The sequence below is a fragment of the Oncorhynchus masou genome, chromosome 21 (genome assembly GCF_036934945.1).
Source record: "Oncorhynchus masou masou isolate Uvic2021 chromosome 21, UVic_Omas_1.1, whole genome shotgun sequence".
Taxonomy (NCBI): Eukaryota; Metazoa; Chordata; class Actinopteri; order Salmoniformes; family Salmonidae; genus Oncorhynchus; species Oncorhynchus masou.
The window spans coordinates 29,564,419-29,625,366 of NC_088232.1; the positions used below are offsets into that span (position 1 = coordinate 29,564,419).

At 40.9% G+C, this 60,948-nt stretch overlaps 3 protein-coding genes and 1 pseudogene across 6 annotated transcripts; 2 read left to right on the plus strand and 2 right to left on the minus strand.

Moving 5' to 3' along the window:
* Positions 1-41,052: 41,052 nt before the first annotated feature.
* LOC135508073 (growth/differentiation factor 6-A-like) lies at positions 41,053-45,454 on the minus strand. The gene is made up of 2 exons (XM_064927998.1): positions 45,072-45,454; positions 41,053-42,244 (listed from the first exon to the last, which is right to left on the minus strand). Exons 1-2 carry the CDS (start codon positions 45,397-45,399, stop codon positions 41,241-41,243), a joined length of 1,332 nt encoding a protein of 443 aa, XP_064784070.1. The 5' UTR covers positions 45,400-45,454; the 3' UTR covers positions 41,053-41,240.
* Positions 45,455-46,925: 1,471 nt separating this feature from the next.
* LOC135507475 (transmembrane protein 151B-like) lies at positions 46,926-49,194 on the plus strand (annotated as a pseudogene).
* A 1,591-nt stretch (positions 49,195-50,785) lies between these two features.
* mtres1 (mitochondrial transcription rescue factor 1) lies at positions 50,786-54,282 on the plus strand. Of its 2 annotated transcripts, none has more exons than XM_064928002.1 (4): positions 50,786-50,864; positions 51,652-52,099; positions 52,366-52,438; positions 53,798-54,282. In XM_064928002.1, the coding sequence occupies exons 2-4, from the start codon at positions 51,672-51,674 to the stop codon at positions 53,978-53,980; spliced, it is 684 nt and encodes a 227-aa protein (XP_064784074.1). In that variant the 5' UTR covers positions 50,786-50,864; positions 51,652-51,671; the 3' UTR covers positions 53,981-54,282. The 2 variants fall into 2 exon arrangements, with proteins under 2 accessions (XP_064784074.1, XP_064784075.1); XM_064928003.1 differs by having other exon boundaries at positions 50,807-50,864; positions 51,626-52,099.
* A 29-nt stretch (positions 54,283-54,311) lies between these two features.
* On the minus strand, positions 54,312-59,248 carry LOC135508074 (BEN domain-containing protein 3-like). 3 transcript variants are annotated; one of them, XM_064928001.1, is made up of 5 exons: positions 59,096-59,248; positions 58,396-58,595; positions 57,504-57,535; positions 57,162-57,358; positions 54,312-56,996 (listed from the first exon to the last, which is right to left on the minus strand). In XM_064928001.1, the coding sequence occupies exons 3-5, from the start codon at positions 57,514-57,516 to the stop codon at positions 54,744-54,746; spliced, it is 2,463 nt and encodes an 820-aa protein (XP_064784073.1). In that variant the 5' UTR covers positions 57,517-57,535; positions 58,396-58,595; positions 59,096-59,248; the 3' UTR covers positions 54,312-54,743. The 3 variants fall into 3 exon arrangements, with proteins under 3 accessions (XP_064784073.1, XP_064784071.1, XP_064784072.1); XM_064927999.1 differs by having other exon boundaries at positions 57,504-57,558; positions 59,096-59,190; XM_064928000.1 differs by lacking the exon at positions 59,096-59,248 and having other exon boundaries at positions 57,504-57,558; positions 58,396-58,609.
* Positions 59,249-60,948: the final 1,700 nt, after the last annotated feature.

Sequence of the window (60,948 nt, forward strand, 5' to 3'; positions counted from 1 at the left end):
ATAAAATACTGCAGCATAAATACTGGAGGCTGAGACAGGAGGGGTCAGGAGACACTGTGGCCCCATCCGATGATACCCCCGGACAGGGCCAAACAGGAAGGATATAACCCCACCCACTTTGCCAAAGCACTAGAGGGATATCTTCAACTTCCAACTTACCATCCTGAGACAAGGCCGAGTATAGCCCACAAAGATCTCCGCCACGGCACAACCCAAGGGGAGGGCGCCAACCCAGACAGGAAGATCACATCAGTGACTCAACCCACTCAAGTGATGCACCCCTCCTAGGGACGGCATGAAAGAGCACCAGTAAGCCAGTGACTCAGCCCCTGTAATAGGGTTAGAGGCAGAGAATCCCAGTGGAAAGAGGGGAAACGGCCAGGCAGAGACAGCAAGGGCGGTTCGTTGCTCCAGAGCCTTTCCGTTCACCTTCACACTCCTGGGCCAGACTACACTTAATCATATGGCCCACTGAAGAGATGAGTCTTCAGTAAAGACTTAAAGGTTGAGACCGAGTTTGCGTCTCTCACATGGGTAGGCAGACCATTCCATAAAAATGGAGCTCTGTAGGAGAAAGCCCTGCCTCCAGCTGTTTGCTTAGAAATTCTAGGGACAATTAGGAGGCCTGCGTCTTGTGACCGTAGCGTACGTTTAGGTATGTACGGCAGGACCAAATCAGAGAGATAGGTATGAGCAAGACCATGTAATGCTTTGTAGGTTAGGAGTAAAACCTTGAAATCAGCCCTTGCCTTGACAGGAAGCCAGTGTAGGGAGGCTAGCACTGGAGTAATATGATCAAATTTTTTGGTTCTAGTCAGGATTCTAGCAGCCGTATTTAGCACTAACTGAAGTTTATTTAGTGCTTTATCCGGGTAGCCGGAAAGTAGAGCATTGCAGTAGTCTAACCCAGAAGTGACAAAAGCATGGATTAATTTTTCTGCAGAATTCTTGGACAGAAAGTTTCTGATTTTTGCAATGTTACATAGATGGAAAAAAGCTGTCCTTGAAACAGTCTTGATATGTTTGTCAAAAGAGAGATCAGGGTCCAGAGTAACGCCGAGGTCCTTCAGTTTTATATTTGAGACGACTGTACAACCATTAAGATTAATTGTCAGATTCAACAGAAGATCTCTTTGTTTCTTGGGACCTAGAACAAGCATCTCTGTTTTGTCCGAGTTTAAAAGTAGAACGTTTGCAGCCATCCACTTCCTCATGTCTGAAACACAGGCTTCTAGCGAGGTCAATTTTGGGGCTTCGCCATGTTTCGTTGAAATGTACAGCTGTGTGTCATCTGCATAGCAGTGAAAGTTAACATTATGTTTTCGAATGACATCCCCAAGAGGTAAAATATATAGTGAAAACAATAGTGGTCCTACAACGGAATCTTGAGGAACACCGGAATTTACAGTTGATTTGTCAGAGGACAAACCATTCACACAGACAAACTGATATCTTTCCGACAGATAAGATCTAAACCAGGCCAGCCTTTTCTAAAAAGGTTTGGTCAAGGTTTGGCTTTTTCAAGAGAGGCTTTATTACTGCCACTTTTAGTGAGTTTGGTACACATCCGGTGGATAGAGAGCCGTTTATTATGTTCAACATAGGAGGGCCAAGCACAGGAAGCAGCTCTTTCAGTAGTTGGAATAGGGTCCAGTATGCAGCTTGAAGGTTTAGAGGCCATTATTATTTTCATCATTGTGTCAAGAGATATAGTACTAAAACACTTGAGTGTCTCTCTTGATCCTAGGTCCTGGCAGAGTTGTGCAGACTCAGGACAACTGAGCTTTGAAGGAATACCTAGATTTAAAGAGGAGTCCGTCATCTGAGCAGATTATTTGTTGCAATTCCAAACGTAATAAATGGTGGTCCGATAGTCCAGGATTATGAGGAAAAACATTAAGATCCACAACATTTATTCCATAGGACAAATCTAGGTCCAGAGTATGACTGTGACAGTGAGTAGGTCCAGAGACATATTGGACAAAACCCACTGAAAGCCTTTTGGAGTGGGTCTGTGGACCTTTCCATGTGAATATTAAAGTCACCAAAAATTAAAATATTATCTGCTATGACTACAAGGTCCGATAGGAATTCAGGGAACTCAATGAGGAACGCTGTATATGGCCCAGGAGGCCTGTAAACAGTAGCTATAAAACGTGATTGAGTAGGCTGCATAGATATCATGACTTGACGCTCAAAAGACAAAAACGTCATTTTTTTTTGTAAATTGAAATTTGTTATAGTAAATGTAGCAACACCTCCACCTTTGCGGGATGGTCACTAGTGTAGCCAGGAGGTGGGGCCTCATTTAACACAGTAAATTCATCAGGCTTAACCTCTTGAATCTCCCCATCCCGGATCCGGGATCGTGACTAAAGCCTCAGGCTCATTAGCATAACGCAACGTTAACGATTTCTGAAAATCGCAAATAAAATGAAAATAATGCGCCTGCTCTCAAGCTTAGCCTTTTCTTAACAACACTGTCATCTCAGATTTTCAAAATATGCTTTTTAACCATAGCAATGGACTAATTTGTGTAAGAGTATGCTAAGCTAGCTTAGCATTTTGAGTAGCATTTAGCACGCAACATTTTCACAAAAACCAGATAACCAAATAAATAAAATCATTTACCTTTGAAGAGCTTCGGATGTTTTCAATGAGGAGACTCTCAGTTACATACCAAAAGCGCAGTTTTTCCTGAAAGCGTCTGTGTGTAGGAGAAATCGCTCCGTTTTGTACATCGCATTTGGCTACCGAAACGAACCGAAAATTCAGTCACCTACAATGTCAAACTTTTTCCGAATTAACTCCATAATATCGACCGAAACATGGCAAACGTTGTTTGGAATCAATCCTCAAGGTGTTTTTTCACATATCTCTTCATTGATATATCGTTCGTGGAAGCCTGTATTCTTCTCTAAATTCCATGGAAAAATACTTGCAGCTGACTTTTGCGCACCAATTTCGGCGCAGGACACCGGGCGGACACCTGGTAAATGTGGTCTCTTATGGTCAATCTTCCAATGATATGCCTACAAATACGTCACAATGCTGCAGACACCTTGGGGAAACGACAGAAAGGGCAGACTTACTCCTCTCGCATTCACAGCCATATAAGGAGACAATGGAAAACAGAGCCTCAAAAATCCTGCTCATTTCCTGGGTGCCGTCTCATCTTGGTTTTGCCTGAAGCTCACGTTCTAGGGCACGCACAGAAAATATCTTGGTATTTCTGGACACGTCAGAGTGTTTTCTTTCGAATGGTATCAATTATATGCATAGTCAAGCATCTTTTTGTGACAAAATATCTTGTTTAAAACGGGAACGTTTTTCATCCAAAAATGAAATTGCGCCCCTAGAGTTTCAAGAGGTTCAGTCAGGCCAATCACATCAAGATTATGATCAGTGATTAGTTAATTGGCTATAATTGCCTTTGAAGTAAGGGATCTAACATTAAGTAGCCCTATTTTGAGATGTGAGGTATCACGATCTCTTTCAATAATGACAGGAATGGAGGAGGTCTTTATCCTAGTGAGATTGCTAAGGCGAACACTGCCATTTTTAGTTTTGCCCAACCCAGGTCGAGGCACAGACACGGTCTCAATGGGGATAGCTGAGCTGACTACACTCACTGTGCTAGTGGCAGACTCCACTATGCTGGCAGGCTGGCTAACAGCCTGCTGCCTGGCCTACACCCTATTTCATTGTGGAGCTAGAGGAGTTAGGCTGGGCTCTATGTTGGTAGATAAGATGAGAGCACCCCTCCAGCTAGGATGGAGTCCGTCACTCCTCAGCAGGTCAGGCTTGGTCCTGTTTGTGGGTGAGTCCCAGAAAGAGGGCCAATTATCTACAAATTCTATCTTTTGGGAGGGGCAGAAAACCGTTTGCGACCAGCGATTGAGTTGTGAGACTTTGCTGTAGAGCTCATCACTCCCCCTAACTGGGAGGGGGCCAGAGCCAATTACTCGATGCCGACACATCTTTCTAGCTGATTTACACGCTGAAGCTATGTTGCGCTTGGTGACCTCTGACTGTTTCATCCTAACATCGTTGGTGCCGACGTGGATAACAATATCTCTATACTCTCTACACTCGCCAGTTTTAGCTTTAGCCAGCACCATCTTCAGATTAGCCTTAACGTCGGTAGCCCTGCCCCCTGGTAAACAGTGTATGATCACTGGATAATTCGTTTTAAGTCTAATACTACGGGTAATGGAGTCGCCAATGACTAGAGTTTTCAAAATGTCAGAGCTAATGGTGGGAAGCTTCAGCGACTCAGACCCCGTAACGGGAGGAGTGGAGACATGAGAAGGCTCGGCCTCCGACTCGTTGCTTAATGGGGAAAACCGGTTGAAAGATTCTGTCGGCTGAATGAGCGACACCGGTTGAGCATTCCTACAGCATTTCCCTCCAGAAACCGTGACAAAGTTGTCCAGTTGCGGGGACCATGCGAGGGGATTTATACTAACGTTACTATCTGTACTTACTGGTGGCACAGACGCTGTTTCATCCTTTCCTACACTGAAATTACCCTTGCCTAATGATTGCGTCTGAAGCTGGGCTTGTAGCACAGCTATCCTTGCTGTAAAGGCTATCATTCTCCTGTATATTAGGAGTACAGCGACTGCAATTACAAGGCATCATGTTAATGTTACTACTTAGCTTTGGCTGTTGGAGGTCCTGATGAACCATGTCCAGATAAAGCATCCGGGGTGAAAAAGTTGAATGAAAGAAAGTTGAGTGAGGGAAAAACCAAAAATATAAACGGTAATTAAAAAGTAAAAACCGTAAAGTTGCCAGGTAGCAAAGTAAGGTTGGCAACAAAACGCACAGCAACACGTAAACAAGTCTGTAAGTTGTGACCGGAAAAGCCTAAGATCACCATGCACAATGCCATGTATCGGCTGGAGTGGTGTAAAGCTCACCGCCATTGGACTCTGGAGCAGTGGAGACACGTTCTCTGGAGTGATGAATCACGCTTCACCATCTGGCAGTCCGACTGATGAATCTGTGTTTTGCAGATGCCAGGAGAACGCTACATGCCCAAATGCATATTGCCAACTGTAAAGTTCGGTGGAGGAGGAATAATGGTCTGGGGCTGTTTTTCATAGTTCATGCTAGGCTCCTTAGTTCCAGTGAAGATAACTTAACGCTACAACATACAATGACATTCTAGACCATTCTGTGCTTCCAACTTTGTGGCAACAATTTGGTGAATGCCCTTTCCTGTTTCAGCATGACAATGCCCCTGTGCACAAAGTGAGGTCCATACAGGAATGGTTTGTCGAGATCGGTGTTGAAGGACTTGACTAGTCTGCACAGAGCCCTGACCATAACCCCATCAAACTCCTTAGGGATTCATTGGAATGCCGACAGCAAGCTAGGCCTAATCTCCCAACATCAGTGCCTGACATCACTAATGCTCTTGTGGCTGAATAGAAGCAAGTCCCCGCAGCAATGTTCCAACATCTCATGGAAAGCCTTCCCAGAAGAGTGGAGGCTGCTATAGCAGAAAAGGGGGTACAAACACAATAATGCCCATGATTTTAGAATGAGCAGGTGTCAACATACTTTTGGTCATGTAGTGTACCATGCACAATGCATGAATCTGCAGGTGGCTAAAGCTAACCAACTAGGTTCAGTGCTAGCTAGCTAGCTAACATTAGGCTATAACTAGAAATGCAAATGGTTTTCTGAGATATGAAACAGCTCATACACGAAACGTTAGCTAGCGAGCCAGCCAGCTAACCTTAGCTAGCTAACTAACAGTACGCTTTAATTTGCAATGCAAATGGTTTCTGACAAAATTAGAAATGTATTATTCCGCATTCAAGACAACTGGGAACTTGGCCAAAAATGAGCCCCGACTGGGAAAAGTCGTTTTAAACTGTCCTCTAACTCGGAATTCCAACTCGGAAACTCGGGCCTCATTCCAGAGCTCCCATTTTCCGACCTGAATATCATTGATGTCATGATTTGACCTCATATTTTGCTGAGTTCCCAGTTGTCTTGAAAGCACCATAATATCTGAAAATGTAGCTAGACTTTTACCCGTATACATGGATGAACGCTTCTCCCTCTCCCTGGTTGCCCTTAGCAAACCAACTATGATCAATGTCAGCTAGCTAACATTAGGCTATAACTAGCAAATGAAATGCAAATAATATTCCTACACTGCTCATACACATAATGTTAGCTAGCGAGCCAGCCAGCTAATGTTAGCTAGTTAGCTAACAGTATACTTTAACTTGCAATGAAAATGACTTTCTGACAAAACGTCAAACTTATAATTGCTGAAAATGTAGCTTTACTCTTACCCGTATACATGAATGAACGCTTCTCCCTCTCTGTCATGGATGCCATGGTTGCTCTTAGTTTGAAGATGTAATCCAGAGACAGGTGTTTTATACAACAGCCATCCTTGTTCTTTTTTCGACTCCCACAGCATTTGCAATCATACTCTGCTTCCACCGGACACAACTCTGTCAACTTCTTCCGTGACAACAGCACTGATGATCGCCGTATCTTCCCCATCACTTTCATCAGAAGACTCTACAATGTCTAGTTCATTTTCAGAGCCAGAAAGAGTCATCATTGCACAATCTTCCAACATAATTTTTCCCACAAAATCTTTGTTGATAGTGGCTTTTAAATTCAGTTGTGAGCAGTAGTAACACTTTTGCAGTTCTTCGGGATATCTTTCAAAACATCTGCGGTATAATGGATTATCTACACATACTGAGCAGCTCATGTTATAGACAGAAGCATGTTACATGGCAGACCTATCCTATCATCTCTCGGCATGTCCAGCCAGTCCATTATCTCAATCAATCATGGTTAACGGGAAGGTTCCTGACTTTTTCTGTGGCTTAACAATTTTATTCATATTTACAGATTGCATGTTTGTTTGTTATTAAGGCACATTAAAGTTCACAGTTCTGGTTCCAGAAGGAATTTCTGCCAAAATGTTCAAATGCCTCTCCTGTGAAGTAATGATGTGTGACATATGCCTAGCTTCCTGGAACGGGTCACATTTTGGTGTTACAAGTCAATAAGTATTCAACCCTTTGTTATGGCAAACCAAAATAAGTTCAGGAGTAAAAATGTGCTTAACAAGTCATATAATAAGCTGTGTTGACACATTCTGTGCAATAATAGTATTTAACACACAATTATCTGTAATGTCCCTCAGTCAAGCAGTGAATTTCAAACACAGGTTCAACCACAAAGACATGGAGTTTTTCCAATGCCTTGCAAAGAAGTTCTTGTATTGGTAGATGGGAAAGAAAAAAGCAGACATTTAATACCCTTTTGAACATGGTGAAGTTATTAATTACATTTTGGATGGTGTATCAATACACCTGTCATTACAAAGATACAGGCATCCTTCCTAACATTTGCTGGAGAGGACGGAAACTGCTCAGGGATTTCACTATGAGACTAGGGCTGTGGTGGTCATGACATTTTGTCAGCTCGTGATTGTCAAGCAAATCACTGCTGGTCTCACGGTAATTGACCATTAATTAACATAAACACATTTAGCCTCTCCTGGCTTCCACGCATAGCCTACAAGCCACTGATGCAGACCTTTGGAACATCTACATTTTAAAAAGTCTAATAAATCCATCTCATATAGCCTACACTATCACAATAAATCCATTATTAATTTTATACAGGTCGCAAGAAACATGATATAAAGAAAATGTAGTCTATTTCAGAAGAACAGAATGGCATACTCTGAGTTGTCCCTATGTTAGGTCCTGATCTGGCTATGCCATATGACTGTGTGCTAGTTCATAGTTCATTTAGCAGACAAGATTTGCTTAGAATTCCTTGGCATTATTTTTATTTTATAGCATTAATAATACAATTGAACATAGCTGAATAAAATAGAAAGGATATTTTCTCCAAACGATTTGAGGGAGTGCGCACATTCTGTGTTGAGCGTTAACAAAGAAACAGGTACTCCTATATGCTTAATTTAGTTATTTATGTAACTTTAGTCGTGATACAAATGTTGGTCTATATGTTTGATTTGTAATACATTTTAAGGCTGCATGATGCGACTGATGATGATTTGAAAAAAGTCACATGAAAGGCATGAGCCCTGCTTTGTTTTTTTTTGCGCAGGCTGTACACACTTCATCAGTCTCTCATTCACAATTTGACAAGCACTTGATAATGCCTCAAATTTCCTGGCTGCATCCCCTCTGTGTGGCCGTAATGCCCCCTATAAAAATCCATGCCTTTTGCGGCCAGTAGCCATTGTGCCCTTGGGCTGAATATAATGATTATAATTCCCTTCTCCCAGGTGTGTGCCAAAGCAACTCTCACTCACATGCCTCTCTGTCATGTGATCGGATCTTTTATCCATTTCAGAGGTGCATATTGAAGATATTGGAAGAACTGTCCACATTTACTTTTCGTCAGCCAACAAGATGAGTAGGCCTAACAAACAGCAAAAGCATTAGCCTATGTCAATCTACCATAGTACAAAAGTTGACCTGTTCTATTCCGTGTGAGAAATAAATATTCCAAACAAAGTCTGGGACAGTTATGGGATGCGATAGATCCCAAATGAATACAATCACTAGCATTAAAACCCAGTTTTAAGCAACGAGCCTGACGAAACAGATGAGAATGTTTAGCTTAAAATGGCTTCACATTATAAGCGCAGCAATGCACACACGGCAATGGGCTATAAGCGCAAATGTTCCATTATCAGGAAAACACCATTCTCAAAAGTGACCACAAATGCGACTGTGCATGTAATGCTTTTATTATAATTTCACCATAAAAATGCACCGTTGTCTTCCCCACCCGTTGTAAAGCGGATTAATGTGCTTCATTTTAAGTAATTATTTGGCCACTTTTTAGTTGTGATACAAACCTTATCAAAACATATAGGCCTATGGGCTAGGCTACTTGAGGTGTGTGACTATGATTAGAAAAAGTTTAAAAAAAAGAGTAATCTATGCACTTCAAGAGCAAATGGAGGACGCTTTTCCCGTGCTTCCTTTTCATGCCAGCCAGGTAGTCTATACTCCTGTTGTAAAGAGAAGCAACCTGCTTAATATTAGGAAAGTTGAGAAATAAATATAGTAGGCCTAGCCTATAGAAAGCTGATAGGATTTTGTCACGAAAAGATGCTCGACTATGCATATAATTGACAGCTTTGGAAAGAAAATACTCTGACGTTTCCAAAACTGCAAAGATATTATCTGTGAGTGCCACAGAACTGATGCTACAGGCGAAACCAAGATGAAACTTCAAACAGGAAATGAGCAAAATTTTTGAAGCGCTGTTTTCCAATGTCTCCTTATATGGCTGTGAATGCGACAGGAATGAGCCCACAATTTCTGCCGTTTCCCCAAGGTGTCTGCAGCATTGTGACGTATTTGTAGGGATATCATTGGAAGATTGACCATAAGAGACCACATTTACCAGGTGTCCGCCCGGTGTCCTGCGTCGAAATTGGTGCGCAAACCTCAGCTGCAAGTATTTTTCCATGGAATTCAGAGAAGAAAGCAGGCTTCCACAAATGATATATCAATGAAGAGATATGTGAAAAACACCTTTAGGATTGATTCTAAACAACGTTTGCCATGTTTCAGTCGATATTATGGAGTTAATTTGGAAAAAAGTTTGGTGTTTTGGTGACTGAATTTTTGGTTTGTTTTGGTAGCCAAAAGTGATGTACAAAACGGAGCGATTTCTCCTACACAAAGAATCTTTCAGAACATTTGCTATGTAACTGAGAGTCTCCTCATTGAAAACATCTGAAGTTCTTCAAAGGTAAATGATTTTATTTGAATGCTTTTCTGGTTTTTGTGAAAATGTTGCCCGCTAAATGCTACGCTAAATGCTACGCTAAATGCTACGCTAGCTATCAATACTCTTACACAAATGCTTGATTTGCTATGGTTGAAAAGCATATTTTGAAAATCTGAGATGACAGTGTTGTTAAGAAAAGGCTAAGCTTGAGAGCTAGCACATTTATTTCATTTCATTTGCGATTTTCATAAATAGTTAACGTTACGTTATGCTAATGAGCTTGAGGCTATAACTGGATACAGGTTTTTTTCGTAGCCAAACGTGAACAAAACGGAGCGATTTGTCCTACACAAATAATATTTTTTGAAAAACTGAACATTTGCTATCTAACTGAGAGTCTCCTCATTGAAAACATCTGAAGTTCTTCAAAGGTAAATTATTTTATTTGAATGCTTTTCTTCTTTTTCTGAAAATGTTACTGGCTGAATTCTAGGCTTATAGCTATGCTAGCTATCAATACTCTTACACAAATGCTTGTTTAGGTATGGTTGAAAAGCATATTTTGAAAATCTGAGATGACAGTGTTGTTAACAAAAGTCTAAGCTTGAGAGAAAATATATTTATTTCATTTCATTTGTGATTTTCATGAATAGTTAACGTTGCGTTATGCTAATGAACTTGAGGCTATAAATAGGATCCCGGATCCGGGATTGCTCGTCGCATGAAGTTAATACAAAGCGTTATGTTTGGGGCAAATTCAACACAACACATCACTGAGTAGTACCACTCTTATTTTCAAGCATAGTTGTGGCTGCATCATGTTATGTGTACGCTTGTCATTGGCAAGGACTAGGGAGTTTTTTAAGATAAAAATAAAAGAAATAGAGCTAAGCAGAGGCAAAATCCTAGAGGAAAACCTGGTTCAGTCTGCTTTCCAAATTCACCTTTCAGCAAGACAATAACCTAAAAGGTAAGACCAAATATACACGGGACTTGCTTACCAAGATCACATTGAATGTTCCTGAGTGGCCTACTTACAGTTTGGATTTTAATCGGCTTGGAAATCTTTTGCAACACTAGAAAATGGCTGTCTTGCAATGATGAACAACCATCTTGACAGAGCTTGAAGAATTTAGAAGGGAATAATGTGGTAAATATTGTGCAATCCAGGTGTGCAAATCTCTTAGAGGCATACCCAGAAATACTCACAGCTGTAGTCGCTGCCAAAAGGGATTCTAACATGTATTGACTCAGGCTTGTGAATGCTTATGCCAATTAGATATTTATGTATTTCATTTTCAAGAAATTAGCAAAGATTTCTAAAACATGTTTTCACTTCTTCATTATGGGGTATTGTGTGTGGATGGGTGAGAATAAAAATACATTTAATACATTTTGAATTCAGGCTGTAACACAACAAAATGCTGAATAAGTCAAGGGTTATGACTACTTTCTGAAGGCACTTTAGTTGTGTTAAAGGGAGAGGAAGAGAGTGAAGAATCAAGTGTGTTTGTCTGTGCATGTGTGTGGTTGTCTGGGTGTGTTTTGTGTGTGTTTGTGATATTAGTTATTATATTGGTTAGTAAGTATTATTCTTTCATTAGGGTGTGTCTGAGCCTATGCAGTTTGTTCAGTGTTTAAGCACCAGCCTCTTTAGAACATTCCTCTGTTCCACTGGAAGAGGAGCTGCTTCCCATCAAAACTACCGCTTTACACATCAAAGCTCACCTGTGTCCCTCAGCGCACCCTCTTTCTCTCTGTCTCTCTTTTGCTCTCAAACATATTACATTTTCTCTCACGCTCACGCTCACACTACCACATATTGGTATCTTTTAACATCTCCATTAATCTATAGTTACAAGGCTACATTGGTACTCAATGTTGAAGTATTGCCAAAGCAAGCCATGAAATTAGAAGATTAATGATGAAGCAACTTTGATTATTTTAAAAGGGAGAGCCTCTAATTGAGCCCCACTGTGGACGCGTCATAATACCCATAAAACAATAACGGTTAAACACCGAAATGGTTACAACTGTTTTTTTCACCATTCATTTTATCCAATGTGGATGTTAGAAACACTTTTAAATAAGGGCTGTGTTTCGTGTAAATTACCCTGGCGTGAATTTTTGATAACTTTGTAAATCTCTCTTGGACAAGGTGACTTTTTTATCAATATATTCGTCTAGCTAGCTATTTACTTTCTACTTTAATCTAAAATGAAAGATATATTGAATTTTTTAAATTTACTGTTCCATATTTTATTTAACTAATATTTGGTGTCTTGTTTATGCATTTGGTCTTGTGTCCTGTACAGCATACTATCCTCGTAGCAGTAAAGATATTTATAAAGTGCCATGAATACAATGCTAGTTTTTTTAAAGAAGCTATATAGCTAGCTAGCTACCTACCTAGATGATATTAGCAACATACCCTTATTTTACTAGATCCTCTTCTTCAGCTGGTGGAAGTCTTTATTTAATCCCTTATAATTTCTGCCAACTATATGAACAAGGTGAAATCGATTTAAATTCATGGTGTCAGAATGCACTGCTGTATTAAAGCAATTCAGATCTAATGTGTTGACATGTTCTGTTGCAGATTCAAAGCCAAATTAATTACTTGCGGAATGTATCTATAATCATGAATGAATAAGAATATTTATTTGACAAGAATGCATCTAGTCACCCATCAATTCGTCGAACACCTGAACTCAAACAATTACATTGTTTTAAGGAAATCAAAATTGGAAACAATGCATACACAGCTCTGGAATAAATTAAGAGACCACTGCAAAATGATCAGTTTCTCTGGTTTTACTATTTATAGGTATGTGTTTGGGTAAAATTAACATTTTTGTTTTTTTTAATTAACTATTGACAACATTTCTCCCAAGTTCCAAATAAAAATATATTGCATTTATTTACAGAAATTGACAACTGGTCAAAATAACAAAAAAGATGCAGTGTTGTCAGACCTCGAATAATGCAAAGAAACTAAGTTCAAATTTATTTTTAAACAACACAATACTCGTGTTTTAACTTAGGAAGAGTTCAGAAATCAATATTTGGTGGAAAACCCTGATTTTCAATCATAGCTTTTATGTGCCTTGGCATGCTCTCCACCATTCTTTCACATCGATGTTTGGTGACTTTATGCCACTCCTGGCGAAACAATTCAAGCAGCTCGGCTTTGTTTGATGGCTTGTCACCATCCATCTTCCTCTTGATCACATTCCAGGAGTATTCAATGGGGTTCAGGTCTGGAAATTGGGCTGGCCATGACAGGGTTTTGATCTTGTGGTCCTCCATCCACACCTTGATTGACCTGGCTGTGTTGCATGGAGCATTATCTTGCTGGATAAAACAATCCTCGGAGTTGGGGAACATTGTCAGACCAGAAGGAAGCAAGTTTTCAACCAGGACAACCTTGTTCGTGGCTTGCTTCATGCGTCCTTCACATAGACAAATCTTCCCGATTCCAGCCTTGCTGAAGCACCATCATCACCGATCCTCCACCAAATTTCACAGTGGGTGCGAGACCTGGAGATGCCTACAAGCCACAGTGTCTCACACCCACTGTGAAATTTGGTGGAGGATCGGTGATGTTATCAAATCAGGAGAAGAACAAGTGAAACAAGCAGCATAGGGAATATGGGTGAATGTGGGGAGGGGCTAATAGAGATAAGATGGAGAGTTCCAAAGTGTCTGAAGTTGAGGGACCATGGGGCATAAAAGGCATAGTGTGGAATAAAGGGTATCTAGAGCGATGGTTGCCCTTGGAATAAACATAAAATGGGGTGCTGGAGTGCCTCTGCATCCTTTTTAGGTTGTTGTCACAAGTATCCAGCGCATGTCCAGTCATACTCAGGGTCTCAGCGTGTGTCCCTCGGCGTCATTCCGTCTCAGTTGCAGCATTAAAGTCGTGGTCATTGTGTGTCTGTGTATCACAACATTAAAGACAATTACAATGAGTGATTACAGTATTTCCACAAATTGAGCCATAGACAATACAACGTCATATTTGAGGACAGCATTTTGTTGACGACATGGGGGTATACACTATGTCTACTATGTGTGAATGATGGAAGAATCTTACCCCAGCTATAGGTCCATTTGAGTGTGCATGTTCATTTAGGGATGCTTGCTCTCAAAGTCCTGCTTGCATGTCTTCGGGCCTGCATCTATAAAGTTAAAGTTCAAAATGGAGGAAGTTAACAATTTGTGGCTTAGATTGAAGTTGACACAAAAGATAAACTAAGCAATACGATGCAACAAACTACTACCCATTTGAAAGACTGTACCACACAGGCCAGTACAATAGCCTGCACATGGAGAGGAACCTAAAGGCACATACAGTACCAACCAATACTACTCACTGACAGACAGGGCAGGTGTGGACCAGTGCTGTCTTGGCTGCAGCCTTCTGGTTCGCAGCTTCTCCCTTCTTCTTAGCAGCCACCGCCATGGCATCAGTCAACAAGTTCAACTCCAACTTGAGTGGAGCATGCATTTATATATAATTGTGTTTCAGGTTGAAAGAGCTTGCCTACATTGAACAAAAATATAAAGCAACATGCAACAATTTCAAAGATTTTGCTGAGTTACAGTTCATATAAGGAAATCAGTTAATTGAAATAAATTCATTAGGCCCTAATCTATGGATTTCACATGACTGGGAATACAGATATGCATAGGCTGGTCACAGATACCTTAAAAAAAAGGGAGGGGCGTGGATCAGAGAACCAGTCAGTATCTGGTGTGACCATCATTTGCCTCATACAGTGTGACACATCTCCTTCGCATAGAGTTGATCAGGCTGTTGATTATGGCCTGTGGAATGTTGTTCCACTTGTCTTCAATGGCTGTGCAAAGTTGTTGGATATTGGTGGGAACTGGAACACGTTGTCGAACACATCAATCCAGAGCATCCCAAACAAGCTCAATCGGTGATATGTTTCGTGAGTATGCAGGCCATGGAAGAACTGGGACATTTTTAGCTTTCAGGATTTGTGTACAGATCCTTGCGACATGGGGCCGTGCATTATCATGCTGAAACATGAGATGATGGCGGTGGATAAATGGCATGACAATGGGCCTCAAGATCTCGTCACAGTATCTCTGTGGATTCAAATTGCCATCGATAAAATTCAATTGTATTCGTTGCCTTTGGCTTATGCCTGCTCATACTATAACCCCACCGCCAACATGGGGCACTCTGTTCACAAAGTTGACATCAGCAAACTGCTCGCCCACATGACGCCATACACGCTGTCTGCCATCTGCCCGGTACAGTTGAAACCAGGATTTACCCATGAAGAGGACACTTCTCCAGTGTGCCAGTCGCCATCGAAGGTAAACATTTACCCACTGAAGTCGGTTACGATGCCGAACTGCAGTCAGGTCAAGACCCTGGTGAGGAGGACGAGCACGCAGATGAGCTTCCTTCCCTGAGACAGTTTTTTGGGTTGTGCAAACAAACAGTTTCATCAGCAGTCTGGGTGACTGGTCTCAAGACAATCCCGCAGGTGAGGTAGCCGGATGTGGAGGTCCTGGGCTGGCGTGGTTACACGTGGTCTGCGATTGTGAGGCCGGTTGGACGTACTGCAAATTCTCTAAAACAACATTGGAGGCGGCTTATAGTAAAGAAATTAACATTCAATTCTGTGGCAACCGCTCTGCTGCAGTCATAAGAAATAAGCTTTTTGTACATTTGGAAGATTTCTTGGATATTTTATTTCAGCTCATGAAACATGGGACCAACACTTTACATGTTGCGTTTATTGTTGCTAACTAGCTAACCATGAGCTAACTAACTAAATAACAGGCATTTTCAATGTAGAACTTGCCCAAGACGGTTCACAGAATTGTCTATTTAAACAACTTTAGCCAATTTATTCATTATAAAATGTGGCTAACATTAGATAGTTAATCCAAAGATTCTTACGTTTGCCTCGATTCGGCAGTCTCTTCCAAATCATCATGGCCCTGGTGAGTGATGTTAGGCTGGACACATTACAACGTTTTTTTCTGATAAAAACTAGTTCATTGCATCAGCCGTGGAGCCCAGTTTCATAATATGACTATATTTCTCAGCTGCTTACCGGCGTTTTGAAGCAATCACAAAAAAATCAGACCTTATTTTAGGGCATTTTTCACCCTGCCAGCTCCTATTAGTTCTATTAAGCACAGTTGCACCAACTCGCCTTCCGAACATTCTATTCCCAGCTTATTGTTCTACGTCACAATGCCTTCGCTATTGTTGGCAGTGAGACCTGCTAACGTTGTTGGTAGATCAAATGTAAACATCAACAAAAAATTACTCATGGAACTCTGAGGTCGTCCCATTGTTTCATATAGGGGAATTATAGGCATGTCTGTCTATTTCACCAAATATCTCACAATGTGTATATTTAGATTTGTTTCAAGTCGGACGCCATTTTAATCATGAGAATCTCCTCTTTCTAATTATGTAAGTCTGGGCAGTGAGCTTGGTTGTCATCAAATGCTAGCCCCAAAATACTTTTTGCCCCGTGGAACGCTGAGCTCCCCCCATTGTTTTCCTATGGAGACGCATGCTGGTCTATTTCACCAAATATCTCACTGTGTATATTTAGATTTTTTTCAAGTCGGGCACCATTTTAGTCATGAAAATCTCCTCTTTGTAATTATGTAAGTCTGGGTAGCGAGCTTAGTTGTCATCAATCACTAGACCAGAAATACTCAGAAGTTTTCATTTTTTCCCTACTTTTTCATTATGCAGACATAAGCACAGTTGACACCATTGAGGTGCTGATGTTTACTTTCTACACAAGTAGTTTTTTTCCAGTTTCGTCTGACGAACAGATGGTAGTGGTCAAATAAAAAGGATACATTTTTCTTGTGCCATTTAGGCGAAATGGAATTCCAAGCATCACTCCAGTCAAAACAGGCTCTGGGAACGTTCGATTCCATTCATTTGCTATGGGCTCGTGCTCAGTGTTCCAGCTTAGCCAACGTTCTTTTGCCATTTTTCAGCCTTGGGTGAATTTTGACTCGTTCTATTGTCCAGCCTAGTGATGTGAAGCTTGAGACATTCATTTTTAGTTCTGTATGATAGCCACATTAGCAGCTAATTCGCATTTCCTTTTGATGGTGGTAAATATAGGCAAATATATTGATAAAAGTCACCTTGCCCGAGTCAGATTTACACGGTTATCAAAACGTCATGCCAGGGTAAGCCTACACAGCCTTATTTGAAGTGTTTGTAAAATCCACAATAGATAAAATGAATGGTGGAAAAACGATTGGAACCATTTCTGTGTTTGACCGCTGGGTTTTATGGGTATTATGACTCATACTGTGGTAAACTATGAATGTCACAGGTTTCACAGTAGTAGATCACTGTTAATGCATGCTATTATGTTATCTCTTAATATGTGGTTGCTTGCCCCCGGCCCCCTCCCCATGTAAAAAAAAAAAGCAGCCTTTCTTCCTACTATCTATCTGGTCTTAAGGAGATGCCTTAGTCTTTTAGTGAGTTTGTTTCACTCACATTGGAGGATGGCCTTTCTCTCTTCCTCCCTCCTTGTCTCTCTCTTTCCCCCTCTTCACCACTTTTACCCCTAATTTTAAACATATCCTTCCGCCCACCTCTACATCCATTCCTTATGTCCCTGGTGCAGTCCTTGAAAAGGAGTTAAACCTCTGGGTCCCCATAAAGATCCCTGGATCTAGTTTATCAATCCCTGCTTTGAACCGGTAAGAAAAAGAGAAATACAGCAACCACAAAGGATGGATAATATTCACATCCTTGCTCTCTCTGGGTCGATGACTGACTGTTATGTTGAGGTTTATCACTCTTCCAGTCTGCTGCTGGCCAAACAGTGGCAGGTGCTTCCTGTTTCCTAGGACTGGTGTCTTTTCTCTCTGACTCTCATTTTATCTATCTATCTATATACAGTATCTATCTCTTTCTCTTTCACTTTTTCTCTCTCCTCTTTTATTTGTTCTCCAGCTCATGTAAGCACATGCGTTGCCCATGTCACGCCCTCTCTTTTTCTGGACCTCTCATCGCTTTTACCGCTTTCATTCTACCACTACGACACACATGCTCTCACCAACAATATATTTATTTATTTATCTCTCTCTCTCTCTCTGTGTCTTTCTCTCTCTCTCTCTCTCTCTTTCTCTCTCTCTCTTTGTCTCTCTCTTTGTCTTTCTCTCTCTCTCTCTGTCTCTCTCTCTCTCTCTCTCTCTCTCTCTCTGTGTCTTTGTCTCTTTCTCTCCATCTGTTTTGTCTCTTATGCCCATGCTCCTCCACTTAAGCAACTCCTTCTTCACATAGTGCCCCCTGGCAGCACTAGTGTAGCATAACATTAGAGTTGCACACAACTTTTAACTCTAGACTGAATGTTGCAATAAGATACCTGCACATTGTCAAAAAGTTTGGAAAAATCCAAAACCAAATTCATTGTATTTATTAAAACATGATGCCCAAAAAGTGCAATAGTCCATCTTTAAAACTGAAGCCATAAAAAGCTGAAGTTAGGTGAAGGTCTGTGAATGTCATGGACTATCTATGCTTCTATATTTATTGTAAGACACACTGAATTAATGCATAGAAGAAGGAGGTTTAAGTTGGGTATTGCTAACATCCTTTCTTCTACACGTTCTTGTGCAGGTGGTGAAGTCAGTGATGCTGTTCCCCACCATCGAGCGCATGGCGGCGACCCCTCAGGGAAGGGTCATGACCCCGGTGCTGTGCCGCCTGCGCTATGTGGCTTACCTGCCCATCTTCCTCCTCTCTCTTCTACCTGATGTACTCAAGGCCTTCATGGTGAAGCTGGTCTTTAGAGGGCTGCGTTCATTGGACCACTCGACCGTGCCGCCTACTGTTAGCCTCATTAATGTGGACACCGCTGGTGAGTCTCTCCCTCTGTTCAATTCAGTTTAATTTCACTTCAGAGCCAAAGAAGAAGGGGAAACGAGTGAACTCAAGCTTTGTCAAACTACAATGATTAACCTGTCCATGTAAAGACAATCAAATTTTGGCCTGTCTATATTATAATTTCCATAGTCTGTACATGCTCACAATTACAGTTGAAGTCGGAAGTTTACATACACCTTAGCCAAATACATTTAAACACAGTTTTTCACAATTCCTGACATATAATCCTAGTAAAAATTCCCTGTCTTCGGTCAGTTAGGATCATCACTTTATTCTAAGAATGTGAAATGTCAGAATAATAGTAGAGAGAATAATTTATTTCATATTTTATTTATTTCATCACATTCCCAGTGGGTCAGAACTTTACATACACTCAATTAGTTTTTTTTAGCATTGCCTTTAAAATGTTTAACTTGGGTCAAATGTTTCAGGTAGCCTTCCACAAGCTTTCCACAATAAGTTGGGTGAATTTTGGCCCATTCCTCCTGACAGAGCTGGTGTTATATCTACAAGGCCATGCTAGGTAAAGCTCCGCCTTATCTCAGTTCACTGGTCACAATGGCAACACCCATCCGTAGCACGCGCTCCAGCAGGTGTATCTCACTGATCATCCCTAAAGCCAACACCTCATTCGGCCGCCTTTCGTTCCAGTACTCTGCTGCCTGTGACTGGAACGAATTGCAAAAATCGCTGAAGTTGGAGACTTTTATCTCCCTCACCAACTTCAAACATCAGCTATCTGAGCAGCTAACTGATCGCTGCAGTTGTACATAATCTATTGGTAAATAGCCCACCCATTTTCACCTATCTCATCCCCACAGTTTTTATTTATTTACTTTTCTGCTCTTTTGCACACCAATATCTCTACCTGTACATGATCATCTGATCATTTATCACTCCAGTGTTAATCTGCAATATTGTAATTATTCGCCTACCTCCTCATGCCTTTTGCACACATTGTATATAGACTCCCCTTTTTTTCTACTGTGTTATTGACTTGTTAATTGTTTACTCCATGTGTAACTCTGTGTTGTCTGTTCACACTGCTATGCTTTATCTTGGCCAGGTCGCAGTTGCAAATGAGAACTTGTTCTCAACTAGCCTACCTGGTTAAATAAAGGTGAAATAAAAATAAATAAATAAATAAATAAAAGTAACTGAGTCATGTTTGTAGGCCTCCTTGCTCGCACACGCTTTTTCAGTTCTGCCCACAAATGTTCTATAGGTTTCAGGGCTTTGTGATGGCCTCTCCAATACCTTGACTTTGTTGTTCTTAAGCCATTTTGCCACAGCTTTGAAAGTATGCTTGGGGTCATTGTCCATTTGGAAGACCCATTTGCGACCAAGCTTTAACTTCCTGACTGATGTCTTGAGATGTTGCTTCAATATATCCACATTATTTTCTTTCCTCATGATGTCATCTATGTTGTGAAGTGCACCAGTCCCTCCTGCAGCAAAGCACCCCCACAACATGATGCTGCCACCCCCATGCTTCACAGTTGGGATGAAGTTCTTCAGCTTGCAAGCCTCCCCCTTTTTCCTCCAAACATAACGATGGTCATTATGGCCAAACAGTTCTATTTTTGTTTCCTCAGACCAGAGGACATTTCTCCAGAAAGTTTGATCTTTGTCCCCATGTGCAGTTGCAAACCGTAGTCTGGCTTTTGGAGCAGAGGCTTCTTCCTTTCTGAGCGGCCTTTCAGGTTATATCAATATAGGACTCATTTTACTGTGGATATAGATGCTTTTGTACCTGTTTCCTCCAGCATCTTTACAAGGTCCTTTGCTGTTGTTCTGGGATTGATTTGCACTTTTCGCACAAAAGTATGTTCATCTCTAGGAGACAGAACACTTCTCTTTCCTGTGCGGTATGACGGCTGCGTGGTCTCATGGTGTTTATACTTGTGTACTATTGCTTGTAAGGATTAACATGGTAACTTCAGGCATTTGGAAATTGCTCCAAAGGATGAACCAGACTTGTGTAGGTCTAGAATTGTTTTTCTGAGGTATTGGCTGATTTCTTTTGATTTTCCCATTATGTCAAGCAAAGAGGCACTGAGTTTGAAGGTAGGCCTTGAAATACATCCACAGGTACACCTCCAATTGACTCAAATGATAGCCTATCAGAAGCTTCTAAAGCCATGACATCATTTTCTGGAATTTTCCAAGCTGTTTAAAGGCACAGTCAACTTAGTGTATGTAAACGTCAGACCCACTGGAATTGTGATACAGTGAATTTTAAGTGAAATAATCTGTCTGTAAACAATTGTTGGAAAAATGACTTGTGTCATGCAAAAAGTAGATGTTCTAACCAACTTGCCAAAATGATAGTTTGTTAACAAGAAATTTGTGGAGTGGTTGAAAAATGAGTTTTATTGACTCCAACCTAAGTGTATGTAAACTTCCGACTTCAACTGTATGTGTATATTCTCCTACAGTGTTCTCTTTTATCCAGTAGTGACTTCCCCCATAAAATGTTGCGTGTGAATCTCATGTTGCTTTATCCAGTCTTTTGAACGAAGAAAGAAAGTATCTCCGTTTTGGCACACGAAGGCATACATTACTGTAGCATCAGGAGATACGATGTTTGTAATTAGGTTTATATAAAGCAAAGATAATCCCAGCCGGGAGTGGCTGCCAAGAGGAGGATGGCATATTTCACTGTCAGAGATTATATGTTATTTATTAGAACTCCTAGAATATATCCCCTCCTCTTTATTTGCCAGATGATTGCTGGGGTATGGGTATAAGCGGGAGTAATTAAGACTGCTCCTTGGAGGAGGAGAAGAGCCAGCCATCCCTCCTTCCTGCACAGAGTGGAGGAAAGCTCACTCTCTCTTTCCCTCGGATTTGAAGTGCGCTGTGTTTTCCCCCACCGTCTGTCCTGGGAGGGGAGAGATTGATGTTGTGGCGGCCCGAGGGCCTATGCCAAAAAAGGTCTCTACAGCAAGTAGCCATGCCCTCAGTCTCTCCTGTGAGGTCAGAAAGCCTCTTCTTCGTCTTGCCTCTGTTGAGCATGTTTTTTTATCATTAGCACTTCCCTTTAATTTGCTTTTGGAATTGTTATTCCCTCATGGTCAAAATGCTTTGCGTTTTCCTGCTCAATGAATTATATTCGGACTAGTTAAATAAGGCTTTAAACAACCTAAATTCATAGTGGTTTTATACCTTTTTTCGAAAGAGAAGATCATTTTTCTTTGATTTCTAAAGGCAAGGTAGAATAGAGTTGTTCCTTATTGGTGTTGCGCTATTGAACATTGGCCCTTGGCTACAGATGGTTCTCTGTCATGTGTTACATACAGCATATAATAAATGGCCAGTTGACAGGCCTAATTAACAAAACATGTTGCGATTAGATGTAATTTCCTGCGTACATTTCAGCGTTTATTTTTTCTGAAATCCCTCGCAAAGAAGCAGAGAACGTTGATGTTTTGGTGCTGAAGGAGGGTTCTGGGTGCTCAATAGCAGTAGCAGTCACAGGCCGCCACCATTATTATACAGCTTTGAAGGGAAAGCAATAGTATGTACCCCATTTCTTAGCTTGTACTGCTCTAGACAATTGAGTTGACCATAAATTGTAGCCTAATGCCAATTATTATACAATACGAAATATATCGAATTTTGTTCACACTTTATTGTTTAAAGTATTCATTTGATTTATTTAGTAAGTATAGCTTACTTATTAACTGAACTGTATCACAGACATTCCATCCCACCCATCTGTCTCTTGGAAAACAATATTTGTTTGTTCTTCAGCTTATTTGAACACATCTCATTGTTCTCTCATTCCTGCATGCCTTTGCTTGTTGCTGGTATTCATCCTGTTTGCTGGTGAGTTGGCAATCTAGTCAGAGACTGACTCCACAGCCTGTCTCTTCAGAATCCGGGGCCAAGTGGAACAGAGTTAGCAGCATATACATCAGGAGCACAGCAGGAAGGGGATTAGGCAACCTTGCACCAGGTAGAGCAATGTCATCACTCAGCTGGAGGGAGACTGGCCTTTTTTCTTCTTAAGGAAGTCCAAGTAACACAGTGAACAATATCCTCTCCACGTACTCCATACTTCCTCATTGTACTGGTCTTTGCTGATTGCATGAGATTTTATATGTTATAAAATCGATGTTATGCTACAGGTAGATTACAACCTCACAAAAACAGCAAGACGATAGCCTGTTTCAGCCTGTTTCAGGTGGGAGTGTTTTGCTATAGTAAGGCACTGTAGCTACTTATTAGTGCTGGCAGCAGCAGTGAGACAGTGGTTTCAATCTGATCTGGGATCTGTGCTGCTGATTCTCTCTGGTCTTATCTCCTCAGCCAGTCACTAACGAGCCACATGTGTGAGGATCTGTAAATTGGGCTGGAATGCCATGCCCTACCAAGTACAACCCCCCCCCCAACTCCACTGCTAGAGATAAGGGAGCTTGCTACAGCTGGGGATGTCTCCCCCAACATACCCCCCCCCCCACACACACACACACACACACACACACACACACACACACACACACACACACACACTCTATCTCTGTTTCTCTCTCGCTAAGTTCCTATTACTCTTACTCTCTTTGTCATCCCATCTGTTTTCCTTACTGTGCTCTAATTCATCTTTACTTACATGCAACTCAAGCTGCATCACAAGTCTTCCATTGACGTTGATGCATGATTTACCTTGACTTTCTCAAGTTAGGATTCTGTCCTCAGTCATGTGTTACAGAAAGACCAGGAACGTAGCCTAGAGGTTACTATGCTCAAACTTGACATGTGAGTGACTGGGGTAAACAGAATATTTTAAACATAATATTGCTGATATCGGCAGGTACACATGAGTCACCATGGCTACGCACGGAGGAAGGGGGTACAGATTTTGTTTTCTGTCATAATACGCAGATAACTGGCCATTTGTGAGAGATCAAACATCACCCAACCCAAATGCCTAAAGGCTTTGAAATCAAGGTGTATTTGCGTTGAGGTTGGTTTTTCCTATATCACCATATACAGTACAGTATATTCTCTCAAAATAGTATAACATCTACCTGAAACAGCATCTAGTTGGTTTTGGTGATTACTCAATGCATTTTTTACTTAAAGCCACACTGTCAAATGTGCATACCATCAAAGAGGAAAAATGTATTTTGATGTAGTATTGCTCCATATGCAACAGTAAGGCTGTGTAACTAAATGGAAGTAGATTAACCATTTATGAGTAATTACACAATGGTGGGAAGAGAAAGTATTCAGCTTGACAAGGTTAAAGACCTTTGGAACCAAGGGGATGCTATCATGAAGTAATTTACACACTCAGAAAAAGCTGGATTTTACAGAGAGTGAAGATTTACGGAGATAGTTAAAAAATGTGTGTGGAATGTAGGAAGTAGCCCATAAAGACCCGGGGCAGCGCCTCAAGATGTCTCACAAACAGGAGTTACTGGTTGAGTTTTTCTAGACAGCTAGATGTTGATTGAGACAGGGTTACGGTGAGGTTTCAATGTTTCCTATCATTCGATCTATAATAGTCCCCCCCCCCCCACCCCTGTCTTGAGTGTCTGAAAGCACAGTCTCACAGAAGCTATGATTGACTCATCTTGGATGTACAATTGAATTGCTTATTAAATATCCAGATGGTAATATAATATCACATTTTGATTTAATTTTCAAGGGAGACTGTATTTTAGAAACATATGTGCAGCACATCTGTTGAGATCCTTCAGGTTGCAGTGTGTCGCACAGTTTTTGCACAAATTGACACACACAATGCCTGCATTCACGAGGCCGTTCTCTCCTGTTGGCCATCCCTCTGCAGCATAAATCAGAGAGCTAAGTGTGTCCCTCTTGTTGCTGTGAAGCTGTTGAAACCCCCAACTCACCGGGATCTCTGGGAGACGTACAAGCTGCCTTACAACCCTGGGCTAAGCCCACAAAATGTAGGAAATTACCTCAAAGACTAAACAAACCAGTGCTATATGAAAGAATCACACCCTCTTTACTGACTTGGAACTTTTCGTCTTTCACTCTTTCTGCCTCTCACCCTTGGCCTTTGGAGTAAGAAAAGCATTCTTTCTCTCCAGTCCTGTGCCAGGTACAAAGCGCTTCAAAGCCGGCACTCCACAATACAAGGCGAAGCCGCTCACAGATTATGATTAATATGCGCACAAGTGGTGCAGATTTGCAAACGGACATTTGCTTCCTCCTCCTCGGAACAGCAAAAGATGGAAATATGAGTGGCTAGCTATGGGGACCTGAATCCCCCCTCCCCCTTCCACACACAGACACACACACACAAACCCCCCACTGCCACCACCTCATCCAGAAAGGGACCGTGGCAGTGAGGAGATAGGCGTGAGTGATCACTCACAGGACAGGAGGATATTCGTACAGGATATTAACAGTTTGCTCATCCATATATTCCTCCCCAACCACCCACTGAGTACAGCCTAGAGATTACTCTCACTGAACATTTCCTTGAATCATTGTGTTGAGCTGAAATTACCTATTCGGTTCGATGATTTTGTGCGTGTGTGTTTGTGTGTGTGCAGCTTGCGTGTCTGAATTATTGATGGACTCTCAAAACTTCTGAAATAGCAGCAATATTTTCCAGCGAGTGGAGCTTTAAAAAAAAAAAAAAAAAAAGTGTCCCTCGACTAATGTTTTTAATAAAAAGTTCATGCTGCTGAATGGGAAATGTAATGAAACATAGAATCAAAGGCATTGAGTTACACTGCTCTCTGGGGAGGGTTTTCCCCATCTTTCACTCACATTTTTACCGTTATCATTTCTGGTATCCAATGAGCCATCCATGTTCTTCCCCATTATATTTTCCAGCTGTGTAAGATTGAGATGGATAATTGGGAGTTAGTGGGGGGGTGAGATACATTATTCTCTGATTTCTTAGTCCTCGTACTCTTTCCTTTGAATTTTTGTTGAATGTTAAAACAATGATACTACACATGCCTGTGTGATACTACATGTCTGTCTGTGTGTTTTTACAGCTTGAGAAAATAGAAGGAACAGTGTTATACACTCAGTGGCCAGTTTATTAGGTACACCCATCAAGTACCCGGTCGGACCCCTGTAGCATGAAGGGATGCACCTGGTTAGCAACAACATTCAGATATGCTGTGGCGTTCAAATGTTGCTCAATTGGTATCAAGGGACCTAACGTGTGCCAGGAAAACATTCCCCACACCATTACACCATCTGTATCATTGACACCAGGCAGGATGGGGCCATGGACTCATGCTGCTTACGTCAAATCCTGACGCTGCCATCGGCATGACGCAACAGGAACCGGGATTCGTCAGACCAGGCAATGTTTTTCCACTCCTCAGTTGTCCAGTGTTGGTGATCTTGTGCCCACTGGAGCCGCTTCTTCTTGGTTTTAGCTGACAGGAGTGGAACCCGATGCAATAGCCCATCCTTGACAAGGACCGAAGAGTTGTGCGTTCCGAGATGCCGTTCTGCACACCCCTGTTGTACTGTGCCGTTATTGGCCTGTTCGTGGCCCGCTTGTTAGCTTGCACAGATTCTTGCCATTCTCCTTCGACCTTTCTCATCAACAAGCTGTTTTCGCCCACAGGACTGCCGCTGACTGGATGTTTTACGTTTGTCACACCATTCTCGGTAAACCCTAGACACTGTCGTTTGTGAAAAGCCCAGGAGGCCGGCCGTTTCTGAGATACTGGAACCGGCGCACCTGGCACCAACAATTATACCATTCCTAGGTCACTCGTTTTGCCCATTTTAACGTTCAATCGGACAGTAACTGAATGCATTAATACCTGTCTGCCTGCTTTATATAGCGAGCCATGCCCTAGTTTTATGAACCTAACCCTAACCTAATAAACTGGCCATCGAGTATGATAACAACAGCTTAATTATATGACTTGTTTTTCCTCTTTTATTTCAGCCAATGCTATGTACATGGGGAGTCAAGAGATGTTGGAAGTTCTGGAGAGAGACAACTTCACCATCAATCAAAACCTTGACAAGGTAGGAAACATACAGTATATATTTAATGTTTATTGTGATCTTGTTGGAATATACAGTGCATTCGGAAAGTATTCAGACACTTTCACTTTTTACACATTTCGTTACATTACAGCCTTATTCTAAAATGGATTAAATACATTTTTTCCTCATCAATCTACACACAATACCCCATAATGAAAAAGGGAAAACAGATTTTTAGAAATGTTTTTTTAATTTTATTTATAAAGATACTTTATTTACATAGATATTCAGACCCTTTGCTATGAGACTCAAAATTGAGCTCGGGTGCATCCTGTTTCCATTGATCATCCTTGAGATCAAATCAACAACAAAAACAATGTATTAGTCACATGCGCCGAATACAACAGGTACAACCTTATATTGTACAACTTGATTAAAGTCCACCTGTGGTAAATTCAATTGATTGGACATTTGGAAAGGCACACACCTGTCTATATAAGGTCCCACAGTTGACAGTGCATGTCAGAGTAGAAACCAAGCCATAAGGTTGAAGGAATTGTCCGTAGAGCTCAGAGACAGGGTTGTGTCGGGTAACAGATCTGGGGAAGGGTACCAAATAATGTATTCAGCATTGAAGGTCCCCAAGAACACATGGGCCTCCACCATTCTTAAATGGAAGAAGTTTGGAACCACCATGACTCTTCCTAGAGCTGGCCGCCCGGCCAAACTGAGCAATCGGGGGAGAAGGGCCTTGGTCAGGGAGGTGACCAAGAACCCAATGGTCCCTCTGACAGAGCTCCAGAGTTGGAACCATCTCTGCAGCACTCCACCAATCAAGCCTTTATGGTAGAGTTGCCAGACGGAAGCCACTCCTCAGTAAAAGGCACATGACAGCCCTCTTGGAGTTGCCAAAAGGCACCTAAAGGACACTCAGACCATGAGAAACAAGATTCTCTGGTCTGATGAAACCAAGATTGAACTCTTTGGCCTGAATGTCAAGCATCGCGTCTGGAGGAAACCAGGCAGGGACTAGGAGACTATTCAGGATCGAGGAAAATAAGAACGGCACAAAGTACAGAGAGATCCTTGATAAAATCCTGCTCCAGAGCTCTCAGGGCCTCCAACTGGGGCGAAGGTTCACCTTCCAACAGGACAAGACCCTAGGCACACAGCCAAGACAACATAGGAGTGGCTTCAGGACAAGTCACTATATGTCCTTGAGTGGCCCAGCCAGCCCGGACTTGAACACGATCGAACATCTCTGGAGAGACCTGAAAATAGCTATGCAGCGACACTCTCCATCCAACCTGACAGAGCTTGAGAGGATCTGCAGAGAAAAATGAGAGAAACTCCCCAAATACAGGTGTGCCAAGCATGTAGCATCATACCCAAGAAGACCCGAGGCTGTAATCGCTGCCAAAGGTGCTTCAACACAGTACTGAGTAAAGGGTCTGAATACTTATGTAAATGTGATATTTTTATTTTTAATACATTTGCTAAAATGTTAACAAAAAAAACTGGTTTTGAATCCATTTTAGAATGAGGCTGTAACGTAACAAAATATGAAAAAAGTGAAGGGGTCTGAAGAATGCACCATAACTCCATCCCGATATGGGCTTGATAAAGTTTACCCATAGATACAGGGTGAATACATGCTGACCACACCCACCCACATTGCGTGTGCGAGCGGTGCATGTGCGAGCATTGCGAAATAAATGTACACATACATGTTATTCATTAATTTAGTCCAAATTGCTTGCACGCCAACGAGCGTCTGCATAGCCAGGCGCTAAAATAGAACTTGGTTTTATGTTTAATGCTTGACACCCTGGGAAACCCCACCTCTCCCATCTCCTCATTGGATTTTAGGAGCATATACCCACATGGGTGATTGAAAGATGAAATGAGGTCCACACTCCAGTCAAAGGTGGTGGCTAACCGCCATATAAAGTCCACAGAAGAATAAGAAGACTGAAGGAGGAGAGATTACTAGAAGCTAACTAGGTTTCCCATTTTATCTGTGGATTATTAGTTGGAGTAGAGAACTCACAAAAAGACTCAAAATGGGGAAAAATCCTACAAAAATCCCCCAAAAGGGAGCTTGTGCATTTCAGGTGAAATTACAACCCAATGTTTATGAAGCCAGGACAAATTAGCTAGCAACAGCAAACTAGCTAGCTAAATGTCCATTAATGTGTCATGTGTTTCCACCTGTCCCAAATTAATATAATTGGTTCAGAGTTCATTTTGATATTTCAACATGCTTGTCCTGATCACGTCTGTTGGGGATGGACAAAATCAAAATGCGCCTAATGGCACATGCCCGGTCTAGTCAGCATGTTAATATAAGGTGTTGTTTGAAACACAGTGACAGAAGTTCTCCCATGTGCCAGTCCTTCAAAGTGTTAGTCCCCCTCTGACCCATTTAAACTACCGGAGGACCTGCAACATATCCTCCTACACACCATCCATTTACCTTCCCGTTACCTATTCACAGGGAGGTGTTGAACTCCTGAGGACTCTTGGCCCAATGCAGTGGAACACTTACAAACTGCAGTTAAGAGATGTCTCAGTTGATCCATTTTATTGGCCTCATAAATCTGCTGTTCATATACCCTCACGTTTTAATGTTTCCTTGTTGGCAGATGTGAATATTTTATGGGTTATACTCTCTGTGGCTATAACATTCTCACACATACACTCTCTTTTTCTCGAACACAAACACATACACAGTAAAGACAAAAGCCAGACATTAAATGGTAGATACTCCTTTTCTTCCTTTTCAAAGAGAGTGGAGAGGTGAGTGCCACATTCAAGCTGATCAAAGGGAGATACGCTCTTGCTTTATAGTTGATGTGCAGAGGGTGTGGTCAGATTATAATAGCAGGTGTCACTGTAAGGATCCCCCTTCCACTCTCTCTATCAGGGTTGTGTTCAAATCAGAATTAAATTGAGGATGCCTCACATATTCCAATTAAATTCTTGTATTTGAACTGAATTTGAATGTAAGTTTTTTATTAAAGGCAATATAATTGAATTCAGGGAAATAGCACGGACCCTTCAAAAAGAAGCCAAACAAACAAAATGGTTGATAGAAATATAATAGCCTATTCTTTAGCACTAAGGCTAAAGGTGTATTATGAACCCTGTTTCCAGAGAAAAGTGATGTATTCTTTGGTATCTGGAAGTGTGACCTGTCAGATTCAATGAAACTCTCATGTTTTACGACTGAGTAGAATTTCTTTGAATTTCACTGAATTAAATTCTACTTCCTTTCACTCAAATTAAAATTCTACATCCCATGTGGTGTGGCCAATTCAATTGGATTTCAACTCATGAGGTGAATGCAAGTCAATTCCAAAATTCTGAATTGAGCCCAACGTTCTCTCTCTCTCTCTCTCTCTCTCTCTCTCTCTCTCTCTCTCTCTCTCTCTCTCTCTCTCTCTCTCTCTCTCTCTCTCTCTCTCTCTCTCTCTCTCTCTCTCTCTCTCTCTCTCTCTCTCTCTCTCTCTCTCTCTCTCTCTCTCTCTCTCTCTCTCTCTCTCTCTCTCTCTCCCACTTTATTCTGATCCATTTTTTCATCAAGAATAATGAGAATCCCCTTCAGTGTGTGTGCATGCGTGTATGTGTTCTCGCTAGTGTACTCCTTCTCTCTCTGTGATATTAACCAGAATCCCCATCCTCACAGAAGATGGACGGAGGCGATGGATCTGCACTGGTTGACAGTCTTTAGACTTCATCTATTGTCGGTTAAAAAGGAGAATTAAAATAAGTGAATGAAAACCTTGGAATCTTCCAGTGCCAAGTGTATCCACAGATCAAATGGAGTTGTAAATTCATAATGAAAAGTGTTAATTGTATGTTAGTTATGGATATTTTGTCATTCCTCTGTTCAGCTTGTGTTTTACTATGGAGCCAGTGACCACTGGTGCCCTGTGCAGTATTATCAAGAGATCAAGAGGAAGTTTCCAGAGGGAGACATCAGACTGTGTAGTCGAGGAATTCGTCATGCCTTCGTCTTGGACGCAGGAAAGGAAGTGGCTGGTATGATCTTTGAATGGATCCGCGAAGATTTGCAAACATGGAGCTAGTTTCAAATACGCTCCAAGCAGCATGACAGTGTGACCGTGATTTAAAGAAATTGTTATCGAAATATCAATTGGATAATGATATTGTCAGTTTATGTTACCTAAATTAATGTAAAACTTTAAAGGAGTGATGACATCTGGTAGTGAAATGAAAGAATGAAGATATGTGTCCAAATCATTGTCAAAGCTCTTTAAGCACTAAACCAGTTCCCTAGGCTATAGCGTGTGATTATAGCCACTACAGTACCATCACTGCCTTATAGTTACAGAGATATCAGGTAGGCTTCAACAACCACATAGTTTTTATGAAAATCCCAAAATTGACTTGTATTTTGACATTGGATCCCAAAACTTTGTTCTGTCTGTTTTCTTTCCCGATTTTACATTTTAAAATTAGTTTTTATTTCAATATACTGTATAGCTAAGTAATGCATAATGACCAAAACTTTGATACGATTATTAATTCTAATTGTATTGATTTGCGTATCGCGTTGTATATTTATTGGACCACCAATCATATAAATAGGTATTTTTTGTTACCAAATTTCTGTTGGGTTGGCAGGCAATTGTGATACTTCACTTTGTAAAGTAATGGTATATGTTTGCTGAAGAGGACCAAGAGAAATCAGCTGGAATCTATTCATACATTTGATTAGTTCATAGGTTCTTAATTACCCTGTAATGCAATGTAACAATTCAATCAAAAACAACATCCTTTTTGTTTTGCAAAAATGCACATTAATGTCAAACAAACTCAAAGGCATATTAACTCAAACATGCTTTCCTGATGCATGGAAAGAAAGAAAGCTGTTTCTGAATAATTCCAGACACGTGTTGAACATGTTTGATTGCGCATGGCAAAATGTGTTGGCAGATCAACTCGATGGTTTTATTTGATTTATGTTTTTCTGTGTTCTGTCAACACAGCCTGATACAGATAACTTGTCTCCATTTCCTGCCCTAGAGTGCAGTGCCGGAACAATGTGTTTTTAGTGCATGTTTTGATTGAATTTTGCCATAAATCTGCGATGAAATAACAAAAAGGCATGCTCATCATTCCAAAAGTTTAACTCCATCTAAAGTTGGATTTCCTATATTTTGGAAGTCTAAGAAAGTCTATTTCTGACAAAGGAATCTGCAGACTTAGTGTTCATCTTTGACCTCCAACCTCTGACCGAGCACTCCTTCCACTGTTGGACACCAGCCACTGGTGATGTAACCATTTACAGGAAAGCTCTTCAAAAAGCCTTTCTTAATTTACGTGTTTGATGGGGAATCTTGGTTTATTAGTTGTCTGGATGTATTTGATATCTGCCCATTTTGAAATGCAAATGAATATGGAAGGCTTAGTGTTATCTGAAGCTTAGGCTCCTGTTGAATACACACTGAGACTAATGTTGTTTATACCAGTGTGATGGATGAGATCTGGGCGGAGAGGGAGAGAGAGTTACTAGATGGGGTTTTGTTCATCCTAGTCACGACTGCAGTGCAGTAGAAAGGATTTCAGATACAGAGACTAACAGACATTCATTAAACAAAGCAATTAGTGGTTGATCCTCTACAAAAAATGTTTTTTGAGTTGTGCTCATGTGTAAATTTGGTTCTACATTACTTTAGATTATATTGCTTTAAATTACTAATCATTATGTACCCTGTATTAACTAAATGTTTTGTAATTGTCATGAAAAATATGAAATTAAACATATATACAGTACTCGTCAAACGTTTGGACACCTACTCATTCCAGGGTTTTTCTTTATTTTTACTATTTTCCACATTGTAGAATAATAGTGAATACATCAAAACTATGAAATAACAAACATGGAATCATGTAGTAACCAAAAATATATTTTAGATTTTAGATTCTTCAAAGTAACCACCATTTGCCTTGATGACAAAAAAATGAAGAAAATCCCTGGAATGAGTAGGTGTGTCAACTTATATATAATTATTAAAAAGTGATAGAACAAAAGCTATGTAAATATTTTGAATTGAAATAAATTAAGGACAAGTATTTATCTGGGGAATGTATGTTCTTTCACATCCATTGACTTGCTTTGTGATTGCAGTGCCTCTACTTTCACATTTCCTTTCAAAAAAATTGAATTTGTGAGACAAAGTAATGTATCATTGATGAGTAACTATTGGGTTTTTAAATTTCCCAGCTCCACAAAGAAAGACAATGTAGTGGTGTGTGAGTTAATATTTGCTCTGACATTTCAGCATACCCTTTTAAAGCCATGGCATGGTCCCTTTATATCTAATTGCCCACAGTTCAGAAAATCCTGTGACTTTTTTCCGCCTCTTAGAAGGAGGGGTTAAATAGTCCATTTCTTCCATAAAAGTACAACAAGATGGCAATAGAGACAGACATGTGCAGCCAAAACACACAAGAGCTGATTCAGGACAATTATCCCCATTCTGAAGATGAAGTGGCATTTCGCTCAGTCGTGTTTTACAGAGGCAGGCACCAAAAACACTCCAGGGCCTCTATAAAGAGTCTCAGAGTAGGAGTTCTGATCGGTTTTGCCTTTTAAATCTTAAATTAATATGATTATATGGACAGAGGGGACCTGATCTCAAAATGAGTTTCTCACAGTGTATTAACATTGCCAGAATTGCAGTACTTTAATGTAAGTTTTTCTGAACCTGGAAAATTATTGGAATTTTACAATTTATTGACTGCTTAAGTGAAGGCGATCTCTTTGAGTTTTGAATACAAAAAACAAAATCAGTTATTTGACAAAAAAAAGACTAATCTTGGAAGTAAGAGTTTGCTTTTGTTAGAGTAAGCTGTCAGGCCTTTTTGGGTCAGGAAGGATGTGTTGAGCTTGCTGACATCTGAAGGCTTTCAAATTCTAGGACTATAAAAAAGAAACGGTTCTTAATTTGCCTTAGGGGAAAGTCATCTAAAATCTAAATGTTTTTTGAAGGAGTTCATATTTTGTTTTTGCTTGATTTAAATAAACTCAAGCTCAGGAATGACACCAATGGATTGAACTCCATTGAAGTTCTGAGGACTAAATCTTGGACTGAGCATTGACTACACATTGTTATATCCCTCGTGGTCATCGTTTAGATTTTTCTGTGAATGGACTTGGCATTGACCATGGACTGATGGCCAAGGTGTCTGTGCTTGCTCTATCAAAGATCTGCTTTAGGTAGATGTCATATCTTACCCAACCTAAACCCCATGCTGGTTTTTACTTATGGAAAACATAGAGGGAAACATCTCCCTAGAGAAAACCATCACCAGCTGCATTGTGGAGACATTGGAGGAAAGAATCCCTGTGTAAACCAAGCCTACTTTAATCTCCCTCTTTGGCCCCATCAAAAGGAATGACAAAACCCCTTAATTAACTTATCCTTGATTTAAACCATGAGACAAGGGTATTTTGTGGTGGGAAATGCAGTAATCCTGCCCTGGTGGTTTAAACTGTGGCAAAATCAAACAAGCATTACTGTGTTATGTCTCTTTGGTGGTGCAGGTCCCCTTGCGGGGACAAAAAAATACCCTGAAATATTCTGTATTTCTCCTGTTCCACCATCGTCTGCAACAAATCATCATTTTACAAAGTCCCTTTATTGTTTCCCTTTGTTATGTTTTCTTTTGACATTGATACAGTAGCTTATTTTCAGCCTTCCTCAAATGTTTATAACAAAATTACATAATTTAATTTCCAAATCCCACAACAACAACTAGAGTGCCTGAAGAAAGTATTCACACCCCTCAACATTTTCCACATTATGTTGTGCCTACAACGTCAAAGTGGAATTATGTTTTTTGATATGTTTACAAATTAATTCAAATGAAAAGCTGAATTGTCTTGAGTCCATAAGTATTCAACCCCCTTTGTTATGGAAAGCCTAAATAGGTTAATGAGTACACTTTGGATGGTGTATCAATACACCCAGTCACTACAAAGATACAGGCGTCCTTCCCTAACTCAATTGCCGGAGAAGAAGGAAACCGCTCAGGGATTTCATTATGAGGCCAATGGTGATTTTAAAACAGTTACAAAGTTTAATGGCTGTGATAACAGAAAGCTGAGGATGGATCAACAACATTGTAGTTACTCCACAATACTAACTTAAATGACAGAGTGAAAAGATGGAACACTGTACAGAGTACAAATATTCTAAAACATGCATCCTATTTGCAATAAGGCACTAAAGTAAAACTGCAAAAAATGTGGCAAAGAAAGTAACTTAATTTCCTGAATTCAAAGCATTCTATTTGGGGCAAATCCAACACAACACATCACTGAGTATCTCTCTTCATATTTTTAAGCATGGTGGTGGCTGTATCATACTATGTGTATGCTTGTCATCGGTAAGCACTAGGGAGTTTTTTAGGATAAAAAATAAATGTAATAGAGCTAAGCACATGTAAAATCCTAGAGGAGAAACCTGGTTCAGTCTGCTTTCCAACAGACACTGGGAGACAAATTCACCTTTCAGCAGGACAATGACCTAAAACACAAGGCCAAATATACACTGGAGTTGAATGTTCCTGGGTGGCCTACTTACAGTTTTGACTTAAATCGGCTTGAAAATATATGGCAAGACTTGAAAATGACTCTTTAGCAATGCTCAACAACCAATTTAACTGAGCTTGAAAAAATTTTAAAAGAATAATATTGTACAATCCAGGTGTGCTAAACTCTTAGAGGCTTACCCATCATTGCCAAAGTTGATTCTAACATGTATTGACTCAGGGGGTTGAATACTAATCTAATCAAGATATACTAGTGTTTTATTTTACATGCATTTTTTTTACAAATTATATATTTTTTCTTCCACTTTGATATTACACAGTATTTTGTGTAGATCATTGACAAAAAAGGACAAATCCATTTTAATTCCACTTTGTAAGACGACAAAACATTTTAAAAGTCCAAGGATGTGAATACTTTCTGAAGGCACTGTGTGGGTTTATTTTTGTCCCAAGGTCAAAAAGTCTGTGTTTCAAATCTAGCTTGTGCTATACAGGGAAGACCGTGGTTGTCACAGTTTTTTGCTCTAACCTGTATTACTAAGGTTATCAAGGTCACTTACAGGAAGACTCAAAGGAAGATTATTCATATTATTATGAATACAATATTTAATAAAATAATCTTTACAAAAAAAACTGGTGAACATAAAATGAGGATAAAAAGTGTGCTTACATATACTTTTTCAAATATATACTACTATAAAATATTTCCAAAAGAGAAAAGAGCTGTTTACAGTTCATTTACAATTACATTATGTACAGACCTTTATAACCCATAGAATACATACATACATACATACATACATACATACACACAGTGCATTTTACATGAACACATATAAAACTAATGGCCGTCTAACGGTTAAATCTCAAACATTTCCCTTCTCAACAAAATATGAACTTGACCAAGCTTTTCCTTGTACAATGATCTTTATACAGAAGCTTACATGTCTTTAAAAATATGTGGGGGACTTTCATACAATTTGCGTTTCTTGCCAGAAATCAAATGCTCTCTAATATTCAATAAATCCAATCAATAAATGTGGAAAGGAGGAGAATGAAAAGGAAAAGGTTACCTTTATCTGAATTTCCCTTGAAAAACATGGGGAAGACATCACATATGAATAGGTTAAAGCAGAATTATGGGGAAATACACATTGCATAGATGTTGTTAAGTACTTGGAATTTTATATCAGAATCCCAATTCAATAATGAACCAATGCTCTTACACAAACAAAACTCAAAATATATTTTGTCAGTGTTAACAGCTACTAACTTTAACATTGCCCAGGTCAAACCGCAACTGATGATATTGTTAAATTAGAATCAAGCATGCAGATCTCAAGTCAGAATACCTCCCACAGTGCCTTTTAACAGGCCATCCTTGGATAAGCCAACCCAGGAGTCGGTCAGATGTTCACAACAACACTTTGTACTCGTGAAGCATCCATGAGTCTTGAAACAACATCCATCCTAACCATGGCACAGCTTTCACCTTTTGTTGCGTTAGAGTCGAGGATTTTGAGGCATTTTCCCCCAATGATCTTTACAACACTCAACACTACATCCTAACATGTGTCCATTGTTCTTGGCAAAATTGCTCAAGCTTTGTCAAGTTGGATGGGGATCGTTGATTTACAGCAAACTCTGTCTTTCCACAGATTTTCAAACAGATTTAAGTTGAGTGGAGTCGCAAAATGTGCAACAAAACGTAACAACTGTGCAGGGGGAATACTATTTCAAGACAATGGACATGCTAAGACAAGCTGGCTGAAGTAAACATGCAATGAAGTATGGAAAAGCCCAATCACTTCCTTGTCCTGCCATTTTTATGAAAATGTGTTTGACATTATGGATCACAAAGAAGCAGAAAAAAACAGTCATACAAAGTAGCTGTAATAGGACACGCACACAAACAAAGTGGAAAAAAATACAAATGTATCTAATATCAAGGCATAGCATACCAAAGGAGCTACTCTCTGGACTAAATTAGCTTTTGGGGTTTATTTTCTGCCTGCCACTTTTGTTTTATTATCCTTTGCCGTATTGATGTAATTTAGATAAAGGGTATACACGCTAATCAAGAAGCTCTTATGGTAACTATTTTCCACTGAGCAGAATGTCACTACAGTAGAAAAGACATTCAAAAAGGACGGTAACTTTGGTAGTAATCATGTTTCCATCAAAAATATGTAAAACAGGAATTTACAGGAAGTTGTATCATTACACCCCCTTTTTCTTAATGTTTGGGCAGTGTTATGTTTACATTTAAATAGAAACTCTGGAAAGTTGATTCGAACATTGCTATTGATCAATGTATGTTAGGGGAGTTGCATTATAGCCATGTATCGGCCTCCTGGAAATGATGTCCCACTAAATTTCCTCTGCTGTTTGAAAAGATAACACAAGCAGAGGATTTCTTGTTTGTTTTTGAGCGTAGTCCTTTGTTCAAAATGCCACTATAGTCCGTTTTGCAGGATTTTGTTTTAATTCATAAAGAACCAAATCGGTTTAACATAACCGTAAAAGAAAACCATAAAAAATAAACAATCTCTGGTTTGGACTAAAACATGTGGAACAAAATGCATGAAAGCTGCTTTGGATTTTGGTTAGAAATGAAATGAAATATTTTAACAGACAGAATTCCAAACAAAAAAAGCAAACACTCAAATATGGTAATTAGTACATTACATTTGACTCACAAATTGTATATCAGTACAAATACTCCTGTACTTAGAAATGCACTAGTCTGTAGTCATAAATGATCAACTATTTGCCTTTTGTGCAAAAACATGGGAATATATCTATTTGAAGAAATAAAACTAAATGTACATAAATCTTGATACACCACACGGGGGCCAATGCAGACAGAATGGTTTGGTAACTTCAAATTCTGTTCAAGAATCTTTGTTTGAATTTGACTTGGAATTACAGGAAATATAATTACATTGAAACTGAAACTCAGTGATATGACGTTACCACAAACAGCGTTAAATATATTACAGAGAGAGTGTGAAGCAAAAGGCTGATCTCTTTCACTAATAGTATGAAATATCTGCAAGGGAGTTCTCTCCTAGGGACACCACATATGATCTGTGCCTAGTTTACACTTTGCAAGTGGTTTTGTTTCCTATGTGTTGACTGTGCATACTTAGTTACCTTGTATTAATGTGATTCCACTGGGATTTGTGAAATAATATACAGTGGGGAATTTACACTTAATTACCACCTTTGAAAAGCAGGTAATAACTTATTGCTTGCTGTGATACCTGTATGTTTGGAATGACAATGAACAAACACGGCAGGGAAGAGTTGGCTAAAGCACAAACATACACTACATGACCAAAAGTATGTAGACACCTACTCATGGAACATCTCATTCTAACATCTTGGGCATTAAATTGGGGTTGCTTTGCCTGTTGCTGCTATAACAGCCTCCACTCTTTTGGGAAGGCTTTCCACTAGATGTTGGAACATTGCTGCATGGACTTGCTTCCATTCAGCCGCACGAGCATTAGTTAGATTCAGGCACTGTTGTTGGGCTATTAGGCCTGGCTCGCCCTCAGCGTTCCAATTCATCCCAAAGGTGCTCGATGGGGTTGAGGTCAGGGCTCTGTGCAGGCCAGTCAAGTTTTTCCACACCGATCTTGACAATCCATTTCTGTATGGGACCTCGTTTTTCTGCAAATTTGGAAGCACGGAATCATCTAGAATGGCATTGTTGGATGTAGCATTAAGATTTCCCTTCACTGGAACTAAGGGGCTTAGCCCGAACCATGAAAAACATCCAAGACCATTATTCCCCCTCTACCAATCTTTATAGTTGGCACTATGCATTGGGGCAGGTAGCGTTCTCCTGGCATCTGCCAAAACCAGATTTGTCCATCGGACTGCCAGATGGTGAAGCATGATTCATCACTCCAGAGAACACGTTTCCACTGCTCCAGAGTCCAATGGCGGCGAACTTTACACCACTCCAGCCGACACTTGGCATTGCACATGGTGATTTACGGCTTGTGTGCAGCTGCTCTGCCATGGAAACCCATTTCATGAAGCTCCAGACAAACAGTTAGTGTGCTGACGTTGCTTCCAGAGGCAGTTTGGAACTCGATAGTGAGTGTTGCAAACAAGGACAGATGATTTTTACGCACTTCAGCACTCAGCGGTCCCGTTCTGTGAGCTTGTGTGGCCTACCACTTCGCGGCTGAGCCGTTGTTGCTCCTAGACATTTCCACTCACAATAACAGCACTTACAGTTGACCCGGTGCAGCTCTTGCAGGGCAGAAATTTGACTGACTTGTTGGAAAGGTGGCATCCTATGACGGTGCCGTGTTGAAAGTCACTGAGCTCTACAGTAAGGCCATTCCACTGCCAATGTTTGTCTATGGAGATTGAATGGCTGTGTGCTCAATTTTATACGCCTGAAGGGGTGTCCACATACTTTTGTATATATAGTGTATTTGGACCAGCAGGCGAACATGCCACTCTGGACTGAACTCTAAAATAAAATGGAATAGATGGAAATTACATCCAAAGACCAACACATGTTGCTGTTTGATCAATAGTATTTAGCAAAATCATGTGCTCTTATAATTCAGTACCTGGGGTGTTAAATGGTGAATTCCAATGTTCCATTTCCCTGACAAGGAATTCCAATGGACATTATATAGCCTATAGGTTCTGTGCTGTTGACAGGGAAATTAATCGCCATATCAATCAAAGTTAGCACGGGATCTGCTTGTTTAAGTCATGTACATTACCAGCTGTAGTAGAAAGCCTACTCTGCAAAAAAAAATGACATTTCTCAGTTGCAAGCAATAATAAATCGGAGTCATGCCATAAAAATCTGCTTCAAATTCACCTTGTCGGCCTTCATTCATACCGCCTTCATTCATACCTTAAATGTTCCATATCATATACCTCTGATCTTTGCATAGTAATGATATAGAGTGATATAAGCAAATGCATTGTGACACAGCTATTTTTCTAAGTTAACTGTGTAAATGGGTCCTAAACTAAAGATCACTGTTCCTCCAACTTGGGCTGAGAGACAGAGGTTTCTACAGCAGACAGCTCCATGAATGGGAGACGTTTTCTGTCTTGCTAAAGAGATGCATGACAATGTCCAGATTTCTCAATAATGACAGCAGCATTATCTAAAACATGTCCAAGGGATGACAGTAGGGTTTTGTGTGATGCAAATGGCAATATTCAAAAGTCCTTTTTGATTGTGTCCTCCCATACATTTGAAATGTTGTTTTAGTTAAGAGCAAGCACAGTGGGAGCAGTTCAGTGGAACTAAAACTGTCTTACTATGTCTTCTGATAGTTAAGGATATCAAATAATTTACTCCCATGCCTCTCTTATAGGCACACAAATGTACTCTAACGCTGTTGTCATAACGCTAGAAGTCTGGGGTTTGGTAATTTCAATTCATTCTGTCTGCTGTTCAGCAAATTAAAAGCTAGGGCTGATGTTTTATACACCTTATCATAAATGGATTACTAAAGTCATGTAATAGAACCAAAGTCAGAAGCATATCAGTTGTTTAAGAATGGGATATTTACTAAAGTTGACAGCATCGAACAACATGCAGAGCCAAGGAGACAGAGAGAGAGAGAGAGAGAGAGAGAGAGAGAGAGAGAGAGAGAAAGAGAAAGAGAGAGAGAGAGAGAGAGAGAGAGAGAGAGAGAGAGAGAGAGAGAGAGAGAGAGAGAGAGAGAGAGAGAGAGAGCCAGAGCATGTTATGAGTAAAGAAATGCTAAAGAGCTCATGAAATTAAATAGCAGCTCAATGACAAATTCTAATAAATTAAGCAGCAAATTAGATTATGTTCCACTCAAGTTAAGGCAGATCAGTAATGAGCATACTTGTCGGGACTTTTTTTCAGCAAATCACAAAATACAGTTGGTTTAGGGGGAAGAGATAGGGGAGGCCTGCGTTAACAAGCGCATCAAACCACCAATTGATTTTCCGACTAGACAATCAGACATCCCCCTCTGTCGCAATGCTACCTGCAGCCACAGCTCTCCACCACCATGTCCTCATACTGCTTGTAGACCACATTGTTGCCAGAGTCAATGTAGAGGATGCTGATGGGGCTGAGTTTGGAGGGGACACAGCAGCTGGGCGGGCTGGAGTCAGGGTCCATAGAGTTCATAAGTGTCTGAATGATGGCGTGATTTGTTGGCTCCAGGTGTGAGCGCAGCGGAAAGTCACACACACCCTCACAGTGGTGCGCCTCGTAATCCAGCGGTGCGATGATCCAGTCATCCCAGCCCAACTCCTTGAAGTTGACGTGGAGCTGCCTGCGGCTGCATCGAGTCTTCCTGCGCCCGCTGCCTCCACCACTCCTTCCTCCTCCTCCTCCAACACCGACGCCGCCTTCTCCCCCACCAGCTCCACCTATAGATCTGCTGGTCAGGGCAGTCCGGCGTCTGCGACGCCTGGATAGATGACCAACCACGTCACCAGAGAGGTCCAAAGGATCCAGAAAACCCATGTCTCCTCGCACTGCCTTTATCTGCTCCCTGATCTCCTTGAACAAGTTTTCTTTCCTGCGAGTGCGAGAAAAAGCCACCAGCAAGGCCCTCTCCTGGGGCTGCCGAGACTGCCGTCGCAGCCCTACTGTAAGAGGGTTGGCTGCCTCTTTGGTCAACTCCGAAACAACCAGCAGGTCAAAGCAGGCCACAAGGAGGTCGTTGCCTGCTGCTGTCCTGTGGCTCCTTCGTCGAGCCTTCACGCTTGCCCCCACGTCAAATACATCCCATTTGGGAGGCTCGCCATCCAGAACGTCGACTGTCCTGGAGTCCAGCAGCCGTCTCCCAGAGTTCCCCTCAGACGGACAAGTGTAGAGGAGGAGGCGATAAAGGTTCCTGCCCCATGTCAGAACAGGAAGGAGATCCAGCGGTGGCTTTCTCAGGATCCTCACTTCTGCCTCCACAAGCTCATCAGTCCTGGACAGACTGGAGAGATCGAAGAGATAGCGCTGGCCACTTCCCCAGGAGGAGTGATCTGTAGTGGAATCAAACAAAGGCTAGTCACTTGAATCTAACACTAACACACACATACACAGTTATTAAAACACACCTATTCCAAAAGAGGATGGGGAACGCAAACCAAGCACTGGACGTCAGCTGACTTAAATCTCTTTGAGTGTCTGCGGCCATATGTAAACAAGTCTTCAACGTTTGGCAGGAACTCCCCTCTCCTTGGTCAAGTGCAGTGGCTCTCTACGCTAGACAGAAAGCCTGTGGCCATGAAGCCCTGTCTGTGTGTCTCCCCTCGGTGGGAATACCGTTTCCACATGCAAGCAACAGAGCTGACAAAAGCTGCAGGAGCAGGCCAGGAGGAAAGCACTTGGCTGACCTGTAGGCAGGCTCAAGTCCTTGGCAGTATGTGCTAATTACACTGATTGAGTGAGAGGAGGGCTTGGCGAGACACTGGAGAAACTGAAACTGAAGTGGCCTCAGCTCCCTTCCTCTCTTCCTCCTTCAGTCCATATTTCTCAAAGAGAGAAAGTGGGGCTATAGAGATTTGAACACACCAAAGTGATGGGGATGTACTGTTTATTTGGTAGAATGTTTGGATTTCATATAGTGATGGGTGCACATACAGCTGTAGTCCACAAACAAACAGAAACTTGACACTCACCTGAATTATCACATACATGAAAAAAAGACAAACAAATAATATTGAAATAATTTCTATGCATCTGATGTTAGTCACGTCTACGTCCTCTCTCCCCAGAAAATTCAGTTTGGCACGTAACAGCTATTCACATCATCAGCCATACCACAGTTGCAACCATGACGGAGATGTGGCAATTGGCAGGGGGGAAAGCTTGCTAAGAGGGAACAGACTATCGCCTAACTTTCAAAAGTTTTCATGTTGACATTCAACCCAAGCAAGAGGTCTTGGGATACGGTGCAACCTGAGGACGAAACCGCAGTTCCATGGTTAAAACATGAAGGGACTTTCTTCTCCAATACAGATGGGTAGCATAAGAATCCAAGGCCAGATTGTGGTGTCGTGTCATCGATGCATTATGGAAGGGACCTCAAAATAAAACGGAATTGTGCACAGTGAGGCTCCTGCTGGAAAAGGACATTTAAGCCTTTGTTGAGTGCAGATGATCTCTACCCCTTGTCCCCCTCTGAGAAAGACCAGCCAGGCAGGCTTAAGTGGAATACCCAGACAATGAAAGGTGAAGGGAGCAGCCCTATCCTAGCAAATATCCGCTTGCAAGACAAAACAATGACATAACCCAGACTATGTTGTAATCTCAGTGAATAAAAGATAAAGCTGCATTCTTTTCATATATTTTGTGTCTACATGTACCTGAGGTGAACTTGCACTGTGAGCTTTATGGGGGCAAGTTAATAGGAAAGTCAGTGCACACATTTAAACTCACAGGTGCACATTGACTTAATTACTTTGTTGGCAAAACTAAATTACATCAATAAAAAACTATAATATTGTCTCCTAAGACTACTACTAATTGCTGACTTTGAAACCAAAATACATGGAAATTATACTTCTCATCTTTGATGCATTTAAATGATTGTGCATTGAGACAGAAAAGATGTTCATGCCTGTTTTGGAATCTAGTTTAAAAGTATTTTTACCTCCACTTTTACCTTCTAATTGTGTTTGTTCTTTAAAACAAGTTTGGAATCCTCAAAAAGATTATGTAAAATGACTATAGTCCTTTGAAAATAAAAACACATTTCTTAACACACAAGAATAACACAGTTATAACATATTTTGAGAGGAAGTAGAGAAATAATTCCTTGCCTTAGGTCTACAAACCAAAATGTTGAATAATCATTGTTGTTATTATTATTACTATTATTGTTATTGTTATAATGTATAGGTTTACATGAACCTAAAACAGTGTAATGGTTATTCTATTTACATGAAAATGTATTCCTTAAAAATCCCGATTAACAAATTGCACTATGCCCAATAAAGAAAAACAACAGTTTTGGACATAGTTTAGGTACTTGTATTCCTGCAATTTAATTTGATGGAATAGGCCTACTGACAGAGTATACTTATTCAAACAAATATTCTATGTGAACACCCGTTTTAAATTACAAGTATGTTTTTATCAGCAACACCTGGACTCGGGGAAAGCAGGCCTTCTCGAAGTGTTTAGCTCAAGGTGCCAGTGAGGTTTATACATCACAGATGTTGGAAATACGAGACATTTGACTTCATATTTCGTTGGAAGTATTTAGAGTATTTAGAAAACTCCCATATAAATGTGAAACAAATGTAGGCTACCTCCCCAAATAGACTAATGTTTCAGTTGTAGGTAGCCTACTTAAGACGTGTTAATACTCTTCAATAACGCATTGTTGCCAACATGACAGATGTCGGGATGTGGCGTATGGGAGCATTTCAAATGAATGCATTCATCTTAAAATAATGACTGCTGGCGAAGGACATTGTCAAGCAATTCGCTGTAAGGTTATCGGGTTTTTCAAGATATTGCAATTCAATGTTTCTATTTTAATTAATGAGGGGAAATCATGTTTTTTTAAATGGCATAAAAGTTTTTTTATAAACCCTGTGACAAACATTTTTCTAAATATTCCCAAATCAGTTGTCTCGTATTTACCATATCATTTTTCCAACACAGACTTGTCCAGATAGGTTGACCTATAATACAGCAATTTGCAGTAGGCTATGGATATTTGGATAACTGATTGATTGTAACCCATTCATCACAATTAATGTATTTGAATTGCCTTCAAACCCCAAATAAATGGCAACCACCATGATTAAGTCTACCCTGAGTGATAATAATAAACCTACTGATTTCACTTTCACCCACCTTTTCCTTGATCCACGAAACTGGTCACGGTGTTGGCGAGTCTTGCGGTGCGAGGAGCACTGCTGTTAAGCCCTCTGCTCTCTATCTCAGATAGTGTCCTGTATAGAGATACCATATACTCATGGGGGACGATAGTATCATTTATCGGAGGGTCTTTCCTGGACACCGCTGTCGGCTCTCTGCGACTCCGCTCATCCAGATGTGATACAAGCCCGTTATCATCCGCACCGGAGGGGTACTGCAATGATCCAAGTACCGCTGCCTCCAGAATATTCCCAAAGCACAGGGAAAGCCATAGCAAAGGAGCAGCAGCCCTAATAGGATCCATTTTCAGTGGTCTATAGCTGTAAATGAGAAAGTTGGACGGGTTTGATGACTTTGGAAACTCCCCTTGCTCTTTAGATTGTGTTAATATCATGGATTTGGCTGACACTGAGTGGCTACATTGTCTTCTCTATTGCACTGTGTTCAACCAGCGCCCCTAGCGAGGAGCAACAATTGTAGGATACTTTTTCAATCAAGATGCTTTGAGTCTCACCATCTTTCCCAGCCAAAGTATAGGCTATCCTACTTATATTTCGGTAACTAGTCTACGTAATAGGATTTATTCATAAACCGTTACAAATTACTGTATATGGGGTCTATGAATAGTTTATGCATCTGTAACCAATTTGTAAGTCGCTCTGGATAAGAGCGTCTGCTAAATGACTTAAATGTATGTAAATGTAATAGACCGTTAAAACACATAGGTTGAAATTGTGTTCTTGTTTTTTTGTTCCTTGCTAAATAGTGAGTTTATGTGACTTCACTGTTGCACATTGATAATTAGCCTGTTATTATTGCCAATGTATGCAGCTAATGACAAGGACACATATGAATGTATTAGTTTATTTAAAGATGCATAAATGATTTTGGATTAATCTAATAATTAACCGTTACAGTATACCTACGTAAACTCTTTTATACATCATTTCAAGTAGGCCCTATACCTTAATGTAAATAGTTAGCCATTTTCAGTTATTCATAATATGCTGAGACATGTTGGAGAGGAAATGATCCATAAAGATCCGCATCTACTTTCAGTAGGGATGTTCATAAAAAATAGTCCTGCATAACAAATTAACACTTTTGACTGCCTTCGTTTTTTACTCATATTGTACGTGTGTAGGCCTACATTGCCATCTGCCGTTTCATTAAGGGTTTGCATTTCAGAACAAACCTTTGAACCTGAACAAGCTCAAGACATATCGCATAACAATTTCACAATGTCTTGCCCGTCTGCTTTTTGTTTTCTTACCATTCTTCAGTGTTTATTTATAAATACAATTATAGTACATACTATTGTTATTAGTAGCCTAGGCAAGTATTAGGCTAGTAGGCTGAATCAGTTGTATTGTTACTAGGCAATTAGTAATTCTATTGTTGTTGGACTATTATTGTTAGGTTGTTGTTCATATTATAAAGTCTTTATAACAGGTGTGTATGAACCGACCCAATTTGCTCAGGTTGACTATAATAAGATGCTTAGTGGAGAGGATAACTTCTGCATACCGACAAGGTCACGTTACTTAATCTGAGTGAGGGAGTATTCAAACACGATTCTAAATACCCTGATTTCTTGTAAAACGCCGCTAGTGTAAATGCTTTGTTGATCGCGACATTTTAGTCTGTTACCTGTATGTTTTATTCGATTAAATGTCTGCCATCAGATCTCTCCGCTGCTGAATGCCTTTATTTAAAATGCATACCCTATAGATCATAAGCAAATAAATCACGCTTTTTATGTGCAAAATTAACAACGGAAACTGGATAGACACAAGCAACTGTCTGCGTTGGAGCAAGGAATCTAAGTAACCTCCATTCGGAAATTCGGCTGCGACAGCGAGTTAGAGCAGTACAACCACCGTTTTCGAGGATGACACCAGAGAAGAGGTATCACTCATATTATGCTGCCATACAATTTCCACAGGCCTTGCTATAATAAAAGCAATACATGGTCGAATATTGATGGCAATCGAAAGATTCAAGATGTACATTCGTACATCAGATGCCTGCTTTTACTCAGACCTCGCTGTATTCAGGTGTAGCCTAGGATGAGCAAGGTGGAAATAAAGCCATATAAAAAAAAAACATAAAAACATAAAGGGGGTATGAAGATTCCTTTTATCCTGTTATTTAATTGTATTTTTTGATAGTATTTTCCTATCAAGAATGAAGCAAAGAATGAAGCAAATTGCTTCAATATATATATATATATATATATATATATATATATATAAATAATATATATATAATATAGATATATATAATATATATATAATATATAATATATAAATATATATATATATATATATATATATATATATATATATATATATATATATATATATATATATATATATATATATATATGAGTCAAGCAACCTTGCAGTGAATTAAATAAGAGCTTCTTAGATGTGGGGGAAAATAGGATAAACATTGTGAATAAAACGTCAGAGACCTCAACAATGGTCATGAAATGTTGAATGGTTTGAAATACAAAATTCTGTGTCCATTTACATTTCCTTACACTATCCTCCCTTTTTTTGCATGCTTTGAATTAACAGCAGAAGCACTTGAAACAATCCCTGATCAAGTCCCTGTGTAAAGAGAGCATCTGGAAAGGCCTGCTACTCTCCATGCTCATGTACGGCTGCAAAGGAGCCATGGTGTGGTGCCATTTCACCAAGGTGACCCGCCTCACCTTTGACAGTGCCTTTAAAGGGAATTCCATGATGTACCATGACAGCCCCTGTTCTGATGGCTACGTCTACACCCCTCTGGCCTTCCTACTCGTGCTCTACCTGCTCATCCTAGTGGAGTGCTGGCACCATGACAAGAGTGAGCTGCAGCATAAAATGGGACGTGGAAGGCATTTATGAACGTGTTCAAAGGATGCAGCAAGCTAAACCCTTCATCTGGGGAAAGACCATTAGCTACCACTATGTTAGACAGACCCGGCAGGTCACACGCTACCGTAATGGGGACGCCTACACCAGCACCCAGGTCTACCAATAATGGGTCAACGCCCATGTGGTTGAGGCTGAATATGACAACGTTCACTGTGGGGTGAAGGACATCTCAAAACAACTGCATGGCCCCACTCACAAAACTGAGGTTCGCTGAGTGTTTTAGTTTTGCTAATGTGGAGTCTGAGAACTACCTCACTCAAAGAGCAAGGTTCTTCACAACGAGGAGCTAGATGAATGTATGGAGGTATGGGAGGATGCACCTGAAGGACTGATCAAGGACTGATCAACTTAAAGGAGTGTGTGATTGTGTTTTCTCACCCTGACCACTGTCCGTGGTATGGTGTCTCATCATGTGTTCTAGGCGACATAATTTCTTACCTTCTCATGGCCCCTGAGAGTTGTCACAGTGTAACACACTGCCTACGTCTATTACCATGTAGAGAAGCTCTTCGGAGCAGATTACGTCCCTGTGACCCCTCTCGACAAATGCCCTTACAGCCACCTGATCCCCCGGGTTAACACAATTGACAGAACAGATCTGGTGTGGCACATCCGTTCCAACCAGCAGCTGGTGCCTAGCTACTCTGAGGCATGTCTCATGGAAATGATCCAGTGCTCCTCTGGTGGCTTCAGTCAGAACTGCAAACGCTGTCACTGGGCAATGAGCAGCTCCTCCGTTTTCTCCAGCAATGCCCTCAGCTTATGTACTGGCACTAGCCCGCGCGTCGGCCAGGTGTACTACAGCGACAGCCGCTTCTCCTTGGGCCGGCGTTATGGCTCGCAGCACAGCTGTTTCTGGAGGAGTAGAAACAGTTTGGATGAGCAGTTGAGTCCCAGTGAGAACATCAGCTGCCTGTCCGGACGCCTAAGCACTGACGACGAGGACCCCCCTGGATTACCAGGATGCTCTCTGCTTCCCAGTGCTCATTGTCCACTGTAGTGACAACTGCCACAATCATGTCCACAGCAGGGAGAACTACCACAATCGCAGGTCTTTTCATAGGAATGGCTCCAATGTGGAGACCTCCCTTGGACAATGCAGTGTATTCACAGATACCATGACTTTGTGTATGAACAAATATGTATGTCCGCAGGAAACTAACAACTCCTGAAAACCGCATAGCATAAGATTGTTAATAAGTCTGTGTATATGCAAATCTTAGGTGATTAGTTCCTCAATACCTTTTAACTAGAAATTCTCTATTGGTTACATTTTGGCTGTGATAACACAAAAATGTGGAGATGTTACCAAAAAGAGAATTAGAGGGAGCATACTTAATTTCACACAGGACACCGGATAAGACATGAGAAATACTCCAGATATAACAGACTGACCTTAGCCCCCCAACTATTGCAGCATAAATACTGGAGCCTGGAGGATGTTTGCAAACATTTCTAAAAACCTGTTTTTGCTTTGTCATTATGGGGTATTGTGTGTAGATTGATGAGGGTAAAAAAAAGTTTTAATCAATTTTAGAATAAGGCTGTAACATAACAAAATGTGGAAAAGGTAACATTTTGTGTCTGAATACTTTGAAGGCACTGTAAACGGTGCCTTCAGAAAGTGTTCATACCCCTTGACTTATTCCACATTTTGTTGTGTTACAGCCTCGATTCAAAATGGATTAAATATATTTGGGATGAGTTGGCTGCAGAGTGAAGGAAAAGCAGCCAACAAGTGCTCAGCATATGTGAGAACTCCTTCAAGACTGTTGGAAGAGCTACCTCATGAAGCTGGTTGAGAGAATGCCAAGAGTGTGCAAAGCTGTCATCGAGGTAAAGGGTGGCTACTTTGAAGAATCTCAAATATAAAATATATTTTGATTTGTTTAACACTTTTTTGGTTACTAAATGATTCCAAATGTCTTATTTTATAGTTTTTATGTCTTCACTATTATTGTACAATTTAGAGAGTAGTTCAAATGAAGAAAAACCCTTGAATGAGTAGGTATGTCCAAACTTTTGACTGTTACTATATATATATATATACATGTGTGTGTATGTGTAATGTACTGTATGTATATATTAACAGTATAACATGTCTGGAAAACACATCAAATATGCAAACATGACAGTGATGGGAAAGGAAATTATTGTGCAATGTAAATAAGATTTTGCACTAAAATCATCACAAATCAAGAGATTACAAGAACAACAGGTGGTACAGGAGGCATAAATAGGCTACATTGTCACCCATTTTTGAGGAACCTCATGTACTTTCAATTTAAAAAAAAAAACACAATTAACAAACACTGATGAAGGGTTTTTCATTGAAATGCTGGAAATTATTAATCTCCCCCTTGCTTTTATGCAGATTGTATATTCCTCTATTATGTCTCCTAGAAATGTATGTGTTGGATTACTAGTCAGATATGATGATTATGGGGCCAATGGTCCATCTTTTTTGCCTTCACAATTAATTTTCTATGTTTTACGTCTCTTGTCTTAAATCTCTCTTTATGGAGTCGTGTGTTGTCTCTCTCGTCGGGATGTGTGTTTTGTCCTTTATTTGTATTTATTAATGTTTAATCCCAGCCCCCGTGCCCACGGGAGGCCTTTTGTCTTTTGGTAGACCGTCATTGTAAATAAGAATTTGTTCCTAACCGACTTGCCTAGTTAAATAAAGGTTAAATAAAAAAATACAGCGGACTTTTAATTTGAAGGATTGTCTAATTTGACGCGGAAGTGATATTACTGTTGCTGACCTTCACACGGGTCATGTTATAAGTACCTAGCTAGCTATCAAGCTAAGTGAATGAAGAAGACTCGTCTCAAAAGAAAGGTAACTACGACATGAATGGGTTTAGCTACAACCACTAATCATGAGGGGAAACAACGTTTGTTAGCTACTAGCTGTATTGCTCATCTCTGTAGCAAGGTATTTACTTGTTAGCTAAACTAATGTGACACATTACAAACTAAACTCACTTTAGCCTAGGTTGACGAAAACAATTATTTGTAGTATTTTTTTTTTGACCTAGACTTAAGTTAGCTAGCCACATATCATGTACCCTAGCTGTGGACGAGAAGAGGTTGAGTACACTGCATAATATAAACAATGTGATTATGTAGCTAGCTACTGCATGTCAATTGGTTAACCTTAGTTAAAAACAAACGAGGTAACGGTAGCTTGTGCACTAGTTAGTTAAAGCTATTCAACCCTAATGAATGCTACTCTTATGGCCACACCCCCACATACATTTTCTTTAACGTTTTAATATAACCTTTATTAAACTAGGCATGTCAGTTAAGAACAAATTATTATTTACAATGACGGCCTAACCCGGACAACGCAGAGCCAATTATGCGACGCCCAATCACGGCCAGTTGTGATACAGCCTGGAACTTATCAGGGTCTGTCGTGACGCCTCTATCACTAAGATGCAGTGCCTTTAGACCGCTGCACGACTCTGGAGGCATACCATTACCAGAGTGGGCCACCAACATGACAATGTATCCTATCTATATTACATATATAGTTATTGATTTCCTAAAGGCTTGTTGTACCAAAAATCCACATTCAACTGCTTTTTATAACTCTAGTTGTAAACGACTCAACTTTTTTCAAGTCACAAGGAGGAGCTACAGCATGCAGGGATTGTTGATACAGGCACTGGCACTGAGACAGTTGGGAAGGCTGAGTACCCGAAAGCTGCTGAACCCTGGACCGGGACCTTACTGGACAGAATGGTGCCCAAGGACACTACACACCCGCCAGCTGTGTGGTTCCCCCTCTTTCCTGACCCTTGGGGGACACAAGCTTCCTAAACGCTGGAATTCAGCTAAGAGCAGGTTGGTTCTTCATCAGGTGAGGTTCAAAAGCAGCAAGAAGAAAGGAGGCGCAAAGGTCGTACAGGAAGAGGAAGAAGATGATGAAAAGGACCTGGAGGACAGTGACTATGACGATGAACCTGAGGATGACTCCAGTGTGCCAAAAGACTACAAAGACATAGAGAAATATGTGCAGTCCTTTCGATATGATGTTATCATGAAAGCTGGCCTTGACATAGCACGCAAGTGAGTTGTTACAGAGATATGCCTTTGTTTTCAAATGAATGCACTCAAGGAGATAAAAAGAGGGGGGGGGGGGTTCATTAATATTTGACATCAATATTGACAACAATTTGAGGGAATCCAAATGGGTAGACTTTGAGCACCTCTCCTGAAAGCTTCAATGAAGAGAGATGAGGTCAAATTATTTGATGGTTGTGGAATTACTTAAGGCTCTAATCTAGGCCTATCTTCAGTGGCCAACTGAATTGTTGTTATTGTCTTTATTTCAGCAAAGTGGAGGATGCATTCTATGGCAACAAGCTTTGGCTAAATGGACAGAAACTTGTCAAGAAAAGTAAATTGGTGAGTTACTTTTGTGCCTAGTAATGATGAATGAAATAAACAATATTTCTGTCAACATCCTACAGGACTGTTAGGATCCAAACCCACCCCCCATGAACTGAAGTGGTAGAGCAGTCTAACCAACTGGATTGTCAGGGACAAGTCTAAGGGCTCGATTAAATCCGTAGCACAGAATATGCGCACTATAGCGCGACTGAAATTTAAAGGCAATGTTTCCTTGTTCGTAGACTGCATTTACGGTAAATAACCTTAATATTTAAATTGTGCTTGTAATAGCAGCCGAAGCATCACCCATATGGGTGCTACACTTTTTATGGTGCATCTGTTAAAGCCTACCTACAGGAGAAGGATTAACTGAACTTCAGAAACCGGTGCCTAATGAACAGCTTCGGGCCTGCCTGTCTAATGTTTCTCCCTCCCTGACCATCGACACCACCTCAACTCAAGCTACTCCTTTACTGAACTGCATCATCATCCAACTGTAGAAGACCATCTCCCATGAACTGCCAGCTCCCCGAAGTGTATTTTTTAAATCAACTGATTCTGTATGATAAGCGCTATATAAACAATCTATACTGAACAAAAATAAAAACAACATGCACCAATTTCTAAGATTTTACCTGTTACAATTCATATAAGGAAATCGGGCAATTTAAATGTATTGGGCCCAAATATATTCATTTCACATGACTGGGCAAGAGTGCAGCCATGGGTGGGCATAGGCCCACCCACTTGGGAGTCAGGCCCGGCCAATCAGACGTTAGTTTTCCCCATAAGAGTGCTTTATTACAGACAAATACTCCTCGGCACCCGCTCAGACGATCCCGCAGGTGAAATAGCCGGAAGTGGAGGTCCTGGGCTGGCATGGTTACACATGGTTTTGAGGCTAGTTGAACGTACTACCAAATTCTCTAAAATTACATTTGAGGCGGCTTATGGTAAATAAATTAAATTTCACTTCTCTGGCAACACCACTGGACATTACTGCAGTCAGCATGCCAATTGCAGGCTCCCTCAACTTTAGACATCTGTGTGGTATTGTGTTGACAACTGCACATTTTAGTGGCCTTCTGTCCACAGCACAAAGTGCACTTGTGTAATGATTGTGGTGTTTAATCAGCTTCTTGATATGTCACACCTGTCAGGTGGCTGGATTATCTTTGTAAAGGAGAAATGCTCAGTAACAGGGATGTAAACATTTGTGGTCAACATTTGAGATACGCGTTTTGTGTGTATGAAACATTTCTGGGGTATTTTATCAGCTCATGAAACATTGGATCAACATTTTATGTTTTATATTTTTGTTCCGTTGATATCCCTAAGTTTCTTAATTGTACCCATCTTTGGTTCTCTCTTCAGGTTAAAGTTGGGGACACCTTGGACCTGGTATTGTTAGAGAACAAAGAAACAGACACTGTCACGCTTTTGAGAGTCATCATCAAGAAGGAATTGGGTGAATCCAAGGATGGAGACCGGTACAAAGTTGTTCTGAGGCGCTGGAAAAACTTAGAACTTCCCAAGCAGAATGCCTTTAAACAATGAGTTTGTGTACAATACTGAATACACCACTCCCCATTGACAAGGGATTTGGAATATCTATGTCTATGCATGTTACTACATCAAAGTGAATGGTGCATTTTTTTTACATAGTCTTCTTGGTATGTGTCATCATTGGCTTATCTGTTTTCAAATGGCTTTGGGCCTTGACACAATTTTCTATTAACAAATATTAGTAAGATGACTTCTCAATATTACTATGTAATTATGAAATGGATGGTCATGGTTTGAATCAGATGCAGTGGGATAAGTTATGGAGTGCTAATAAAGTGAAATGCTGAATTTGACTGACTTGATTACAAATGGCTTAACGGGATCTGTTGCCATGGTTTAATAGATATTTATAATACAAAATTCTATAAGAAGGTAGAACATTGTTATAAAAGACCAGTAGTGCCACAAGCAATGGAGAAAAAAAAATCACCATTTTTATCCATCTTTGCCTGTGATCTGTCTTTGTAATATTTACATGGTTATTGTTAAGGCGACACATCTTATATACAGGGTAAATTAGCTGAGCTATGACACTTGTTTTGGTGTATACATATAATCTCAAACAAGCAGATGATGAAAAACTAAACTAATACTGTAGTTCAATATTACAAATACATTGAGTACTAATGAAATGCCTTTACAAGTTGGCCTTATCCTACACAGGACAGTGTGCAAAGGCTCCACTATGCTATTTAGCTTCTGTACTTGTGCAAATATTTCGAATAAAAAATAAAAACTGTCTTTAGCTTTGCTACTAGGACACAGTATTTGATCTCTTGGCCTTCTTCAGTATGTCACACTTCTTGCGGTTGGGCCGCCGGCATCGCTCATCTATGCTTGGCACACATTCATAATGCCAGACCTCCTCCATCTTCTCAACTGGGTACACGGCTTCTACATAGTGGCGTATGAGCCTGAGACGCACTGGATCCAGCTGCTTCTTGTTGCAGGCGCCTGAATGGTTATACTGAAGCCGCAGGTTCTCCTGAGTGAAGAGCTCAGGGAAGAGGCGCACCAGTAGGCGGGCGGCAAAGTTTCCCACTGAAAGGCTCTGCTGGACAATCTCTCGCACCTCAGTGTCTGAGAGCAAGTAGACCAAAGGCACTGGGAAGCCTGGAATCGACACCTTCAATTCCTCCAGGGGGATCATGCAGAAGTCTTTGCTACTTTTTTCAGGGGGTAGTGGAGGGATCTCAAAGTCCTCCTTCAAGTGCTCTGTGTTGAGCTGGTTCACTTGGCAAGCAGCCACAAAGTCCACAGGCCCTTGCTCCAACTCCGGAGCATAGACTTTGGGTTGCTGCTGGTACGACCTCCGTTGTTCCGTGTCTCGTCGCCTGCACCGCTCGTCCAGTTTACCCACAAATTCCAGGGTCCACACTCTGTCATTCTTGGCCTGTGGATATAGTAGCTCTACATAGTGGCGAATAAGGTTGACCCGCACAGGATCAAGCTGTTTCTTCCCAAGAGAGCCACTACAGTTGTAATGCTTCCGTGTGTTCTCGTAGGTGAAGAGCTCAGGGAATGTAAGTACCAAGAGGCGAGAGGCAAAGTTCCCAATTGACAAGCTACAGTCATAGTTGTTCCTCAGTTGCTCCCTAGAGAGCAGATACTCTTGAGGCACACTGAAATCTGGTAAGGGGATCTCAAGTTGTTCAAAATCGACTGGCACAAGCAACGACTTTTTTGACCTATGACCTGGTCTCTCGTAGTCACACATGTCACTGATCTTGATGATAGAGACATCATCAGGGAGGCTTGTGGAGCCATAGCTCTCATCGTTCATGTTCTCAGGCTCACTGCCATTACCGTTACTGTGATAACCCTCTATTGCATCTTCTATGCGCTGCACACACACATGCAGCCAACTATCCTCTGGGATGTCAGGAAAATTAGCTTCCATGTACTTACGAATAATCTCGATCCTGTCCGAGTCCAGGATCATCTTTCCCACACTACCCTCTGGTAATTTCCCCTCCTCAAAAACCTCTGGGAAAACTCTGTTTACAAGAAACATAAAGTCTTCAGGGGAGGAGAGCTTATCAAGATCCTCTCCAACCTCCTGAGTGTCAAACACAAGGTCTGGCACTACTACTTTATTGTTGGTGTGGTCACTATTGGAGTCTAAGTCGATGTGCACTTCTTGCCCCTCCTCATTTATAAAATGGCAGGGCTGGTTCCGTTCAGCTTTTAAACCAAAGTCTGTAATAGTCTGTCTCCCACATGACTGTGGCCCGCTCTCCATATCCTTCTGAGCCCAGAAGCGGTTAAAGAAGTTATTAATCTGTAATAGGCATTCATCCTGCCAAATGTTGTTATTCTTTACCAGAGGAAAACACACCTTCACATAGTTGCGTATTAGCTGCAGCTGTAGGGAATCCAACGTTCTCTTGTTGGCAATACAACCAGGAGTGCACACCTTGGCTTTAAAAAGTTCTGGGAAGAGATGTACTAGCAGTCGACAACCCAACTCGCCAGCATTTGATGTCTGCTCCATCAGTTGACTCAGCTCCTCACTTGTCAACAGGTATTCTGGAGGAGGCTGGAACTCAGTTGCCATCTCTGAGGGTTTGACCTGTTTTTTGATGCGAGTGACCTCCAGGGAAAGTAGATCCACCTTGCTGTGCAGTTGGGTCATGCTTGAGTTAAGCGTATTGAGGATGAAAAACATCTTCTCAATGAGGGAGTATAGATTAGAGTCTGTTGAAGACATGGACCCTGCTGCCCCCAGGGCAGAGAGGGGTTCACTTCGGCTGTGTTCCCCTGTATTGACCAGTTGAGGGGATAAGAGATTTCTGTAGCTTAGCTGCACTCCTCCCTCATTCTCAGCCTGCTGGTCCAGGCTTGATATGTGCTTCTTCTCTGTGATTCTGTGAGAGATGCTGTAGAGAGGCTTCCTGTAAGAGGCTATAGTCTTCTCCTGGGCAGGGTCCTTCTCTGCAGATGTCAGGCAGAGAGATTGTGGCCTTGTGGACTCTTCAGACAATCTCCTCAGCAAGCGCCGCCCTGCCTACACAGAGACAACAACAACATTATGCATTTCTTATCTCAAATAAAAAAACTAGGTATTTTTAATGTCCTGTAAATATAAACAGGAATAAGCAAGTCTGTGTCTATTTGATGACATTTGTCTATTTACCAAATTAAGTTAGATTATGCCATTTCACTCATTTACCTCACTAGAAACCCTGACTCTTTTGCTGCTGGTAGACTGGAGCAATTCAGAATTGTGTGAGTCACAGCCCATGTCCTTGGCAATACGTTTCCTGGTGACCTCACTAGTTCCAAGGTACCATCTGCGGGGTCCTTCAGTTGTCTCACTAATAGTACATTCATCTGTCTCCGTCTTGATGTCTTGAATGGGTTCTCGCTCTGCAGAAAAACATTTCAAATCATTGTTATGTTATTTCCAATATACAGCTTGATTGGATTTCCCCACTTTAGCTGTTGCTAAATCCAAACAGTTTGGAAGTGAATAGTTGCAATAACAGTATAATATTAAATGGTTTATACTTACCTATCTCCAGCATTTCGCCATCTGTGTTTTCCCTATGGTCAGAGGAATTCATATCCTATAGTAAAACAATAGAATCAAAATAAATCAAACCTGCAACATCACTGTTTATGCCATTTTCAGAATTCCAATCTCACTGCACTGGTAAGTAACCTTGACTGTTGTAATTTCTCTAAATAGGCACATTACTTTGATTGCATTGTCCTAATGTTGTTATATTGTTGGAGACTTTATCTTTCAAATTGAAAGTCACATTATATGCTTCAACAACAATTGTGATTGTTGTTCCATAGAAAAAGTCAAGCATTTGATGTAATAGTGTTATAATCAATCAGGCCCTTGTCTCCTGGTACGCTTTATATGTTCATAGGCATACATGGATGATATTCCGAACCCGTGCTATTTGATCAGCTGATTGGGCGCATGTTTAGTTAACGAAAATTCGCAGTAAGCTACGTTCATTTTACAATTAAATATAAGACACTAACTTGTGCTCTATTGTTTAACTTCTAACAGTGTGTGAGTTTTGTGTTCTCTGATGCAAGAGGACTCAGTCTGTGGAGGCTTTATATGATTTGCTTCACTCGCCCCCTTCGGTTTCTGTCCCATCCACTTCCTCATTCTTCTACACAAGAAGCCCATGAACCAAAACATGAACACACACACACACACACAACTGTTTAACTTTTCCCACTTGAAATAAAAACTTCAGCCTTTCGTGGAAATTAAAAAACGCTATGACATGTATTTGAATACACAGAAAATACATATTTCTACTTTGCATTACAGCTAGCTTATCATTTCGTGACGCGTCAGTGTATATTCTTGTACGAGTTTTCCCCACTCTTCGTGGAATTGTCCAAATGAAAATGCAGATGCTTTAGCTCGAACTCACCTTTACGGTTTAATGTAGTCCTTTGCAGTAATGGAAGACGTGGTCAACATCTCTGCCGTGGGAATTTCACACTGTTCGTGTTTCTCCTTTTTTGGAAGGGGGGGTCTGTGTCGTCTCGCGTGACGTGTCGGGGCGCGCGCCTGCAGTGTCATTTCCGCACAGCTGTGGATGTGTCTTGTGTGGCGGTGTGGCCTGTGAAGCTAGCCACAAAACAGGAATTTGCGATTTGCTTTCAAAGTGTATTAGACTGCATAATTGTGTTGTGTTTTGTGGGTGTCACTGCGTAGGCTGATAACCCCATTTCATTGGTGTGCACTCCATAGTACTGTCCAATATTAATGTTCAACAACGCAATAGACTAACTGGGGAGGTGATTTCCCAGGGTCAAAATCATGCAATAAACTATGACGCTAATATTTGTGTAAACTCTTTGGGATTGTAATCTGTGTGTGTCACTGACAAGGCTGATACCTAATTTCCATAGTTAAGGCTGCACATAGCCCTTGATATGACTCTCAGTTCCATTACGTTACACATAAGAGTCATTGGACGAAGGCGTCTTCTGTACGGGGAGTTTTGTTAACGCTCAATCTGAACATTTAACAACTGTCGTTTGCGGTACGGTTTTGGAAGCATAAGGACCTTATATTCCATATCAGCGAGAAATTATATATTTAAAAAAAGTTAAATTGATACACACCTTGATAGGGTTAGTGTTCTCACATGGCCATATTTTCATGTTTACAATGCTTGTTTACGGAAGACATGAGGCGAACAACCACCTGCGCTAATTACCTATCTAGCATGCTCCGAACACCTGTGTGTAAGCATAACTCGGGAAGTGTAGTAGAAGCGTAGTTTCGTCGGATGGGGGTACCCATAGCTTTATGGATATGTGCAAAACTACTACAGTAAGTTAATCGTTTTTTTAAAGCATTCTTTCTGATGAAAGATGAGGCCCATATGTTTCTAAAGCCGTATCGCAAGCAACGATTATTGGCATTTCTAAACGTTAAAATACAGTGTTGGGATTGTAGTTGTGGGAAAAACTAATGGACGAAAACAGTAGGGGTAAAGCAGAATGCCACCTTGAGTTTGAGGGCTAGGCTGTATATTGAATAACTATATGTATGCCCCCAATGCAATTATGCAGTCACAGTGGGATTTGAACGTTGTTTACAGTTTCTTGTGAAATTAATTAATTATTGAATTAATTTAAGTTATATAACATTCCAACCTTGTTTAGCATTATTCCACTATTTGGATCCGTTTCAAAGGGGACTTTTATTTAGAAAGCGAACTGCAAATGCCATTATTGTGATTTATACTTATTGTGGTTAGCGTCACAAAGGTGGCCGTTTGCACGATGACCAAGAAACGATGGCCTAAATTGCGCAAGTTATTTTACTAGTATGTATGGGATACATCATCCAACGAAATGCTTACTTGCAGGTTCCTTCTTGACAATCAACAACAATAAGAAATAGTACGTGCATGTCCCAACCAGAATCCATGGATTACAGGCAACATTCTCACTGAGCTAAAGGGTAGAGCTGCCGCTTTCAAGGAGCGGGACTCTAACCCAGAAGCTTATAAGAAGACACTTGGCAGTTGGTCAAACCATCAAAACAAGTAAAGCATCAATACAGGACTAAGATCGAATCGTACTCCACCGGCCCCGACGCTCATTGGATGTGGCAGGGCTTGCAAACTATTACAGACTTCAAAGGGAAGCACAGCTGAGAGCTGCCCAGTGACACAAGCCCACCAGACAAGCTAAATAACTTATATGCTCGCTTCGAGGCAAGTAACACTGAAACATGCATGAGAGCATCAGCTGTTCCGGACGACTGATCACGCTCTCCGCAGCCGATGTAAGACCTTTAAACAGGTCAACATTCACAAGCCAGCTGAACCAGACAGATTACCAGGTCAGGTACTCCGAGCATGCGCTGACCAACTGGCAAGTGTCTTCACTGACATTTTCAACCTCTCCTTGTCTGAGTCTGTAATACCATCTTGTTTAAAGCAGACCACCATAGTCCCTGTGCCCATGAACATAAAGGTAACCTGCCTAAATGATTACCGTAGCACTCACATCGGTAGCCATGAAATGCTTTGAAAGGCTGGTCATGGCTCACATCAACACCATTATTCCAGAAACCCTAGACCCACTCCAATGTGCATACAGCACCAACAGATCCACAGATGATAAAATCTCTATTGCACTCCACACTGCCCTTTCCCACCTGGACAAAAGGAACACCTATGTGAGAATGCTATTCATTGACTACAGCTCAGCGTTCAACACCATAGTGCCCTCAAGTCTCATCACTAAGCTAAGGACCCTGGGACTAATACAGCTGCACCATCGAGAGCATCCTGATCAGTTGCGTCACCGCCTGGTATGGCAACTGCTCGGCATCTGACCATAACGTGCTACAGAGGGTAGTGCGTACGGCCCAGTACATCAGTGGGACCAAGCTTCCTGCCATCCAGGACTTATTTAATAGGCGGTGTCAGAAGACAGCACATAAAATCGTCAGAGACTCC

Bases quoted from the DNA above. Each gene is read 5' to 3' on its own strand.
- LOC135508073 (XM_064927998.1), bottom strand. From the start codon at position 45,399: ATGGATCCTATTAGGGCTGCTGCTCCTTTGCTATGGCTTTCCCTGTGC. The intron at 42,245-45,071 runs GTGGGTGAAAGT...ATTCCACTACAG, and splicing joins TTTCGTGGATCAAGGAAAAG to ATCACTCCTCCTGGGGAAGT.
- mtres1 (XM_064928002.1), top strand. From the start codon at position 51,672: ATGCAGGGATTGTTGATACAGGCACTGGCACTGAGACAGTTGGGAAGG. The intron at 52,100-52,365 runs GTGAGTTGTTAC...TCTTTATTTCAG, and splicing joins GGCCTTGACATAGCACGCAA to CAAAGTGGAGGATGCATTCT. The intron at 52,439-53,797 runs GTGAGTTACTTT...TTCTCTCTTCAG, and splicing joins TTGTCAAGAAAAGTAAATTG to GTTAAAGTTGGGGACACCTT.
- LOC135508074 (XM_064927999.1), bottom strand. From the start codon at position 57,555: ATGAATTCCTCTGACCATAGGGAAAACACAGATGGCGAAATGCTGGAG. The intron at 57,359-57,503 runs GTAAGTATAAAC...GTTTTTCTGCAG, and splicing joins TGGCGAAATGCTGGAGATAG to AGCGAGAACCCATTCAAGAC. The intron at 56,997-57,161 runs GTAAATGAGTGA...GTCTCTGTGTAG, and splicing joins GAGTCAGGGTTTCTAGTGAG to GCAGGGCGGCGCTTGCTGAG.